Here is a 72,089-nt window from a genome sequence, read left to right on the forward strand (position 1 = left end):
TTTGCTCTTTCTTGTATGTGTTGGTAGTTTTTCTTATTGAGTTGTCATAGTGGCTTCTTAAGGAACAAGAGCTTTTGCTTTAGTTTGAACTGGCATACCCCTTCCCTAATCATTGAGTCTGCAAGTGTTCAATTCTGTTGTACTAGCTGGCCGAAATCATAATGTGCAGTCCACATGTTGTAAAATTTGAAAGGCTTGACAATTGGCCTCTGAGGTTCTAAAATGGATACAATGCAAGATGCATGATCTGAGAAAATCCCGGGAGGTCTGAACTCTGCCACACTGCTTCTGTCCTGTTCTAACCAGATCTTGTTCACCATTGCTCTATCTAATTTGCAAACCACTCGTCCATTTGTCCATGTAAACTGACAGCCGGTAGCATGTAGGTCCTCCATCCCAGCTCTAATCACAAAGTCTAGGAAATCCGCTGTGGCATATGATGTAACATCCATTCCTCCACATTTGTCCATAGGGGATAAGGGGGAATTAAAATCTCCCATGATGAGCCAAGGTAATTCCATAGATGTAGCAATTCGGTGTAGATCTTCCCACATGCTTCGGCGGCTAGTAACTGACAACTGTCCATATATAAAAGTCACTGTATAAAAGGTCCCTGCAACCTCGCATTGAATGAGGGTATGTATGTATTGATTTTTCCACTCCTTGACCTCTAGGGTAATGAATTATGAATCCCAAAAAAGAAGCATCCTACTCCGGTTGTTGATGCCTACTTGTTGCTCAGAGGACCATTGTTGGAATCCATGTTTCTTTAGGTGTTAGTGCCTTTGGTGAGTAAGCTTTGACTCCATGATACATAATGCACTCAACTTGTATTTCAGGAGGAGGCTCCTGACATCCTTCTGCTTGAGCCCTGTGTTCAGGCCTTTAACATTCCATGATCCAATCTTCATATAGGTTTAGGAGAGATGACCCTCCTAGCAGTGGTTTTGGGTTTGTTTCCTTGTTTCCTTCCTCCCTCGTACCTTTGGCCATACCCAAACTGAACCATTCTGTTATCTGATTCCTCCTTTTCTGATTGCAAGTCAGTCACCATATTTGGCTCCACCATTTGGCCTCCTGGATTTGGTCTTGTTATGGTTTTCTTGATACCACTAAGCTGCTATAAGGCCTACTATGTGATGCCTGGTTTCACAATGTGATGCCGACACTTTCTATTTTTCCCTTGTGGTAGACCTTGCTCTGATTCTTGCCGCCCCTTACTTCCTTGATGGCCCTGGTTTATGTCTTTACTGGTCCTTTGCTTTCTAATGTCTTCATGGTTTTTCTCCATTGCATATTGTGGCCTTCTGTCAATTTCCCGGAGTTCTTGTTCTCCTATGTCCATAATAGGTGAGAATGAGTTTTGTATCTATGGGCCTCCCATAACATGTAACTAACATCTCTATTGTAAGGAATTAGAGCACTAAACACGCTTATGCATAGCGAAAACCATCTAGTTCCTTCCAGGAGATCCATGCAAAGGGAAAGAAAAATATACTAAGTTTTTTCATAATATTATAAGAGGTCATACCTTTGGTGCGTGCACACGATCTCCCGACAGCTCGGATCACAACACGATCACAAGTTCGTGCCTCTACGGTATCCACATGAACAAGCGTTCGTTTCTCTCACAAACTCACAAAATGGAGATAGGTTGTGCTAGCAACCTAGAGAAAGGATTTCGGCCAAGAGAGGAGAAGAGCAAGGAGAATGAAGAACTAACTCAAAAAAATGAAGAGAAATTGCTTAAGTATTTTCATCCAATGAAAACACTTAATTAGCATTAATAGCCTTAATGAGCATTTACACTACATTAAGGACCACTCTTGAAACTCTTTATTTCAAATTTAATTTAAAAAATTGATTGAAATGAATCATTGAATTTCGAAATTCAATAAATCTCTCCATTAATCCTCACTTGAGTTGAACTCAAGTCTCCTCACTTGAGTCTAACTCAAGTCTAATTCACTGGAGTCTAACTCAAGTCTAATTCAATCGAGTCTTATTCAATTAATCTCATGCAATTTCAAATTCAATGAATCACATTTCATTAATTTGAATTGATTCCTTGAGTCTAGTTTGAATTTGACTTAATCCAATAATTAGATCCAATTGAGTCTAACTCAATAAGTCCAATTCGGATAAGACTTAATCCAATGATTCATCATATGAACCCATCTCCATATCTACTTGTTCTTTGTGTGTGACCCAATAGGTTCTCGTAACGTTGGCAATGTACCCAAATCAATATTAAGATACATAAGTAATGAGTGACATCTAGCAAGGTATCATTGCTACCCAAGTGACGAGAAAGTCGAGATCCAACCTAACCTATCAGTGGCTATTATCTTGTATGACTTTGTCTCTCTATCCTTGATATCTAGATTGATTAATGAGGCATAGACCGTATCATCCTCTTATCAACCTTTGTGTTTCTTGATCTCTAAGTAGACACACTCAATCAAATAAACTCAATATCTCATATTGACTCATTTGCGCATGACCATACTTTTTTGTGTCCTACTAATCAAGGGGCTCACAGATATCGCTTCCATCATATAAAAGGGATAGATCTCATCTACATCACTCACATCTCTCCGCATAATTCATTGCATACCCAGTGATTGACTTTATTGTCCATCTTGTCACAGGTGACGTTTGTTGATACCAAAGTACATAACTCCTTATGTAGGGAACCGTAGCGACTTCAGGTCTAAGGACTATTCATATCAATAGTCACATGAGAATGTTTATGACAATCATATAATGATCCATAAAACATTCTTATGATGGGTCATTCAATATATATTCTCTAATATATCACTCAATTTATGTATGGCATGTGCTAGTTTGAAGATGTGGGTGGTATGCAATTTGGCAGATATCAGTCTGTTAGGGGAGGTTGCATCCATTTTTTTGATGAGATATCAGTCTGTTAGGGGAGGTTGCATCCATTTTTTTGATGATGTTCAATATTTCGATGGTCTGTGTTGGTGATATGTCGAAGCTTGGTGGAGTTTTGGTATGGTCTCCTTTGGAGCTTATGACTGAGACTGAAAAGAATGGTGTAGTATGGTGTCTTCTCAGATTGCAGGATTTGAGTTTCACAAAGCTGGAGTGTTTGGGGTTTCAAGGCTGCATTTATGCTTGGCTCATATGTGCTGAATTTTTCTATGTATATGGCTCGAGGACAACAGATGGATTTTTCGTCCTGACGTTGGATTCTTGATCCTGTTGGTGCTTTGCAGATTCTTGAAAACGATGAATGAGTTCAAGTCCGCTGAGCTCTGGAGAAGGTAGAACAGTGCTGATCTTTGAGTGTGATGCTTTTAAGTGTGGAACGGTGTGAACAAATGTGGCGCTTGGTATTTTCAGGCTTTCAGAATTTGAAGTAAATATTTCAGTTTTTGCTTTTAGTTTTTTTAGATAAAAATGTGGATATGTTATAGATGCTACAATTTATATGGAGAGTGACTTTTGGTTCATGTGTGCAGACTTTAACTTGTATATGCGTGACAGAGGTTGTAATGTTTATAGAGTTGATTTGCATTAATTTAGAGCTAATGGCAAAATAGTTAGAGTCCTTGTAATAAGACTGCAGTAGAAGGTTTGGCCCCCATTCTAGTATAACTTTTTCTTTTGTCAATTAATGGCATGTTTTCTTAAAAAAAAGTTTCTAGAAAGTTATACGGCCATGTTGTACATAGTGGCATGGCCGTGTCCCAAAATCCAAAGAATGGCATGGTCGTGTTGTGCCCAATGGTACGGTTATGCCCCCAATTCCAGCGAAATACACGAGCGTGCCGTGCCTAGTAGGCACGGTTGTGTGGTGTAGCAGGCAAGGCCCGTGCCCTCCCCTATATAAGGCGATATTCTTCCCTTAGGTCACATCTTTGGTTTGGGGCTTTGCCCCCATTCCTTGGGGAAGGGTTCTCCCCCTTGGCAGAGCTCTAAAACTTCCATCTTTGTCGATCCGCATGATCAACCTACCTCTGAAGCAAGGAAGCATTCCAAAAACACTGATAATCTCCTCGATAAGGAATACATTTCTATCTCATATTTTGAATGTAAGAATACTTTATTTTGTGCTTTTGGTTTGTAAATCATTCGCAATGGAGTAGACCTCATATTCTTAGGGTGTTGGGAGTAATTTTTAATGTGATTGTTGATGTGAACACTATGTATTTGGTAATTTTCTATCTCATGACGTGTGTGTGCGTGGTTCATGTTTGATTAAATGCTTTGTGTGAGCTTTGATTATGAATATGTGTTGTTTGATTAAACTGTTGTATTTAATGATCGCCACGTAGAGAGAATATTTGAGATCTTATGACCAGGGAGCCCTTCGTGACAAAGGGTATCACTTTAACTAGACATCTTGAGCATTGTCTTGAAATGGAGACCAATTCTCTACAAGGGGATTGTCTAATTGCTTAACGAGTTTCTCTCTATCTAGTGTCAGGAAGTGATTTGTGTAATTTAGAGATGTATGACTAGGAAGCCCTCATGTGATAGCGGGTATCTCTTTAACCAGACTTTCTAAGTTATTTTCTCCACTTAATGACATTAGATACCCATGGGAGAAACACTCTGGTGCACCATCTCGAGAGGAACACATCGGTACATAGTTAGAATCCCTACTAGTTTATACACATAAAGGGTAGGATATAATCAATAAATAGTATATTAACTAGCATTGCAATGAAACCAAACTCCTATAATCATTCCCCTAATCACTCTCTCTCCCTCTTAACTCACTTGCTCTCTCTCAACTCTCTATCTTCCTTTCTCTCTCTTTCTCTCTCTCTCTCTCATTCTCACTTGCTCTCTTGTGCTCGTGACCTCAACCAACCTTTGAACGTCTAAATAATTTACTGTATGAAATCAACTAGTGCTTAATCAACAGTCCCGTGGATCAATATTTTTATTACTTGACCATAAATTGTGCACTTATGGTTTCATATCAAGTTGCCACTTTGTTTTGATACCCATTGGTGATGATTCATTGCTACACTCTCTATGATTTCTTCAGCTTCATTTAGTCCCTTGTTCATCAATTCTCCACCAGTTGCAAAATCTAAGGAGACTTTGGTTTGATAGTTGATTTCATTGTAGAAGGTGTAGATGACTAGACATATAGGGATTCACTATCATTCTTGTTGGTACAATTTCCATAGGTTAATGTTGACCAATTTGCTTAGCCTTGAGTTTAACTCAAGTTTGAGTCTTGATGTTTGAGTTTTGATGTTTGACAATATATGGAAATTACAAGTGCAATTGCCTGTTTAGAGAAATTGTTGGTGTAATTCCTCTCTGATCAAGGTTTGACTAGTTTAATGTGAAGAAGAGTCAAGTAAGTCAAGGTTGATCAGATACTTGACCAAGAAGTTCTAACTAGAGGTTAGACAAGAGCAAGACCAACGGGAAGGTTGGCAGAAGAAGAATATCCAAGTGAGTTAATGTTGACGTGACACTTGGTATGGAAAGTTCTGGTGAGTGAAGTCAGGTAGTTGAAAAATCCTAGTGAGTGAAGATAGGTGAAAAGCTCTAGTGAGTGAAGCTAGGCAAATGGAAAATCCTAGTGAGTGAAGCCAGGTGAAAAGCCCTAGTGAGTCCAGGAAGATGAAAATCCTAGTGAGTGAAGTTAGGTAATGAAAAGTCTTGGTGAGTAAAGCTAGGTAAAAATTCCTAGCAAGTGAAACTAGGCAGTGAGGAAGTTCTGGTGAGTAAAGTTAGGAAGTTAAAAATCTAGGTAGGTCAAAAGTTGACCGGACATCTAGTGATTGGAAGCCCAAGTGGGTTATGGATGACTGAAGATTTGGTATGAGGAGACAAGTCCAAGTGGGTCAAAGAATTGACCGGACACTTGACATGAGGAGAAAAGTCCAAGTGGATCAAAGGATTGATTAAAACACTAGGTGAAGAAGTCCTAACAGGACAAGGTTGATCAGATGTTAGGCAAGGGGGAGTCCCAATATGTCATGGTTGACCGGATGTTGGGTAAAGAAACCCTAGACTTAGGTTTGAAAGTTAGGGTTCGGTAATTGATTAGGCTAATCTATTACCATAGCTTAAGCGATTACTCTAATCACTTAAGCTCATTTTCGCAAGTGCACAGAGAGGTGCCTAATCGATCAAGCTAATCGATTAGGCACATCTTAAGTTATTAAGGCAACAACTTAAGAAGCCTTATATTTGAAATAGAAGTTATGATAAGTGATTAAAAGGAAAGCCTAATCGCTTACGACCTGTTCACATGCGAATAGAAAGCTTCCTAATCGATTAGGAAGGCTTAATCAATTAGAGTAATCGATTAAGCTTTAGAAAAATAACTTTTATGCAGGTTGCTGATGTGGTAGTTGATTAACGAGATTCTTAATCGATTAAGGCGCCTGAAGAGCCGAAGAAAAGGTGTTGGATGCTAGCACTATTTCAGACCTCTTCTCTCCCACTCTCTTCACCGAGCTCATAGATCATCACTGTCAGTTCTTGAATATTCTTGGAGACAAGTATTGCTGTACTTCCATGGTCAAGACGCATTTCCAAACAAGAAGAAGAAGCAAGCTAGGGTTTCATTTGTGTAAATCTTGTAAAATTCCTATTATACTAGCTTCTCTTTTATTCTTGTTGTCTTATGAGTTTGTACGAGGTTTCTCCTCCTCCAGAGTATTTCCAAGAAGGAGTGTTTTGATAGTGAATATGTGAGAGAGGGTCGGCTTCTTAGATTAGTCACCTCGCTTGAGGTGGATACCAAGTAAATCCTTGTGTTAGCATTGGTTAAGCTTAGGTTCGTGTATTCCGTTGTAAATCATCATCATCGAAGCAAAGCATTCACCCCCCATGCTCAAGTGTCCCAACAAGTATTATCAGAGTGAGACCACTCTTCACCGGACTCATCACTGGAAAGGGCTGTTGGTTGCTACTCGGAAAACCTAATGGTTCCATTGTACAAAATTTTATACAAAGGTCTGAACTTTTTTCCTAGCTACCATGTGTTCTTTTAAATTAAACTTGGATCGCTTGCGGAACTTAACACGTTTGATCCAAAGTTTAATTTATTTGTTCTTTTAAGTTTAGACTTGGATCTCCTGCGAAACTTAACACTTTCGATCCAAATCACCTAGGTTATTAATTCTATTAAATATTAATTTCCAAAATTGGCTTCCAGTACTGACGTGGCGAGGCACATGACCTTCTTGGATATGGGAGCAACCACCACCGACTAGACAAAGCCTTTTAAGGAAAACTAATATTTAATTTCCTTAAATAACTTTAGGTCAACCGAAGAGAACAATCAAATCACAAGGAAAAGAAAAACAAAGAACACAATATCGAAAACTAATTCTAAATACTAGAATCGCATGCCTCTTGTATTTGGTATTTTTACAAAGAAATAAAACTAGTTTGATGCGGAAAATAATTACTAGTTATACCTTTCTTTGTAGACTTTAACGACCTCTTGATCATCTATCGTATTCCTCTTCTAACTTCGGACGTTGTGTGGGCAACGATCTTCCGAGATGAGAACCACCAAGCACCTTCTTCTTCCTTACAAGTTTCGGCCATCAAAACTTCTCTTAGGATGAAGAGGTTCGGCCACCACCACCATGCTCCAAGGGATGCTAGAAACAAATTTAAGCTTTCTTTTTCTCCTTCTTCTTCTTCTCCAAACTTGATCCGGCCACCATATGAATCTCCACAAGAAGGATGAGGTTCGGCCATCAAAGAGAAGAGAGGAGGAGAGGATGACCGGCCACACCAAGGAAGAAAAAGAGGGAGAAAATAGAATAGAGTTATATCCCATAAAGCCTTCTCTACCCCCTCTTTTATAATCCTTGGTCTTGGCAAATAAGGAAAATTTAATAAAAACTTCCTTAATTCTTTTTCCATTGAAAAGGAAAATTTATTTAATTAAAAAATAATTTTTCTTTTCAATTTACAATGGCAGGCCACACCATAAAATCTCCAAGCAAATAAAATTTTAAACACAAATTAAAACTTCCTTATTTGCTTCCGGAAATTTATAAAAAATTTCTCCAATAATTTTTCCCTTCATGATTGGTTAATAAAAAGGAAATTTTATAAATTAAAATCTTTCTTTTAACATGTGGATAAAAAGAAAGTTATCTCTAAAAATTAAAATCTCTTTTAATCTACAAATAAGGAAATATATCAAATCTTTTCTTAATCTTTTGTAGAAACTAATAAAAGAGAATTTTTAATTTTTAAACTTTCTTTTAAATAATAAATATGATTAAAAGGAAAGTTTTTTACCAAAATCAAAATCAACCTTTTAATCTACAAAGAAGGAAAGAGATTTAACTCTTCTCTTAATCTTTTGTAGAATCTTATAAAAGTAAAGATTTAAATTTTTAAACTCTCTTTTAAATCATGTTATCCACATAAGAAAAATTTTTAAAATTAAAATTACTTTTTATTTTAATAGGGTCGGCCACCTAAGCTTCAGTTCAAGCTAGGGCCGACCACATGAATTCACCCATGAACCAAACCATGGCCAGCCCTAGCTTGGTCTCCAAGCTAGCTTGGCCGGCCCCTATAGGATGGGTAAGAAGGTGGGTATGTGGTGGGTATAAATCTCTATATACAAGAGGCTACGATAGGGACCGAGAGGAGGAATTGGTTTTGGTCTCCCGATGAAATTAAGCATCCCGTGTTCGCCCCGAACACACAACTTAACTTCATCAATAATAATCCATTCCACTAAAGAATTATTATTGAACTACCGCACCAATCCCAAATTACATTTTTGGGCTCCTTCTTATTATGAGTGTGTTAGTCTCCCTGTGTTTAAGATGTCGAATGTCCACTAATTAAGTGAGTTACTGACAACTCATTTAATTAATATCTTAGTCCAAGAGTGGTACCACTCAACCTCATCGTCATGTCGGACTATGTCCACCTGCAGGGTTTAACATGACAATCCTTTATGAGCTCCTCTTGGGGACATTCTCAACCTAGATTACTAGGACACAGTTTCCTTCTATAATCAACAACACACACTATAAGTGATATCATTTCCTAACTTATCGGGTTATTGATTCATCGAACTAAACCTCACCCATTGATAAATTAAAGAAATAAATATCAAATATATGTGCTTGTTATTATATTAGGATTAAGAGCACACACTTCCATAATAACTGAGGTCTTTGTTCCTTTATAAAGTCAGCATAAAAGAAACGACCTCAAATGGTCCTACTCAATACACTCTAAGTGTACTAGTGTAATTATATAGTTAAGATAAACTAATACCTAATTACACTACGACCTTCCAATGATTTATTCCTTTCCATCTTGGTCGTGAGCTACTGTTTATAATTTATAAGGTATTGATAATATGATCTTCTGTGTGTGACACCACACACCATGTTATCTACAATATAAATTAATTGAACAACTACATTTATCATAAATGTAGACATTTAACCAATGTGATTCTTATTTCTAGATAAATGTTTATACCAAAAGCTAGACTTTTAGTATACATTCTAACAATCTCCCACTTATACTAAAAGACTAAGCTGCCATAACTGCTACCATACATCTGATTCCCAACCCTTCAACATGCCCATCAAAAGCTCTTGCCTTAAGGACCTTAGTGAAAGAATCTATAGGCCATCACCTGATGCAATCTAGGCGGCAACAACTTCTCCTCGTTTATACGATTTCTCGTATTGGGTGGTACTTGCACTCTATTGTGTTTACTTGCCTTATAGACTTATGGTTTCTTTGATTTTGCTACTGCACCAATATCATTACAATAAATTGCAATAATCTTTGGACAAACCAGGAATCATATCTAAGTCTATCTTGAGGTTATTGAGTCATTCAGCTTTTATGGCTACCTCAGAGGCTTGCCATATACTAAACCTTTATGGTAGAGTCCAAAAAAACACCTATGCTTATCACTCTTCCATAGTTATGACTTTACCTCCTAAAGTAAACACAAAACCCCGAGGTTGACTTACTATTGTCCCTTTTCGATTGGATGTTAAAATCTATGCAATCCACAGGGAACAAATTATCTGCCTTATAAGCTAGCATATAATCTCTAGTGCCTCTAAGGTACTTCAATATATGCTTTACCGCAGATCAATGTCCTTGTCCAGAGTTGCTTTGTTATCTACTAACTATGCCCACGGCAAAATAGATATCCAGTCTCGTACATAGCATTGCATACATTAGGCTTCCCATAGCCGAAGCATAAGGAACTGCCTTTATGTCCTTTATCTCCTTTGATGTCTACGGAGACATTTCTTTAGATAAAGTTACTCCATGCTAAAAAGGTAAGAAACCTTTCTTGGAGTTTTGCATGCTTAAAACGAGCAAGGATTTTTTTTCGATATATGAAGCTTGGGATAATTAAAATATTCTTTTCTTGCAATCCCTTATTACTTTGATCCCAAGAATATATTCATTCTCCCAAGTCCTTCATATCGAATTGTTTGGACAACCATACCCTTACTTCTGACAACATTTTGATATTGTTTCCAACTACCAAAAATGTTATCTATGTATAATACAAGAAATATCACCACGTTTCCATCACACCTTTTGTATACACAAGACTTATCCGGTTACTAAATAAATCCATAGGTCTGGATTCCTTTGATAAACCGGATGTTCCAAGACCTTGAAGCTTTGCCTCAGTCCATAGACTGATTGAGCTTGCACACAAAATGCTCTTTGCCCTTTGCAATGAACCCTTCTGGTTGCTTTGTATGGATGCTTTTTTCAAGACTTCCATTAAGGAATGATGTCTTGACATCCACTTGCTAAATAGATAAAAGAATCCGGATAGACTTAAGCATGACTACCAGTGAAAAAGTTTCCTTTTTCATCAAGCCTTGTTTTGAAAGTTTCCACCTTCCTGTCTATCCATCTTTTCCTATTGTAGACATATTTTCATCCAATGGCTTTTACACCATCTGGTGGTTCTACAAGCTTCCAAATTTGATTAAAATAAATATATTCTAATTCTGTATTCATTGCTTTTTGCCAAGATGCTGCATCTTTATTTTGGAGTGTTTCATCATATTTCCGGGATCAGACTCATGTTCATTTGGGATCAAGTCCAAAAACTCTCCCAAAACATGAATCCTTTTGGTTGTTTGACAACCCTCCCACTACGATGATGTACTGTCTATAATTGTGTATCAATTGTGATACGTGTTGCAGTTTCTTGTGATATTTCATCTTGTACAATTGGTACAAGATTAGACATGTCCATTATAATTTCTTTAAGAACAAATTTACTTATGGGCTTGTGATTCATTAAATAGTTCTCTTCTAAAAATCAGTCATTGATGCTAACAATGACCTTTTGATTTTTAAGACTATAATCCTACTTTCATTTCTCTAGGATAACCCACAAACAAGTGAATTCCTATCCAACTTATCATTGTCTCTCTTCAGCATATGTGCTAGACTACCCGAATCCGAATATGCTTCAAAATAGGCTTACGCCTATTCAGCAATTCTATATGAGTAGAGAGTTATGACTTTGGAAGGTACTATGTTCACTTTCTTTTTCAGAGTATATCCTTAAAACGAACTTGGTAATTGTCTGAATAACTCATCATCAATCTAATTATTTCCATAAGAGTCATATACCTTCTTTCTACTACACCATTCTGTTGGGGTGTACCAGGTGCAGTTAGTTGGGAGTGAATCCCTACTTTTGATAAGTAACTCCTAAATTTTCCCAAGAGGTACTTGCCACTATGATCTTACTATAGTGACTTGATACTTTTACTTTAACATTTCTCCGCATCAGCCTTGTACTCTTTGAACTAATCAAAGTACTTAGTCTTGCAGCACATTAAGTAAATGTATTTGTATCTTGAATAGTTGTCTATAAAATAGATGAAATATTCGATACTACCTCTTGTCTGGATAGTCATAGGATCACACAAATCAGAATGAAACAATTCCAACATATCTTTGGCTCCATACCCCTTAGACTTAAAAGCTTCTTGGTTATTTTTCCTTCCAAGTAAGATTCGCAGGTTGGAAAGATTTCCACTACTAATGAACCCAAAGTTCATTAGCTACCAATGAATCCTACTACAAGTTAATATAACCTAGCCTTAAATGCTAAAGATATAATTGGTTCATTTCCGAAGGTTGCTTTCTCTTAAAGTTAGAAGATGTGTTACTAATTTCTATTTGTTGCATCGTGAGAGTTATTGGATTATAAATTGTCAACCAACATACCAGAATAGATAACTTCCCTATTTTTCTTGATAACAACTTTGTTATCAAAATAGACACAATATCTATTCTATAATAGTTTAGAAACTGAAATCAGGTTCTTTCTAAACTTAGTATGTAAAAGCAATTTCTAATAATCCATATTTTATTCCTATTAGAGAATAAACCTCTCCCACTGCAACAGCTGCTACTTTTGCAGTAGTGCCCATGTGGACGGTGTTTTTATTTTAGTTGTCGGGTTTCCTGGAACCCTGCAATGAATTGCAGACATGATTAATGGCATCTGTATCTACACTCCAGGTTCTGGTAGATAACACCACTAAACATGTTTCAACTAATGAATTAAATACACCTATATTGTTCTTTAGTTCTAAAAAGATAGACTACCTTAATGTCCAAGTCCTATTTCCAATCATTACAATTGGGACTACTAAGTCTTTTCTATAGTATAACAACTAGGGGATTGACAAACATTTTAAATCCTAAGATTCACAAAAATATTTGGTCAAGATCAATTCTTTTAAAATCCCTATGAATTTTGTATGCCACGATAGTGTGGACGTATACAAAATCAAAAAAAAAAAAAGATTTTATCCATTAATTTTATTATCTCGTCAACTTTACTTTATGACGAATAAAATTAATAGTTGATCTATCTTTGATCAAATATTTGGTCAAAACTTTTTGAATTTAGAATAACATTGATTCCTCAAACAATATTATTTAAATTCACCAACACCTCAAACACCGTGAATTTTGCATGCCACGATTGTGTGGACGTATACAAAATTTAAACATTTGTAAGAGGAGGGTTTTACCCATTAATTATCTTGTCAATAAATCTTTATGACAAAATAAAATTACCTCAAACACCGTGAATTTTGTATGCCACGATAGTGTGGACGTATACAAAATCAAACATTTGTAAGAGGGGTTTTAATTTTATTATCTTGTCAACCTATTTATTTGACAAATTAATAGTTGGTTTTCTTTGGTCACACAAATAATAGCAGTGACTCCGATGGGGAGGATACTATTAGACGTGCCTAAGTGTATACCATTACTTGGCACTAAGTCCATTAATAAGATTGTGCCCCTTCCGATGGGGAAGATCACACGCTCTTAATTAACTTCCTATAGTCATCCAAAATGGAAGTTTAAGCTAGTGATCCGCAAACAAGCTCATCCGATATGGAGGAAGGCACTCAGAGCCAACGCGCAAGCTTGTTGCATCACTTATAAACCAGTAATGGAGACCGTGGAATTTATTTAAAAATAAATCCCTCTCCCACTTAGTTATTTAAAGTGAGGAATTTTGACTATGCTAGCCTACTTAGCATGCATACTAACAAGCACACACAACACAGCATAAAAAGCAATAAATAGAAAAACTAATTTTCAACTATTATGGCTTTTATCTATTGCTGTCCTCCGTGTGTTGCCAACCCTAGCTGCTGCCATCTTTGGCCACCACCACTGGGTCTAGTTGTCGCATCCATCTTGCTCCTTGTTCCGCTGCACCTTTGATCCTCAAAAGGTTCCACGCCTTGCATGATTCGATCCGTGACATAAATAGAATTTTACATTTTTTTGATCCTATATTACTCGAAGGAATGCACATGTAAACTAGATCGAACATAAAATAAAATTTACATCCATCGATCCTATATTCCATAAAAAGAATGTACATGTAACTAGATCAAAAAATAAAATTCTAATAAAACTAAATACAGCTCCTGCTGTATTTTATAATACAATCATGCACATACAACAAAATGCCCTAGACATGTCCAAGGGTTCAATCACACACATAATAACTATAAGCCATAATAGTTGGATCCTGCATACACAAAGTTAGCACATCCTACTATTATCCTGCCTAAATTATGTATGACATGTGCATAATTAAACTAATACCAAATACACAGAGGCAAAACCCTAGCTCTGATACCAATTATTGGTTGCTACTCGAAAAACCTAATGGTTCCACTGTACAAAATTTTGTACAAAGGTCTGAACCTTTTTCCTAGCTACCATGTGTTCTTTTAAATTAAACTTGGATCGCCTGCGGAACTTAACACGTTTGATCCAAAGTTTAATTTATTTGTTTTTTTTAGGTTTAGACTTGGATCTCCTGCGGAACTTAACACTTTCGATCCAAATCACCTAGGTTATTAATTCTATTAAATATTAATTTCCAAAATTGGCTTCCAGTAATGACGTGGCGAGGCACATGGCCTTCTTGGATATGGGAGCAACCACCACCGACTAGACAAAGCCTTTTAAGGAAAACTAATATTTAATTTCCTTAAATAACTTTAGGTCAACCGAAGAGAACAATCAAATCACAAGGAAAAGAAAAACAAAGAACACAATATCGAAAGCTAATTCTAAATACTAGAATCACATGCCTCTTGTATTTGGTATTTTTACAAAGAAATAAAACTAGTATGATGCGAAAAATAATTACTAGTTATACCTTTCTTTGTAGACTTTAACGACCTCTTGATCTTCTATCGTATTCCTCTTCTAACCTCGGACGTTGTGTGGGCAACGATCTTCCGAGATGAGAACCACCAAGCACCTTCTTCTTCCTTACAAGTTTCGGCCATCAAAACTTCTCTTAGGATGAAGAGGTTCGGCCACCACCACCATGCTCCAAGGGATGCTAGAAACAAATTTAAGCTTTCTTTTTCTCCTTCATCTTCTTCTTCTCCAGACTTGATCCGGCCACCATATGAATCTCCACAAGAAGGATGAGGTTCGGCCATCAAAGAGAAGAGAGGAGGAGAGGATGGCCGGCCACACCAAGGAAGAAAAAGAGGGAGAAAATAGAATAGAGTTATATCCCATGAAGCCTTCTCTACCCCCTCTTTTATAATCCTTGGTCTTGGCAAATAAGGAAAATTTAATAAAAACATCCTTAATTCTTTTGCCATTGAAAAGGAAAATTTATTTAATTAAAAAACAAATTTTCTTTTCAATTTACAATGGCCGGCCACACCACAAAATCTCCAAGCAAATAAAATTTTAAACACAAATTAAAACTTCCTTATTTGCTTCTGGAAATTTATAAAAAATTTCTCCAATAATTTTACCCTTCATGATTGGTTAATAAAAAGGAAATTTTATAAATTAAAATCTTTCTTTTAACATGTGGATAAAAAGAAAGTTATCTCTAAAAATTAAAATCTCTTTTAATCTACAAATAAGGAAAGATATCAAATCTTTTCTTAATCTTTTGTAGAAACTAATAAAAGAAAATTTTTAGTTTTTAAACTTTCTTTTAAATAATAAACATGATTAAAAGGAAAGTTTTTACGAAAATCAAAATCAACCTTTTAATCTACAAATAAGGAAAGAGATTTAGCTCTTCTCTTAATCTTTTGTAGAATCTTATAAAAGGAAAGATTTAAATTTTTAAACTCTCTTTTAAATCATGTTATCCACATAAGAAAAATTTTTAAAATTAAAATTCCTTTTTATTTTAATAGGGCCGACCACCTAAGCTTGAGTTCAAGCTAGGGTCGGCCACATGAATTCACCCATGAACCAAACCATGGCCGGCCCTAGCTTGGTCTCCAAGCTTACTTGGTCGACTCCTATAGGATGGGTAAGAAGGTGGGTATGTGGTGGGTATAAATCTATATACAAGAGGCTACGATAGGGACCGAGAGGAGGAATTGGTTTTGGTCCCCCGATGAAATTAAGCATCCCGTGTTCGCCCCGAACACACAACTTAACTTCATCAATAATAATTCATTCCACTAAAGAATTATTATTGAACTACCGCACCAATCTCAAATTATATTTTTGGGCTCCTTCTTATTATGAGTGTGTTAGTCTCCCTGTGTTTAAGATGTCGAATGTCCACTAATTAAGTGAGTTACTGACAACTCATTTAATTAATATCTTTGTCCAAGAGTAGTACCACTCAACCTCATCGTCATGTCGGACTATGTCCACCTGCAGGGTTTAACATGACAATCCTTTATGAGCTCCTCTTGGGGACATTCTCAACCTAGATTACTAGGACACAGTTTCCTTCTATAATTAACAACACACACTATAAGTGATATCATTTCCCAACTTATCGGACTTAATGATGCATCGAACTAAATCTCACCCATTGATAAATTAAAGAAATAAATATCAAATATATGTGCTTGTTATTATATTAGGATTAAGAGCACACACTGTAACGACCCGCCTTCTACTAACTAAGCTGTAAGGCCGATCGTCACATTATGCTGTGCTAACTATTCCCTGACCATCATTAAATCTAGATGCGGAAGTTGTACTAATTAAAACTTTGCTAATCTATTATCATTTCTTCATTCTATATGTGCTAAGGGATGCAATCTAAACTATTCATAACATGTTTTACATTCCCCCCCATGGTCAAGGAACTGGACTGAGGATTTCTGGTTATTATCAGGCGTCCCATTCGATTCATTGATTGATTGGAATGGTCGGATCGATCTAGTGATTGATCCAGCATGCTACTGTATGCGGAACTTGGGTTGGATCGATCCAGTGATCGATCCAGCACGCTACTGTGCTCGGGGCGATATTCTGGATCGATCGGCTGATCGATCCAGACTGACCAATCGATCTAGTGATCGATCCCAGAGCCTTTTGTTCGCGATGAAACTAGGCTGGATCGATCGGATGATCAATCCAGACGCAGTCTGTTCACGGAACAAGCTTCCAATCGATCCATTGATCGATTGAGGGCCCCCAATCGATCCACCGATCGATTGGTGTTTCTAATTTTGCAGCTACGCTCTGATTTCAGCACTTGTTCGTGCCGAAATTGCTTATATCACTTCTAACTAAATGCAAAACATTCTAACATCACACCAATAGTGTTCTAAGCATAATAAGGTGCATGATTAACTAATTCATAGTAATTAACATACTAAGGTGCAACTAATAAAAGGCTAAAAGGTTTTAGTGCTTAAAATAAGCTTGCAGAAATTCCCTAAGATCTTTATTCCAAGTTCCGTCCACACACATCTTCATCGCATTGCCCTCCAGCCTCCGCTAGTCCATCTTTCCTTTACCTTTATCTGCAGTATAAGGAAAAAGTATCTGTAAGCTTGAGAGCTTAGTAAGAAACCATCTACTTCACTAAAACATGCATACGGTGCAATTATGATTTGAAAACATGCTATTTGAAGTACATACTGAATATGCTAAGCATGGCATGACATACTAAACATAGAATTTAGAAGCTGATCATGGCAATAAGAGCTAATCATAAACTATCACATTGTAGCAATAGGAGAACTAAACTGATACTAAAACTGAGTTAAGCTAATACTGATATAATGCTAAAGTTGTACTGAACTCACATAACTATTTCGTGGGGTTCGAAAACTATATTCATAATTAGATTAAAATAATAATCAAACTGTTGTTTGGGTTCGGCAACTGTACTTACTATGCGCATCCCTAACTAGACCCGGGTTTGTAAGTCCCGAATCTAGTAGGGTTACTAGATTATCTGAATCTAGGGACGACTATGGGAGCCCAACCCAATGGATATCTAATCCAGTACATTGCCATTGCCAAAAGTAAAATACTGAACATAGCTAATATTTCTTGTCTTGCTTTTACTAGGTTATCTAAACCTAGAACTAGGTTGTCTGAACCTAGAGGCGACTGTGGGAGCCCACCCATTGGACATCTAGTCCTGTAAAAGCTGAAGCAAGACTAAATAGGCTGTGTAAATGCTTCTAGTGCATTCATCCAAGCTAATAAAATGCCTAATTGCATTCGACTGTGCTAAACATTCTATCGAGCACTCGGTGTACGCTAGTGCACACCCTATGTGCCAAAATTTGCATACGACTAAACTAATGCATAAAAATCACTCGAATAGCTACTTATACTGCAGGTGAGGGGTTTCTTACCTCTTGTGCTAATTTTTCTTACAAATCTAGTCGCTAGTTTTCCAGTGGAGACGATCTTCTCGACGATCCTCTCGCGTCTACGTGTTCTTCTCGTGGAGGGGAACGTCCTCGTGTCGGAGTCGTCGCCAGAAGGTGTCCTTGAAGCTCTAGGAGAGGAACCCTCGGTTGCTCTTGTGGTTGGCGCCGAGAGAAGGAGAAAAGGGAGGGGTGGCGTCGGTGAGGGTTTGAGGAGAAGAAATCCCGATCAAAAATAAACCCCCACTTAATAATTCCCTATTTATATTAAGTGGTAATTTCGGCCCAACTTGAATATAAATTTAATTGTTTCCCTTTCCTTTCAGCACGGCCCTGCTGGGTTCACTTGGTTTACTAAAGCTATCTATAAGTCATAGGGTTCGCTAGGACTCGGGTTCGATTCCCACATAGGCTATTTTCGTTTTCTATTTATTTTTGCTACTTCCGCTACTCTAAAAATATTGTAAAAATATCCTAAAATTCTAGAAAAATACTAGGATATTTCTAATAATTATTTTTGAGAATTTTCGGGTGTTATAATCCCCCATACCTTATAAAAAGTTCATCCTCGAACTTAGAATAACTCTGGGTACTTCTGTCTTATACTGGCTTCTGTCTCCCAAGTTGCCTCTTCTGCTGTGTGACTGTGCCAAATAACTTTGACTAATGGTACTTCCTTGTTCCGCAATTTCTTAACTGCTCGGTCTATTATCTGAATAGGCCGACTATCGTAACTGAGGTCTTCGCGGATTTGTAACGACTGGGGCTCAATCACCTGGTTGGCATCTGGGATATGCTTCTTCAGCATAGAAACATGAAATACATTGTGGACAGCTGACATTTCCTGGGGTAGCTCTAGCTCATATGCTACCTTGCCCACTCTTCTGCTGATAAGGTATGGTCCCACATATCTGGGACTTAGTTTGCCCTTCTTCCTGAAACGCATTACTCCCTTCATGGGAGCCACTCTAAGGAACACTGTATCCCCAACTGAAAACTCTAAAGGTCTGCGCCGTGTATCAGCATAGCTTTTCTGGCGGCTCTGCTATATAGCTGCTGTGGTATCTGCCACTAGATCTGTCTGAAGTTCTAGTTCTTTCTGCTCACCACTCTCATACCAGCAGATTGGAGATCTACACCTCCGCCCATAGAGAGCCTCGTAAGGTGCCATACCGAAAGTGGCCTGATAGCTATTGTTGTATGCAAACTCTGCTAGACTCAGATATTTGCACCAACTTCCCTTGAAGTCTAGGGCACATGCTCGAAGCATATCTTCGAGTACCTGATTTACTCGCTCCGTCTGTCCATCTGTCTGAGGATGGAAGGCTGTCCTGAACTTTAACTTCGTGCCCAACGCCGACTATACACACTCCCAGAAGTGTGATGTGAATCTGCTATCTCTGTCTGATATAATGGTTCGTGAGACTCCATGCAATCTGACTACCTCCTTGAGATACAGCTGAGCTAGCTGTTCCATGGAGTGGGATATCCTGATAGCTAAGAAGTGGGCTGATTTAGTCAATCTGTCGACTATTACCCAGATGGTATCAAAACCATTCATGGTTCTGTGTAATCCCACTATGAAATCCATAGAAATGTCCTCCCACTTCCATTCTGGAATCTGAATAGGCTGCAAAACTCCTCCTGGTCTCTGATGTTCTGCTTTAACCCTTTGACAGGTTAGGCAGGTGCTGACATATCGAGCGATGTCTCTCTTCATCCCAGGCCACCAAAAACATTTCTTCAAGTCCTGGTGCGTTTTGGTGGAGCCAGGATGCATCGCATAGGGAGTCTTATGAGCCTCATCTAAAATATTTCTTCGTAGTTCCTCCTGATCTGGAACACATAATCTGTCACCAAAGTATAATACCCTGCTATCTGATATTCTGAACTCTCCACCTTCTGATTCTGCTATCCCTTGCTTGATTTTCTGAATTTCAGGATCCTGTTCCTGAGCTGTCTGAATGTCACCAAGCAAGGTAGATTCTAATGTCATAGTAGAGAGCTGTCCAACTATGAGTTCGAGACCGAAATCTGTGATCTCTTTCTATAGGGGCGGTGACATGGCTGCTAAAGATAATAGGGTAGCACTGGACTTTCTGCTAAGTGCGTCTGCTACCCTATTGGCTTTCCCTGGGTGGTAGAGGATGTCTATATCATAGTCTTTGACCAGCTCTAGCCACCTGCGCTGTCGTATATTCAGATCCTTCTGAGTGAAGAAGTACTTCAGACTCTGATGATCTGTATACACTCTGCACTGAGCTCCATACAAGTAATGTCTCCAAATTTTGAGGGCGAACACGACTGCTGCAAGCTCAAGGTCATGAGTAGGATAGTTCTTCTCATAATCCTTGAGTTGTCTGGAGGCGTAGCCGATTACCTTGCCATCTTGCATCAGCACTGCTCCTAGTCCCAACTTAGAGGCATCACTATATATATCAAAGCTGTCTGTATTTTCAGGTAGAGTCAGAATAGGTGCACTGGTCAATCTTCTTTTTAGCTCACTAAAGCTATTCTCACAGTCCTCTGTCCACTGAAATTTTCTGTTCTTCCTGGTGAGAGCTATCAGTGGGGAGGCTATCCTGGAGAAGTCCTCTACGAATTTTCTATAATAGCCTGCTAATCCCAGAAAGCTTCTGATCTCACTAGCGTTCTGTTGGGTTCTTCGGGCCGCGAAAACCGCTTTTTCACGTCGCGGAAACCCCGAGTAACCCAAAGCCGTAGATCCGTGCAAAGATTCGTAAACAAAAACTTTTTTGAAAAACCTTTTCTTGTACGAGTTTGTAAAACTTTAGATCTACACTAAAGTTAAGATTATACCTTTGATGCGCGCCCCACGCGAGTCCCGCTCGTCCAAATGATGCCGGATCTCAAGACCGTCAAGTGTCGGTCCTCTAGAAGTATCCACACGGACACACTAGATGGAGGTGACCAAAAACCAAGGTGTGCTAGCACCTATGTGGTTCGGCCAAGGGAGGAGGAGAGGGAGAAGAGAGAGCTCTAGAGGAAGAAGATGACTTAATCACACTTGAATGAAAAATGAATATTTTTCATTCCCCACTAGAGTGGCCGGCCACATCTTGGAGGTGTAACTCCCCACATTAATTCCAATTAATATGGAGACCATTAAGAGTTGTAACCCCCATGAGGTGGCACTCTAGGATGATGTGGATCAATACTATTGGTCCACATCTTGCCACCTCACTCAATGACATGGCAACAAGTGTAACCTCCTCATTTAATGTGGGCCGGCCATATTAAATGCTATGGAGGCTTGTAACCTCCATGAGGTGGCACATATTGATGATGTGGAGCAATCCTATTGGTCCACATCTTGCCAACTTACTAGTGATGTGGCAAAAAGTCAAGTCAAACATGACTTTTTCTCTTCCTCTCAAATCAAGTCAAACTTGATCAAATCTTCTCATGGTTGATCTAATCCAACCATATAATTCAAGCAAACTTAATATAATGAATCTAATTCATTAAATTAAGTTGATTTAATGAGTCATAATCTAAATTAGACTCATTAAATACATGAATCAACTTGAGTCCAACTCAATTAGCCCAATTTGGATTACTCTTAATCTAATATGATTCATCAAATGAATCTAATCCTCTTGGTTCATCATATGAACCAAATCTCCATCTAATTGTCCTTAGTGTGTGACCCTACAGGTTCTTATAACGTTGGCAATGCCCTAAACCCATTTAGGAGCATAAGTAATGAGCGGTATCTATCAACACATCATTACTACCCAAGTTATAAGAATGTCGAGATCCGACATCACCTTGTGACTACCAATTGTGACTACTCACAAAATAATGACAAATGTCCTTCTATCCTAGACATCTAGATTGATCAATGTGAGGCATAGACCGTGTCATCCTCTAATCAATCTAAATCTTGAACTCCAAGTAGACTCACTCGATCAAATGAGCTCAACATCTAATGTTGACTAATTTGGGCATGGCCATGCACTTAGTGGTCTCACTCTATCAAGAATACCGATGTCGCTCCCGTCATATGGGAGGGATAGATCCCATCTACATCACTCACATCCCTCTACATAATTCATTATATACCCAGTAATCGCCTTTATAGTCCACCCAGTGACGTTTGACGAAACCAAAGTACATAACTCCTTATGTAGGGATCCATGGTGACTTCAGGTCTAAGGACTAATAGTCATACTAATAGCCACATGAGAAAGTATATGACACTCATATAACGATCCATGATACTTTCTCATGGCGGGTCATTCAGTATACATTCTCTAATGCATATCCATGTGTCAGCTTGATATCTCTATATCCATGACTTGTGAGATCAAGTCATCGAGCTGACCTACATGCTAGTCTTATTGTATTAACATTGTCCCTGAATGCTAATACTCGACTAGGAATGATTTAGAGTAGTGTTCCCTATATCATCTCACTATCGATTCAACTAATCGATTGATATAGGTATGAACCTTCTACTCAAGGACGCTATTATACGTAGTCTATTTGGCACTAATATAAATAAGTATAATAACCAAACAAATGCCTTTATTAATATAAAAGAATATGATATACATGAGTCCATACAATCATCAAATGATTGGCTCTATGGCTCTAACTAACAATCTCCCACTAGCACTAGTGCCAATCAGTATAGGCTCTAAGGCCTAAAGACCTAGTGTGACCATCATGCTTCCTCTGTGCCAAAGCCTTGGTCAAGGGATCTGCGATGTTAGCCTCTGTAGGTACTCTGCAAATCTTCACATCTCCTCTATCGATAATCTCTCGAATGAGATGGAAGCGCCGTAGTATATGCTTGGTCCGCTGGTGTGAGCGAGGTTCCTTGTGCTATAGCTCCATTGTTGTCACAATAGAGCTCAACTGGTCAGCGATGCTAGGAACCACCCCAAGTTCAATAATGAACTTGCGGATCCAAATTGCCTCCTTTGCTCGATGCAGAATATACTCGGCTCGTTGTAGAATCGCCATCGTATCCCGAACTCTTCCACCGACACCACCATTAATGCAAAATACGAACCCTGACTGCGATCGGTAATCATCTTGATCGGTCTGAAAGCTAGCATCACTGTAACCCTTTACAGTTAGCTCATCATTGCCTCCATATATCAAGAAATATTCTTTAGTCCTTCGTAAGTACTTAAGAATATTCTTGACCGCTATCCAGTGACTTTCACCTGGATCTGACTAGTATCTGCTCGTCATGCTCAACGCATATGAGACATCAGGTCGAGTACACAGCATGGCGTACATGATCGATCCTATGGCTGAGGCATAAGGGATCTGATCCATGCGGTCTCTCTCCTCTCTAGAAGAGGGACCTTGAGTCTTCGAAAGACTCACGCCATGTGACATCGGCAGAAATCCCTTCTTGGAGTTCTGCATGGCAAACCGAAGGAGTACCTTGTCAATATATGTACTCTGACTTAGGCCAAGCAATCTCTTAGATCTATCTCTATAGATCTGTATCCCAAGAATGTGGGATGCCTCACCTAAGTCCTTCATTGAGAAGCAACTCCCTAGCCATGTCTTGACAGACTGAAGCATAGGGATGTCCTTCCCAATGAGTAGTATGTCATCCACATACAATATGAGGAAGACAACTATGTCCCCTACAACCTTCTTGTAGACACAAGGCTCATCTTCGTTCTTGATGAAACCAAACTGTTTGATCACATCATCGAATCGAAGATTCCAGCTCCGAGAAGCTTGCTTTAGTCCATAAATCGACCTATGCAGCTTGCATACTCTACTAGTATGCTGTGGATCTACAAAACCCTCAGGTTGTGTCATGTACACATCCTCGAGTAGGTTTCCATTCAGAAACTCGGTTTTGACATCCATCTGCCATATCTCATAGTCATGGTAGGCTGCAATAGCAAGCATGATCCGAATGGACTTAAACATCGCTACTGGAGAAAAGATTTCATCATAGTCAATACCATGAATCTGCTTGAAACCTTTAGCTACCAAGCGACCCTTATAGATAGGTCCATCCATGTCAGTCTTTCTCTTAAAGACCCACTTGCACCCAATGGGTTTTACCCCTTCAGGTGGATCAACCAAAGTCCATACTTGGTTGGTGTACATGGATTCCATCTCGGATCTCATGGCTTCTAGCCATTTCTCGGAATCTGGTCTCACAGCTTCGTGATAGGTGGTAGGCTCATCCTCTATGAGCACAATGTCATCATGGTCAGACAAGAGAAATGAGTATCTCTCAGGCTGACGACGTACCCTATCAGACCTGCGAAGAGGTATGTCTACTTGAACTGGTTGTTGTTCCTCAACTCCTTGTGGAACAACATCATCCACAACACTTTGTGGTTCCAGTTCAATTTCCATCGAGGCATCAGTGCTATTGTTCGCATCTTGAACTTCTTCAAGATCGAACGTGCTCCCACTAGTCTTTCTAGAAACAAAATCCCTTTCTAGAAAGACCCCAGTCTTTGCCACAACTACCTTGTGCTGACTGGGAATGTAGAAGTAATATCCCTTAGTTTCCTTGGGATATCCAATGAAAAAGCACTTGTCAGATTTGGGCCCTAATTTTTCTGAGACTTGACGTCTAACGTAAGCCTCACAACCCCAAATCCTCATGAAAGACACCTGGGCATCTCTCCCAGTCCATATCCTATATGGTGTCTTTATCACGACCTTTGATGGAACTCGGTTGAGTATGAAAGCTGCCGTGTCTAGAGCATATCCCCATAGATATGTCGGAAGATCTGTGTGACTCATCATAGATCGTACCATATCTAATAAGGTACGATTCCTCCTTTCGGATACACCATTCCACTGTGGTGTTCCAGGAGGAGTGAGTTGAGATAAAATCTCACACTCAGCTAAGTAGTCACAAAACTCATGGCTTAATTATTCACCACCTCGATCTGATCGAAGTACCTTAATACTCTTGACAAGCTGGTTCTGTACTTCATTCTTGAATTCTTTGAACTTTTCAAAGGATTCAGACTTATGTGTCATCAAGTACACATAACCGTATCTACTGAAATCATCAGTAAATGTGATGAAGTACCTATAACCGCCTCTAGCAGCAACATTGAAAGGGCCACATACATCACTATGTATGAGTCCTAACAAATCAGTCGCTCTCTCGCTGTGCCCACTAAAGGGAGTCTTGGTCATCTTGCCTCGTAGGCATGACTCGCATATCTCATATGATTCAAAATCAAATGAGTCCAGCAAACCATCCTTATGGAGCTGGGATAAGTCATTTATATGACCTAAGCGACAGTGCCAGAGATAAGTTTGGTTCATGTCATTTGACTTGAACCTCTTGGTACTAATGTTATAGATAGGGCTCTCAAGGTCTAGAATATAGAGTCCGTTTATTAGTGGTGCACTACAATAGAACATATCTTTTAAATAAACAGAACAACATTTGTCTTTTATTATAAAAGAGTATCCTTTCTTGTCTAAACAAGAAACTGAAACTATGTTCTTAGTAAGAGCAGACACATAACAACAATCATCTAAATTTAGTACAAGCCCAGAGGGCAGAGATAGCTGATAAGTTCCTACAGCAACAGCAGCAACCCGTGCTCCATTGCCTACTCGTAGGTCCACCTCGCCCTTTGCCAATGCTCTGCTATTTCTCAGCGCCTGCACATCAGTACAAATGTGAGAAGCACATCCAGTATCTAATACCCATGATGTAGAAATAGATAGATTGACTTCTATAACATATATACCTGAAGTGGAAGTCTCACTTCGCTTCTTCTTAAGATCCTCCAAGTATACCTTGCAGTTCCTCTTCCAGTGTCCAGTCTGATCGCAGTGGAAGCAGGTAGCATTCTTGGCGACCCCTACTTTAGGCTTCAGTGCCTTGCCTTTGCCCTTGGCTTGGGACTTTCCCTTGCCTTTGGGCTTGCCTTTGCCCTTATGCTTCTGGACCATCAGAATGGGCTTAACCTTCTTAAGGTTAATCTCAGCAGTTCGTAACATACTAAGGAGCTCGGGCAGTGGCTTGTCAATCTCGTTCATGTTATAGTTCAGAACGAATTGACTATAGCTATCCAGCAAGGATTGCAAGATTAAGTCAGTGGCCAGCTCTTGGCCAAGTGGGAATCCCAGTCTTTGTAGGTTCTCTATGTACCCAATCATCTTGAGTACATAAGGACCTACGGGAGCCCCGTCTGACATCTTGCACTGAAACAGTGCCTTAGAGATCTCAAATCTCTCATGCCTCGCTTGTCCCTGATATAGTTGGCGAAGATGCTCAACCATATCGTAAGCGCCCATCAACTCGTGTTGCTTCTGAAGCTCAGAGTTCATGGTCGCGAGCATTAGACAGGACACATCTAATGCGTCGTCTTGATGCTTCTTGTAAGCATCTTTGTCTGCTCGCGGGGCATTGGCAGGAGGAGCCTCCGGAATGGGCTGCTCCAGAACGTACAGTTTACGTTCTTGGGTGAGAACTATTCTCAAGTTCCTGTACCAGTCCAGGAAATTCGCTCCGTTGAGCTTGTCCTTCTCAAGGACAGATCGCAGGGAGAAGGAATTCGTGTTCGACGTCATGGTTATCTACAACAGAAAATTTGCAGAAATAAATATAATATTCTTTTAAAATCATTTAATTAGACCTTTAACTAAATGATGCTCCCACTGAATACTATAATTCTTGTGGGACAAGATTCACATCATACTAACCCTTGAGTTAGCTTTAGCTAATACGCCCAAGGCTTAGTATAATCGGTAGGTAACGATTACCAATTACATCTCTATGCAACTCTTGTTTATAGAATAAAATCCGCATTTATATTAAAACTCGAGTTAGCTTTGGCTAATACGCCCGAGAATTAATATAAACGTGATTTTGTCCTACCTTTCCAACCATTGGAAGAATGCCTATAGTTGACTCGATCCAACCGAGTAACTAGGAATACTCAATCTAATTGAGTTTGTATTCACCCATGCGTTGATAGGCGGAACCAAGATTGTCCCTCCGTACCCTACCAAGATAATATGTATTGCTCTGCTTTGGCAGATTCAACAATACATGTGATCGATGTAGTGATAGGTATCACGGCACGGTTAGGCATTTTAGAGTTGGTTCGATCTAGATCTAATCTAATCGAGAAGGATGCATCTTGTGCACGACTTAGATCTAATCTAATCGCAAGGGTGCATCATGTGCACGACTTAGATCTAATCTAATCGTTAAGGCACTAATTAATTAATTAATTATTAAACATGCATCAAATACATAACAATTAATTAATTAATCTATTTGTGATTTAGTCATGGCCCTACTACGATCTTCTCAAGCCAATGAGAAGATCGATTGGTCAACCTAGGGTCAACAGCTTCTCCAAGCTCCTCCCTTTGCCCACCTTGTGTTGCTCGTGCCCGCCTCGGAACTCCGTCTCGTGTGGACCCTCCACCGCTCCAATTTGTACATTACAATTTGAAACTCGAGTTACATTCGAGTCTAAATCTAATTTACAACAAGAATATATGAGAAGGCACGACGCGCAGGTCGCGAATAAATAAAAACATACAACACGCGCAAACACATAACGACACGCAGGCCGTATTATGAATTACAACACAACCAATCATATTGGGTTTTTGGGCCATGACTATCACAAAATTTATATATAATTCAAAATTATATATTTTCATAATTTTATATAATTTTAAAATTAATTTTTAAAATTTTTACGAGTAAAATTTCCCGGCGGTCCCGTTTAGCTGTTTCGGGCGCAATCGCGGAACGGATCCCCTTGCGGGGCCCAGGGGCAGTGCCCCTACCCGTGATCTAATCATCGCGAGGGTTCCTTTGCGATCCAACAGCGCCTAAACCCGCTGTACCAAAATGATTTGGGTCGAGACATTGCCGTTTCGGAAAAATCTTCCCGGCGGATTCGTTTTTAGCGATTTCGGGTGCAATCGCGGAGCAAATCCCCTTGCGGGGTTAGGGGCAGTACCCCGACCCACGATCTAACCATCGTGAGTAGCTCCTTTGCGATCTAATGGCACCCGACCCCGCTGTCCCAAACGAATTTGGGCCAAAACGAAGCCGTTTAAAAGAAAACTTTCCGGTAGCCGAAGCCTACAAGTGCCGAGACACTTATGCTTCGCTTCTACGGAAAAATTACTCATAAAAACTCTAAAAACTCAATTTTTACAGAAAATCACAGAAGGTATATTTTTCATAAAAATACAAACGAACTCGTACAAGTCTTTGCACGTGGCTCTGATACCACTGTTGGGTTCTTCGGGCCGCGAAAACCGCATTTTCGCGTCGCGGAAACCCCGAGTAACCCAAAGCCGTAGATCCGTGCAAAGATTCGTAAACAAAAACTTTTTCGGAAAAACCTTTTCTTGTACGAGTTTGTAAAACTTTAGATCTACACTAAAGTTAAGATTATACCTTTGATGCACGCCCCACGCGAGTCCCGCTCGTCCAAATGATGCCGGATCTCAAGACCATCAAGTGTCGGTTCTCTAGAAGTATCCACACGGACACACTAGATGGAGGTGACCAAAAACCAAGGTGTGCTACACCTATGTGGTTCGGCCAAGGGAGGAGGAGAGGGAGAAGAGAGAGCTCTAGAGGAAGAAGATGACTTAATCACACTTGAATGAAAAATGAATATTTTTCATTCCCCACTAGAGTGGCCGGCCCCATCTTGGAGGTGTAACTCCCCACATTAATTCCAATTAATGTGGAGACCATTAAGAGTTGTAACCCCCATGAGGTGGCACTCTAGGATGATGTGGATCAACACTATTGGTCCACATCTTGCCACCTCACTCAATGACATGACAACAAGTGTAACCTCCTCATTTAATGTGGGTCGGCCACATTCAATGCTATGGAGGCTTGTAACCTCCATGAGGTGGCACACATTGATGATGTGGAGCAATCCTATTGGTCCACATCTTGCCAACTCACTAGTGATGTGGCAAAAAGTCAAGTCAAACATGACTTTTTCTCTTCCTCTCAAATCAAGTCAAACTTGATCAAATCTTCTCATGGTTGATCTAATCCAACCATATAATTCAAGCCAACTTAATATAATGAATCTAATTCATTAAATTAAGTTGATTTAATGAGTCATAATCTAAATTAGACTCATTAAATACATGAATCAACTTGAGTCCAACTCAATTAGCCCAATTTGGATTACTCTTAATCCAATATGATTCATCAAATGAATCTAATCCTCTTGGTTCATCATATGAACCAAATCTCCATCTAATTGTCCTTAGTGTGTGACCCTATAGGTTCTTGTAACATTGGCAATTCCCTAAACCTATTTAGGAGCATAAGTAATGAGCGGTATCTAGCAACACATCATTACTACCCAAGTTACAAGAATGTCGAGATCCGACATCACCTTGTGACTACCAATTGTGACTACTCACAAAATAATGACAAATGTCCTTCTATCCTAGACATCTAGATTGATCAATGTGAGGCATAGAACGTGTCATCCTCTAATCAATCTAAATCTTGAACTCCAAGTAGACTCACTCGATCAAATGAGCTCAACATCTAATGTTGACTCATTTGGGCTTGGCCATGCACTTAGTGGTCTCACTCTATCAAGAATACCTATGTCGCTCCCGTCATATGGGAGGGATAGATCTCATCTACATCACTCACATCCCTCTACATAATTCGTTATATACCCAGTAATCGCCTTTATAGTCCACCCAGTTACGGGTGACGTTTGACGAAACCAAAGTACACAACTCCTTATGTAGGGATCCATGGTGACTTCAGGTCTAAGGACTAATAGTCATACTAATAGCCACATGAGAAAGTATATGACACTCATATAACGATCCATGATACTTTCTCATGGCAGGTCATTCAGTATACATTCTCTAATGCATACCCATGTGTCAGCTTGATATCTTTATATCCATGACTTGAGAGATCAAGTCATCGAGCTGACCTACATGCTTGTCTTATTGTATTAACATTGTCCCTGAATGCTAATACTCGACTAGGAATGATTTAGAGTAGTGTTCCCTATATCATCTCACTATCGATTCAACTAATCGATTGATATAGGTATGAACCTTCTACTCAAGTACGCTATTATACTTAGTCTATTTGGCACTAATATAAATAAGTATAATAACCAAATAAATGTCTTTATTAATATAAAAGAATATGATATACATGAGTCCATACAATCATCAAATGATTGGCTTTAGGGCTCTAACTAACACGTTCTTGGGTCTTTTCCAGTTACTCACAGCTTCTATTTTACTGGGGCCTACCATAATACCATCCTTTGAGATGATGTGACCCAGGAAGGACACCTTATCTAACCAAAATTCACATTTTGTGAACTTGGCGTACAACTGGTTCTGCTGAAGGGTCTGCAGTACTATTTTCAGGTGCTCTGCGTGTTCTTCCTGAGTTCCTGAATAGATAAGAATGTCATCGATGAATACGATAACAAACTTATCTAAGTATTCTCTGAATACCCTGTTCATGAGGTCCATAAAAGTAGCTGGAGCATTTGTTATGCCGAAGGGCATGACTACGAACTCGTAATGTCCGTATCTCGTCCTGAATGTTGTCTTGGGTATATCCCCTTCTTTAACCTTCACCTGATGATAACCTGATCTGAGGTCTATCTTAGAGAACACTGCTGCTCCCTTTAGCTGATCGAACAGGTCATCTATTCTGGGGAGGGGATACCTGTTCTTGATAGTTACTTGGTTCAGCGCTCGGTAGTCTATACACAAGCGCATGCTCCCGTCCTTCTTCTTCACGAACAATACAGGCGCTCCCCATGGTGAGTGACTAGGGCGTATGAAGCCCTTGTCAAGCAGCTCCTGTAATTGCTCATGAAGTTCTTTCAGTTCTGCTGGGGCCATGCGATAAGGCGCTTTGGAAATAGGATTTGTACCGGGAATGAGCTCTATTTCAAATTCTATCTCCCTGTCTGGTGCTAAGCCTGGTAACTCTTCAGGGAAGACTGCTGGGTAGTCACATACGACTCGGACCTCCGCTAGCTGTTGGTCCTTGTCCTGACTGGTATTGACCACATGTGTTAAAAATCCCGTACATCCTGAATCCATTAATCTCTGTGCTTTCATAGTTGAGAGAAACTTCTTGGCCTTTCTCTTGGGTTCTCCGATGAACTCGAACTGTGCTTCTACTTTAGGTTGGAATACGACTTTCTACTTACGGCACTCGATGGAGGCACCGTATCTGATCAAGAAGTCCATTCCGAAGATGACATCGTAGTCCGTCATATTTAGCACTATTAGATCACAAAAGAGTTCTCTGTCTACTATAATGACTGGCACTGCTCTGAGCCAGTGCGTGGATGCCATAATTTCTCCTGAAGGTAGCGTTGTCAGAAACTGACTACTGAGTACCTCTGGAGGTATTGCTAACTTCTCAGCAAATGCCCTGGATATATATGAATGGGTTGCCCCAGTATCGAATAAGACAGTTGTATTTTGCTGTAAAATACTAATCTGACCTGAAACAACTGTCGAGGCATTTGCTACGTCCTCCCTGGTGAGTGAGTAGATCCGTGCATTTGTCGTAGCTGGAGGGGCTTCTAGTCTGCCCTGGCTGATGTGGGGACCATCTAAAACGGCCTGCATCTGATGCAACTGTGCTGGCTTGGCTTAATACTGGATCGGCTGTGGTGGAGGAAAGCTGGCCTTGTTCGGACACTGCTTGGCCATGTGCCCTTCTTGTCCGCATTCAAAGCATCCTCGTGTGCCCTTACGACAAACTCCAGGGTGAAATTTCCCACAAGTAGCACACTTTGGATAACTGGGTTGTTTACTAGCGGGTCCTCCTTTTGGGTAACTCCCTGGTTTGCGCTTATTTCTGGAGTTCACTTTCCAGTTAGAGCCATGGGAGTTGTGGCCCTGTTGTTTCTGAGTGTCTGAGCCTCCTTGACCTTTAGACTTTGAGAGGACTTGCCTCTGTTGCTTTATACTGTTCTGGTAGTGCTCGGTGGTCAGGGCGCTGCTGACTAGTTCTTCGGTGGTTTTCGGCCTGTGAACGCCGCCAGCCACGTTCATTGCTATCTCCGGCCTCAGCATCTTGAGCATCAACCGAACTCTTTCTTTTTCTGTGCTGACTAGTTCGGGGCATAGACGAGCCAATCTATTGAATTTCTTCATGGCTTCCTCAATTGATAGGTTGCCCTGGTGAAACTCAGTGAACTCGTCGTAGTGGCGGTTTGTGACCCGCGTGTGAAAGAACTCCTCGAAGAATTCTTTCTCGAAGTCAGCCCATGTCATCTGGTTCACTGGGCGCTTCACTCTAATTCTCTCCCACCACATACGTGCATCTCCTGTCAAGCAGAAAGAGGCGCACTTCACCTTTTCGTACTCTGGCCAGTCCAGAAGCTCCATCGTACTTTCCAGTGTTTTGAACCAGGCTTGAGCATCCCATGGTTCGCTGGTGCCTGAGAAATTCTCAGGCTTGACTCTTTGCCACTGGATCAGATAGGCTTCTCTCCTTGCCTCTGTTGCTGGAGCTACTGGTGCTGTAGGCTGGACTGGTGGAACCTCTAAGACTACTGGTGTCGCTAAGTTTGGTTCCGGGGTGACTATGGGAGTATTCTGCTGATTAGCCTTTAAGGTGGCTATCTCCTGTTGCTGTTCAGCTAGCTGCTGCTGTAACTGATCCACTAATGTTGTAAGGTCAGGGGGAGGCACTGAACTGCCTGCCTCATGCTGGGGCTCAGTAGCTGGTGCCCTTCTAGCTGGGCGTCCTCGTACCATTTTCTAAAGACACAAAGGACATACATAACTAACAGAATCATATTGCATAACTATTGTTATCATGTTAGGTACTATCATACATATATAAGCATGCTTTAGTTATCTAGGAACACGAAAACAAACAAAACATAAATGAAGTGAGAGATGTTCTCACTTGGAAGATGCAGGTTCAATGCTGATGTGTGTGTGAGGAAGTATGAAACTTGGCTCTGATACCACTCTGTAACGACCCGCCTTCTACTAACTAAGCTGTAAGGCCGATCGTCACATTATGCTGTGCTAACTATTCCCTGACCATCACTAAATCTAGATGCGAAAGGTGTACTAATTAAAACTTTGCTAATCTATTATCATTTCTTCATTCTATATGTGCTAAGGGATGTAATCTAAACTATTCATAACATGTTTTACATTCCCCCCCATGGTCAAGGAACTGGGCTGAGGATTTCTGGTTATTATCAGGCCTCCCAATCGATCCATTGATCGATTGGAATGGTCGGATCGATCCAGTGATCGATCCAGCATGCTACTGTATGCGGAACTTGGGTTGGATCGATCCAGTGATTTATCCAGCACGCTACTGTGCTCGGGACGATATTCTGGATCGATCGGCTGATCGATCCAGACTGACCAATCGATCCAGTGATCGATCCCAGAGCCTTCTGTTAGCGATGAAACTAGGCTGGATCGATCGGATGATCGATCCAGACGCAGTCTGTTCGTGGAACAAGCTGCCAATCGATCCATTGATCGATTGAGGGCCCCCAATCAATCCACCGATCGATTGGGGTTTCTAATTTTGCAGCTACGCTCTGATTTCAGCACTTGTTCGTGCCAAAATTGCTTATATTACTTCTAACTAAATGCAAAACATTCTAACATCACACCAATAGTGTTCTAAGCATAATAAGGTGCATGATTAACTAATTCATAGCAATAACATACTAAGGTGCAACTAATAAAAGGCTAAAAGGTTTTAGTGCTTAAAACAAGCTTGCTGAAATTCCCTAAGATCTTTATTCCAAGTTCCATCCACACACATCTTCATCGCATTGCCCTTCAGCCTCCGCTAGTCCATCTTTCCTTTACCTTTATCTGCAGTATAAGGAAAAAGTATCTGTAAGCTTGAGAGCTTAGTAAGAAACCATCTACCTCACTAAAATATGCATACGGTGCAATTATGATTTGAAAACATGCTATTTGAAGTACATACTGAATATGCTAAGCATGGCATGACATACTAAACATAGAATTTAGAAGCTGATCATGGCAATAAGAGCTAATCATAAACTATCACATTGTAGCAATAGGAGAACTAAACTGATACTAAAATTGAGTTAAGCTAATACTGATCTAATGCTAAAGCTGTACTGAACTCACATAACTATTTCATAGGGTTCGAAAACTATATTCATAATTAGATTAAAATAATAATCAAACTGTTGTTTGGGCCCGACAACTGTACTTACTATGCGCGCATCCCTAACTAGACCCGGGTTTCCAAGTCCCGAATCTAGTAGGGTTACTAGGTTATCTGAACCTATGGACGACTATGGGAGCCCAACCTAATGGATATCTAATCCAGTACATTGTCATTGCTAAAAGTAAAATACTGAACATAGCTAATATTTCTTGTCTTGCTTTTACTAGGTTATCTAAACCTAGAACTAGGTTGTCTGAACCTAGAGGCGACTGTGGGAGCCCACCCATTGGACATCTAGTCCTGTAAAAGCTGAAGCAAGACTAAATAGGCTGTGTAAATGCTTATAGTGCATTTATCCAAGCTAATAAAATGCCTAATTGCATTCGACTGTGCTAAACATTCTATCGAGCACTCGGTGTACGCTAGTGCACACCCTATGTGCCAAAATTTGCATACGACTAAACTAATGCATAAAAATCACTCAAATAGCTACTTATACTGCAGGTGAGGGGTTTCTTACCTCTTGTGCTAATTTTTCTTACGAATCTAGTCGCTAGTTTTCCGGTGGAGACGATCTTCTCGACGATCCTCTCACCTCTACGTGTTCTTCTCGCGGAGGGGAACGTCCTCGTGTCGGAGTCGTCGCCAGAAGGTGTCCTTGAAGCCCTAGGAGAGGAACCCTCGGTTGCTCTTGTGGTTGGCGCCGAGAGAAGGAGAAAAGGGAGGGGTGACGTCGGTGAGGGTTTGAGGAGAAGAAATCCCGATAAAAAATAAACCCCCACTTAATAATTCCCTATTTATATTAAGTGGTAATTTCAGCCCAACTTGAATATAAATTTAATTGTTTCCCTTTCCTTTCAGCACGGCCCTGTTGGTTCACTTGGTTTACTAAAGCTATCTATAAGTCATAGGGTTCGCTAGGTCTCGGGTTCGATTCCCACGTAGGCTATTTTCGTTTTCTATTTATTTTTGCTACTTCCGCTACTCTAAAAATATTGTAAAAATATCCTAAAATTCTAGAAAAATACTAGGATATTTCTAATAATTATTTTTGAGAATTTTCGGGCGTTACACACACTTCCATAATAACTGAGGTCTTTGTTCCTTTATAAAGTCAGTATAAAAGAAACGACCTCAAATGGTCCTACTCAATACACTCTAAGTGTACTAGTGTAATTATATAGTTAAGATAAACTAATACCTAATTACACTACGACCTTCCAATGATTTATTCCTTTCCATCTTGGTCGTGAGCTACTGTTTATAATTTTTAAGGTATTGATAATATGATCTTCTGTGTGTGACACCACACACCATGTTATCTACAATATAAATTAATTGAACAACTACATTTATCATAAATGTAGACATTTAACCAATGTGATTCTTATTTCTAGATAAATGTTTATACCAAAAGCTAGACTTTTAGTATACATTCTAACAAGGGCAACGAGCTAGAGGAAGAATAAGAAGTTGAAGCGCTAGAGTCAACAAAGTCAAAGACTTCATTAAAAGGAGCTCAACTTCAAGATGGATTTCCGAGATAGACTTGGATTTGACACACGGAAACCTCCACCATTTATACGTCAATCTTTGATTCTTGGAAAATAAGGATAAAAAACTTTTTCATGATGGAGATAGAGCAATGGTTTTTTCTAATGGAGGGATTTGAGGCTCTAAGGGATAGCAAAGGCAAAATCATCAAGAGAAGTCATTGGAGCAAGGAGCAAATCCAAAGATCCGAGGCAAATGATAAAATAACCAAAATTTTATTTAATTTATTGCCAAGCATAATTATATACAAGATTGGAGATTATAAAGATACTAAGGAGCTTTGGAGCAAGTTGACAAGAATCTACGAAGAACCCTCCTCTACTCTAAATCAAGAAGAATTCAAAGAGGGCAACTCATTGGATCAAGAGGAAGAGGAAGAGGAAGAGGATTTGGAGGTTGTGAGGTGCTCAACATCCACAGAGAAAATTAAAGAAGGTCCATCCTCAAAAGAACACAAGGACAAAGGCAAAGGGGCATACTCTTTGTTTCACTCAAAAGAGGAGGATGAAGATGAAGAGGCCTACACCTCTAGGATTGAAGGGGAGCATCATTCATTGACACCAGAGCAAGAAGAGGCTTCTACTTTCGGGTCAAATGGAGAGGAATATGGTGCTACCTCCAAAAGTCAAGAAAAATCAAATGGAGGATCATGTGCCACCCCTACAAGCAACAAAGGTATAAGTATTTCAATTTGTAAAAAATAAAGATCATATAATTTATTTTGAGTGTAGGAAGAGTAGGCACTACAAGAGCAAGTGCCCTAATTTGACCAAGAGGAAAGGTAAAGTAGCACACCAGGGCAAAGAGAAACCCTAGGAGGTCGGTCCCGGACTAGGCAAAGGCTGTTGGTTGTACTCGGAATACCGTCCTAGTTCCCCTGTACAAAAATTTGTACAAGCATAGAACTATCCTAGCTACCCATGTTTTCTACTAACGTTAAATTTGGATTGTAAACGATGCTTAACATTATTAATACAAATTTTCCCTTTAGAAGTTAAACTTGAATTGGGAACGAAACTTAACATTCTTACTTCAAGTTCAACTGATGTGATCTTCCTAAGTTAAACCATATTACAGAAGTTGATCAAATATCTATTTCAAGGATCGACTTCCAGGTCAAACGTGGCGAGACACTAGACCTTCTTGGGTATGGGATCATCTACCACTGCCTAGACAAAGCCTTTCTAAGAAATTGGATATTTAAACTTCTCACAGTAAACTAGGTTTAACTACAGAGACTTCAATAGAAACATATTATCAAAACATGAAATCAAAACAAAAATCGATAACAAAAATGATAACTAAAATTGATAACCTCTTGTGTTTGGTTTTTCAAGATCTATACAAAAGATGAACTAGTTATGATGCAGAAACTAATAACTAGTAATACCTTATGTAGCTTATAGACCTCTTAATCTTCTATTGTATTCTTCTCCTTCTCTTGAATGACGTGTGGGCAACAATCTTCCAAGAGGTAATCCACCCAAGCTTCTTCCAAAGCTTCCAAGATCCAGCCACCAAATAACCTCCAAGGGATGCTAGACAAGAGAGCTTCCTTTTCTTCTTCTTCTCCTTCAATCAACCGACCACCAAGAGGTTGGAACAATTGATGTCGTCGGCCACCAAGGAAGAAAACAAAAGGAGAGAAGAGAAAGAGCATGGGCCGGCCACCAAGGAAGAATAGAGAGGAATAGAAGATGTGTTGTAAGGTGAGGCACCTCTACCCTCTCTTTTATATTCCTTGGTCTTGGCAAATAAGGAAAGTTTTAAACATAATTAAAACTTATATTCCTTACCAATGACTAAAAAGGAAAGTTTTAAAACAAAAAAAAAATTAAAACTTCCTTTTCTTCTTGTCATGGCTAGCCATAAGCTTGTGTTCCAAGCAAGGAAATATTTTAAACAAAATTAAAATCTCTCTTTCAAAATCCCTTTTGTGGATAGTTATAAAAGGAATATTATATAAATTAAAATCTCCCTCTTTTAAATCCTTTTATGGATATCTATAAAAGATAAGATATAAAATAAAACATGATTTCAAGAAAGGAAAGTTTTATCAAAAAATTTAAATCTTTCTTTCACATTATAGATAACTATAAATAAGGAAAGATTTCAAATCTCTCTTTTATTCCTTTGTAGAAAGCTATAAAAGGAAAGATCTTAAAATTTAAAACTCTCTTTTAAAACCAACATAAAAGGAAAGTTTTTAACAAAATAAAAACTCCTTTTTATTTCCTTTTATGACGGATCTAAAGAAGGAAAGTTTTATATTAAAATCATCATTTTAAATCCATTTTATGGATCTCTGTAAAACGAAAGATTTTACATAATAAAACTTCCTTCTCTTCATGGTGTGGTCGGCCCCTTGCTTGGGCACCAAGCAAGGCTTGGCCGGCCCTAGCTTGGGCTCCAAGCTTAGCTTGGCTGACCCCTAGCTTGGTCTCTAAGCCAGGCTTGGCCGACCCTAACTTGGGTCTGTTGGTTAGTTCTAGGAAGATCATACCGGTTCCACTGTACAAAAATTTTGTACAAGTATCAAACCTTTCCTAAATAACCTATTGTGTTCTTTAGAAGTTAAATTAGGAATCACAAACGGAACTTAACATTATTGATTCCAAATTTAACTTATCTGTTCTTAATGGTTTAGACTTAGATCGCAAGCGAAACTTAACACTATTGATCCAAGTCCAACCTATGTTACAAAGTTAATTAAATATTTATTTCTAAAATCGGCTCCCAGGTCAAACATAGCGAGGCACTAGGCCTTCTTGGGTATGGGATCATCCACCACTGCCTCGACAAAGCCTTTAATAGAAATTCAATATTTAATTTTCTAAAATAACATTAGGTTTAACAAAAAAAAACAATCGAATCATAAATTCGAAAAATAAAACAAAAACACAAATTCAAAACTCTAGAATCATATGCCTCTTGTGTTTGGTATTTCTAAAAATAACTATATAAAGAAATCTAATATGATGCGGAAAACAATTACTAGTTATACCTTTCTTTGTAAGCAAAAATAACCTCTTGATCTTCTACCGTATTTTTCTTCTAATCTCGGACGTTGTGTGGGCAACAATCTTTTGAGATGAGAATCCATCTAAGCCACCTTCTTCTCCAAGCAAGATTCGGCCACCACAATTCTCCAAGAGAAGTAGAGGTCTGACCACCACCACCAAGCTCCAAGGAATGCTAGAAACAAAGCCTCCTTTCTCTCATTCTTCTCCTAGCTACAACTGGCCATCAACAAGAGCTCCAAGAGAAGATGAAACCAGCCACTAAAGAAGGAGAGAAGAGGAGAGGGAGAACCTCTAGGGCTGGCCACACCAAGGAAGAAAAGAGAGGAAGAAAAAGAATAGAGTTCACTAGCCATGAAGGCACCTCTACCCCCTCTTTTATAATCCTTGGTCTTGAGAAATAAGGAAATTTAAATAAAAACTTCCTTAATTATTTTTCCATAAAAAGAAAAATTAATAAATTTAAAAATCAATTTTTTCCTCTTAAACATCATGGCCGACCACTTTTATCTCCATAACAAGGAGAGTTTTAATTAACACAAAAATTAAAACTTCCTAATTTGTTTCCAGAAATTTATAAAAAATTACTCCAATAATTTTTCCCTTCATGGTGGTTTATAAAAAGGAAATTTTATAAATTAAAATCTTTCTTTTAAAGATGTGAATGATTTTCAAAAAGGAAAGTTATCTCTAAAAATTAAAATCTCCTTTCAATCTAAAATAAGGAAAGATATCAAATCTTTTCTTAATCTCTTATAAAAGGGAATATTTATTTTTTTTAAACTCTCTTTTAAATCATGAACATGGTTAAAAAAGGAAAGTTTTCTTAAAATTAAAATCCACCTTTCAATCTACAAATAAGGAAAGATTTCAAATCTTTTCTTAATCTTTTGTAGAAAGCTATAAAAGGAAAGATTTAAATTTTAAACTCTTTCTTAAAACCATGATATCCACATAAGAAATAATTTTAATAAAAATCCCTTTTTATTTTCTATGTGGCCGGCCACACCTAGCTTGGACTCCAAGCTAGGGCCGACCACTAATCTTTGCTCCATCCTTGGGTCTTGGCCGGCCCTAGCTTGGGTTCCAAGCTAGCTTAGCCGACCCCCTTGAGTTGGGTAAGAAGTGGGTATGTGGTGGGTATAAATCTATATATACAAGAGGCAATGATAGGGACCGAGAGGAGGAATTGGTTTTGGTCTCCCGATGAAATTAAGCTTCCCGTGTTCGCCCCGAACACACAACTTAACTTCATCAATAATAATTCATACCACTAAAGAATTATTATTGAACTACCGCACTAATTCCAAATTACATTTTGAGCTCCTTCTTATTATGAGTGTGTTAGTCTTCCTGTGTTTAAGATGTTGAATGTCCACTAATTAAATGAGTTACTGACAACTCACTTAATTAATATCTTAGTCCAAGAGTAGTACCACTCAACCTCATCGTCATGTCGGAGTAAGTCCACCTGCAGGGTTTAATATGACAATCCTTATGAGCTTCTCTTGAGGACATTATCAACCTAGATTACTAAGACAGTTTCCTTCTATAAACAACAACACACACTATAAGTAATATCATTTCCCAACTTATCGGGCTTATTGATTTATCGAGCTAAATCTCACCCATTGATAAGTCAAAGAAATAAATACTAAATATATGTGTTTGTTATTATATTAGGATTAAGAGCACACACTTCCATAATAACTAACGTCTAGTTCTTTTATCAAGTCAGTATAAAAAGAACTTACCTAAAATGGTCCTTCTCAATACGCTTAGAGTGAACTAGTGTAATTTATTAGTCAAGATAAACTAATACTTAATTACACTACGACTATTCCAATAGTTTGTTCCTTTTCATCTTAGTCGTGAGCAACTATTTATAATTTATAAAGAACTGATAACATAATCTTCTGTGTGTGACACCACACACCATGTTATCTACAATATAAATTAATTGAACAACTACACTTAACAAATAAATGTAGATATTTGACTATTGTGATTCTTTATTTCTAAATAAATGTTTATACAAAAGCTAGGCTTTTAGTATACACTCTAACAATCTCCCACTTATACTAAAAGACTATGCTGCCATAAATGCTGCCATACATCTGATTCCCAACCCTTCAACATGCTCATCAAAAGCTCTTGCCTTAAGGACCTTAGTGAAAGGATCTACAGGTCATCACCTGATGCAATCTAGGCGGCAACAACTTCTCCTCGTTTATATGATGTCTCATATTGGGTGGCACTTACGCTCTATTGTGTTTACTTATCTTATGGACTTATATTTTCTTCAAGTTTGCTACTGCACCACTATTATTACAATAAATTTTAATAATTTTTGGACAAACCAGAAATTATAGCTAAGTCCATCATGAAGTTTCTGAACCATACAGCTTCTATGGTTGCCTTAGAGGCTGCCATATACTCAACTTTTATGGAGTCTGAAAAATATCTATGCTTAACACTCCTCCATTGTTATGGCTTTACCTCCTAAAGTAAACACAAAACTCCGAGGTTGACTTACTACTGTCCCTATCTTATTAGAAGTCAAAATCCTTGTAACCCACAGGGATCAAATTATCTGCCTTGTAAACTAGCATTATTCTCTAGTATATGCTTTATAGCAGTCTAGTGTCCTAGTCCTGGGTTACTTCGATATCTGCTAACTATGCCCTGGGCAAAACAGATATCCAGTCTCATACATATATTAGGCTTCCGATAGCCGAAGCATAAGGAACTGCCTTCATTTCCTTTATCTCCTTTGATGTCTTTGGAGACATTTCTTTAGATAAAGCCACTCCATGCCTAAAAGGTAGAAAACCTTTCTTGGAGTCTTGCATGCTAAGACGAGCAAGGATTGTTTTGATATATGAAGCTTGGAATAAGCACAATATTCTTTTCTTGCGATCCCTTATTACTTTGATCTTAAGAATATATGCATTCTCCCAAGTCCTTTATATTGAATTTGTTTAGACAACCATACCCTTACTTCCGACAACATTTTGATATTGTTTCCAACTACCAAAAATGTCATCTACGTATAGTACAAGAAATATCATCACGTTTCCATCACACTTCTTGTATACACAAGACTTATTTGGTCACTGAATAAATCCATAGGTCTGGATTACTTCATTAGACTAGATGTCCAAGACCTTGAAGCTTTGCTTCAGTCCATAGACTGATTGAGCTTACATACTAGATGCTCCTTGCCCTTTTCAATGAACTCTTCTGGTTTTTTTATATGGATATTTTCTTCAAGACTTTCATTAAGGAAAGCTGTCTTGACATCCACTTACCAAATCTCATAGTCCATAAAAGAATCCAGATAGACTTAAGCACGGCTACTGACTTAAAAGTTTCCTTTTCAACAAGCCTTACTTTAAAAATTTCCACCTTCCTGTCTACCCCTCTTTTCCTATTATAGACCTATTTACACCCAATGACTTTTACACCATTTGGTGGTTATATAAGCTCCCAGACTTTATTAGAATACATATATTCTAATTCTATATTCATTGCTCTTTCTAAAGATGTTGCATCTTTATCTTGGAGCGCTTCGTCATATGTCCGGGAATTAGGTTCATGTTCACCAGGGATCAAGTTCAAAGACTCTCCCAAAACATGAATATTTTAGGTTGCCTAACAACCCTCCCACTACGATGAGGCACTTTCTGCAATTGTGTATCATCTGTGATACGCGTTGCAGTTTCTTGTGATATTTCATCTTGTACAGTTGGTACTAGATTAGACGTGTCTTTTATTATTTCCTTAAGAACAAATTTACTTATGGGCTTATGGTTTATTACATAGTCCTCTTCTAAAAATCGTGCATTGGTGCTAACAATGACCTTCTGATTTTTAGGACTATAAACCTCCTTTCGTTTCTCTAGGATAACCAACAAACAAATGAACTCCTGTCCAACTTATTAGTATCTCTCATGTGCTAGACCACCCAAATATGAATATGCTTTAGACTAGGCTTACGCCCATCCTGCAATTCTATGGGAGTAGAGAGTTCTGACTTAGAAGGTACCATGTTCACTTCCGTTTCCAGTGTATATCCTCAAAACAAATTTTGGTAATTCTGAATAACTCATCATTGATCTAACTATTTCCATAAGAGTCCTATTCCTTCATTCTACTACACCATTCTGTTGGGGTGTACCAGGTGCAGTCAGTTGGGATTGAATCCCTTCTTCTGATAAGCGACTCCTAAACTCTCCTAAGAGGTGCTCGTCACTACGATCTAACCGTAGTGTCTTGATACTATTACTTTGACGTTTCTCCACATCAGCCTCGTACTCTTTGAACTAATCAAAGCACTTAAACTTGGGATGCATCAAGTAAATGTATCTGTATCTCGAATAATTGTCTATAAAATAGATGAAATATTTGAAACTACCTCTTGTTTGGATAGTCATAGGATCACACAAATCAGAATGAACCAATGTCAACATATCTTTGGCTCCATACCCCTTATACTTAAAAGCTTCTTGGTTATTTTTCCTTCCAAGTAAGACTCGTAGGTTGGAAAGATTTCCACTACCAATGAACCCAAGAGTTCATTGGTTATTATCCTTTGAAGCCTTCTCAAGTTAATATAACCTAGCCTTATATGCCAAAAATATGATTGGTTCATTTTCGAAGGTTGCTTTCTCTTATTAAAGTTGGAAGATGTGTCATTAATTTCCATTTATTGCATCGTAAGAGTTATTGGATTATAAATTGTCAACCAACATACCAGAACAAATAACTTCCCTATTTTTCTTGATAACAAGTTCGTTATCAAAATAGACAGAATATCTATTCTTTGATAGTTTAGAAACTGAAATCAAGTTCTTTCTAAACTTGGTATGTAAAGACAATTTTCTCAAAATTCACTTTTTATTCCTATCAGAGGATAAACATCTCCCATTGCAACAACTGCTATTTTTGCAGTAGTGCCCATATAAATGGTGATTTCCCCTTCATATAGTTGTCGGGTTTCCTGGAACCCCTGCAATGAATTGTAGACATGATCAGTGGCTCTCGTCTCTACACACCAGGTATCGGTAGATAATACCACTAATCATGTATCAACTAATGAATAAAATACACCTATATTGTTCTTAGTTCTAAGAGGACAGTCTACCTTAATGTCCAAGTCTTATTTCCAATCATTATAATTGGGACTACTAAGTCTTTTTGAATAGTATAACAACTAGGGGATTGACAAACATTTTAAATCCTAAGAATCACAAAAATATTTGGTCAAGACCAACTCCTAAAAAAAAACCCCGTGAATTTTGTATGCCACGATAGTGTGGACGTATACAAAATCAAAGAGGAGATTTTATCCATTAATTTTATTATCTCGTCAACCTTACTTTATGACAAATAAAATTAATAGTTGGTCTGTCTTTGATCAAATATTTGGTCAAAACTTTGAATTTAAAATAATATTGATTCCTCAAAACAATATCATTTAAATTCACCAACAACTCAAACACTGTGAATTTTACATGCCACGATAGTGTGGACATATATAAAATTGAACATCTGTAAGAGGAGGGTTATACCTATTAATAACCTCGTCAACCTGTGAATTTTGCATGCCACGATATTGTATGTCACGATAGTGTAGACGTATACAAATTCAAATATTTGTAAGAGGGGGTTTACCCATTAATTTTATTATCTTGTCAACCTGACAAATAAAATTTCCTCAAAGACCGTGAATTTTGTATGCCACGATAGTGTGGACGTATACAAATTCAAACATTTGTAAGAGGAGGGTTATAATTTTATTATCTTGACAGCCTATCTTTATGACAAATTAATAGTTGGTTTTCCTTCGGTCACACAAATAATAGCAGTGTCTCCGATGGGGAGGATACTATTAAATGAGCCTAAGTATATACCATTACTTGATACTTAGTCCATTAAATAATATTATACCCCTTCTGATGGGGAAGATCACACGCTCTTAATTAATTTCCTATAACCATCCAAAATTGAAGTTTGATCTAGTGATCCGCAAATAAACTCATCCGATATGGAGGAAGGCACTCAGAGCTAACGCGCAAGCTTGTTGCATCACTTACTAACCAGTAATGGAGACCATGAGATTTATATACTAATCCCTCTCCCACTTAGTTATTTATGGTGAGGAATTTTAACCTATGCTAGCATACATCACATGCACACACACATCACAGTAAATAAAAGTAATAAATGTGGAAATTAATTTTTCAACTATTATGGCTTCTTCCATCACTGTCCATCGTGTCCTGCCAGCCCTCAAGTTCATGCCGTTGGGTCCATCGAGCTTCCTTTTTCCGCTGCGCCTCTGGTCCTCCAATAGCACCACGCCTTCCAAGGATACGATCCACGACAAAAATAGAATTTTACATATATCGATCCTATATTCCATAAAGGAATGTACATGTATTCTAGATCGAACAAAAAAGTAAAATTCTAAAACTAATACGGCTCCTACTATATTTAATACATACAATCATGCACACACAAAATAATGCCCTTGACATATCCAAGGGTCCAATCACACACAATATCTATATGCCATAATAGTTGGAGCCTGCAATGACAAAGTTAGCACATCCTACTATTATCCTACCTAAATTATGTATTTCATGTGCATAATCTATTTGAAAACCAAACACACAGAGGCAAACCCTAGCTCTGATATCAATTGTTGGTTAGTTCTAGGTACCGGTTCCACTGTACAAAAATTTTATACAAGTGTCAAACCTTTCCTAAATAACCTATTGTGTTCTTTAGAAGTTAAATTAGGAATCACAAACGGAACTTAACATTATTGATTCCAAATTTAACTTATCTGTTCTTAATGGTTTAGACTTAGATCGCAAGCGGAACTTAACACTATTGATCCAAGTCCAACCTATGTTACAAAGTTAATTAAATATTTATTTCTAAAATCGGCTCCTAGGTTAAATATAGCGAGGCACTAGGCCTTCTTGGGTATGGGATCATCCACCACTGCCTCGACAAAGCCTTTAATAGAAATTCAATATTTAATTTCCTAAAATAACATTAGGTTTAACAAAAAAAAACAATCGAATCACAAATTTGAAAAATAAAACAAAAACATAAATTCGAAACAAATTTGAAACTCTAGAATCGTATGCTCTTGTGTTTGGTATTTCCAAAAATAACTATACAAAGAAAACTAATATGATGCGGAAAACAAGTACTAGTTATACCTTTCTTTGTAAGCAAAAATAACCTCTTGATCTTCTACCGTATTCCTCTTCTAATCTCGGACATTGTGTGGGCAACGATCTTCCGAGATGAGAATCCACCTAAGCCACCTTCTTCTCCAAGCAAGATTCAGCCACCACAATTCTCCAAGAGAAGTAGAGGTCCGACCACCACCACCAAGCTCCAAGGAATGCTAGAAACAAAGCCTCCTTTCTCTCATTCTTCTCCTAGCTAGAATCGACCATCAACAAGAGCTCCAAGAGAAGATGAAACCGGCCAGTAAATTAAAGAAGAAGAGAAGAGGAGAGGGAGAACCTCTAGGGCCGGCCACACCAAGGAAGAAAAGAGAGGAAGAAAAAGAATAGAGTTCACTAGCCATGAAGACACCTCTACCCCCTCTTTTATAATCGTTGGCCTTGGCAAATAAGAAAATTTAAATAGAAACTTCCTTAATTATTTTTCCATGAAAAGAAAAATTAATTAATTTAAAAATCAATTTTTTCCTCTTAAACATCATGGTCGACCACTTTTTTCTTTATAACAAGGAGAGTTTTAATTAACAAAAAAAATTAAAACTTCCTAATTTGTTTCCGGAAATTTATAAAATATTGCACCAATAATTTTTCCCTTCATGGCGGTTTATAAAAAGGAAATTTTGTAAATTAAAATCTTTCTTTTAAACATGTGGATGATTTACAAAAAGGAAAGTTATCTCTAAAAATTAAAATCTCCTTTCAATCTACAAATAAGGAAAGATATCAAATCTTTTCTTAATCTCTTATAAAAGGGAATATTTAATTTTTTTAAAATCTCTTTTAAATCATGAACATGGTTAAAAAAGGAAAGTTTTCTTAAAATTAAAATCCACCTTTCAATCTACAAATAAGGAAAGATTTTAAATCTTTTTTTAATCTTTCATAGAAAGCTATAAAAGGAAAGATTTAAATTTTAAACTCTTTCTTAAAACCATGATATCCACATAAGAAATAATTTTAATAAAAATCCCTTTTTATTTTCTATGTGGCCGGCCACACCTAGCTTGGACTCCAAGCTAGGGCCGACCACTAATCTTTGCTCCATCCTTGGGTCTTGGCCGGCCCTAGCTTGGGTTCCAAGCAAGCTTAGCCGACCCCCTTGAGTTGGGTTAGAAGTGGGTATGTGGTGGGTATAAATCTATATATACAAGAGGCAACGATAGGGACCGAGAGGAGGAATTGGTTTTGGTCTCCCGATGAAATTAAGCTTCCCGTGTTCGCCCCGAACACACAACTTAACTTCATCAATAATAATTCATACCACTAAAGAATTATTATTGAACTACCGCACTAATTCCAAATTACATTTTGAGCTCCTTCTTATTATGAGTGTGTTAGTCTCCCTGTGTTTAAGATGTCGAATGTCCACTAATTAAATGAGTTACTGACAACTCACTTAATTAATATCTTAGTCCAAGAGTAGTACCACTCAACCTCATCGTCATGTCGGAGTAAGTCCACCTGCAGGGTTTAACATGACAATCCTTATGAGCTTCTCTTGAGGACATTATCAACCTAGATTACTAAGACACAGTTTCCTTCTATAATCAACAACACACACTATAAGTAATATCATTTCCCAACTTATCGGGCTTATTGATTTATCGAGCTAAATCTCACCCATTGATAAGTCAAAGAAATAAATACTAAATATATGTGTTTGTTATTATATTAGGATTAAGAGCACACACTTCCATAATAACTAACGTCTAGTTCTTTTATCAAGTCAGTATAAAAAGAACTTACCTAAAATGGTCCTACTCAATACGCTTAGAGTGTATTAGTGTAATTTATTAGTCAAGATAAACTAATACTTAATTACACTACGACTATTCCAATGGTTTGTTCCTTTCCATCTTAGTCGTGAGCTACTGTTTATAATTTATAAAAACTGATAACATAATCTTCTGTGTGTGACACCACACACCATGTTATCTACAATATAAATTAATTGAACAACTACACTTAACAAATAAATGTAGGTATTTGACCATTGTGATTCTTTATTTCTAAATAAATGTTTATATAAAAGCTAAGCTTTTAGTATACACTCTAACAGGGCCTTAAGAAGCTAGGCTTTGGGTGGATATAAGGCTTTATATAAGAGGCTACAATGGGGACCGAGAGGAGGAATTAGTTTTGGTCTCCCGATGAGCTTGAGCTTCCCGTATTCGCCCCGAACACCCAACTCAAGTTCATCAATAATAACTCATACCACTAAAGAGTTATTATTGCACTACCGCACCAATCCTATATTACTATATGGGCTCCTTCTTATCATGAGTGTGTTAGTCTCCCTGTGTTTAAGATATTGAATGCCCATTAATTAAATGATTTATTGACAACTCACTTAATTAATATCTAGCTCCAAGAGTAGTACCACTCAACCTTATTATCATGTCAGACTAAGTCCACTTACAGAGTTTACATGACAATCCTTATGAGCTCCTCAAGGGGACATCATCAACCTAGATTACTAGGGCATAGTTTCATTCTATAATCAACAACAAACCATATAAATAATACTATTTCCCAACTTATCTAGACTATTGATTTAACGAGCTAAATCGCACCCTTTGATAAATTAAAGAAATAAATATTAAGTATATGTGCTTGTTATTATATCATGATTAAGAGTACACACTTTCATAATAACATGTAACGACCCAAATTTTCAAAATTAGAGTCCTAAAAGTAATTTAAAAATATTTAAAAATTGCTATAGAAATATTCTAGGGATTTTTAGAAATTTTTAGAGTATTTTTATGTAATTTTTGGAGGTCGTTTGGTATTTTTACTAAACGAAGGACGTTTCGACAAAAAAATGTCCAAGCCGAGAATTGAACCCACGATCTTTGACTCAGTCAAAACCCAACTGACCAGGTGGGCAAACGGATTTTTCTGTTTAAAAAAGGCAGCGAATTTATTTAAGATAGTTAACAGAATATTGGATTATAAAAGGGATTAGTTGATCTTGGATTTGTCTATTTAGAAAAAGTAGCGAATTTATTTAAGATAGTTAATAGAATATTATAAAAGGGATAAGTTGATGTTGGATTTGTCTATTTAGAAAAGGTAGTGAATTTATTTAAGATAATTAACAGAATATTGGATTATAAAAGGGATAAGTTGATGTTCGATTTGTCTGTTTAGAAAAGATAGCGAATTTATTTAAGAAGTTAACAAAAATATTAAGTTATAAAAAGGGATAAGTTGATGCTCTATTTTCTCGTGACTTAAATCATTCTCTCCTTCTCTTCTGCGTACGATGGCGGAGCCCGTGCAGAAAACGAAAGGGAGTTAGGGCATCATCTCCGGCGGCCGGCCAAGGTCCTAGAAGCCCTTTTTTGTTCGGTTGTGAGTCCAAGAATCAAGGTAAGTGCTTCTCACCTGCAGTAGGAGTAGTTTCAGACCTTTGTTCTTCTTGAATTCGAAGCATAAGAAGCGCTTATAGTGCAGATTTTTAATTTAGCCTATAGTGCAGATTTTAATTAAGCTTATAATGTAGATTTTTATGTAGAGCTTATATTGCAGATTTTAATTAAGCGTTTATAGTGCAGATTTTTAATTTAGCCTATAGTGCAGATTTTACTTAAGATTATAATGCAAATTTTTATGTAGAGCTTATATTGCAGATTTTAATTAAGCGCTTATAGTGCAGATTTTTAATTAAGCCTATAGTGCAGATTTTAATTAAGCTTATAATGCAGATTTTTATGTAGAGCTTATATTGCAGATTTTAATTAAGCGCTTATAGTGCAGATTTTTAATTAAGCCTATAGTATAGATTTTAATTAAGCTTATAGTGCAGATTTTTTTTGTAGAGCTTATATTATAGATTTTAATTAAGCGCTTATAGTGCAGATTTTTAATTAAGCCTATAGTACAGATTTTAATTAAGCTTATAGTGCAGATTTTTATGTATGCTTATAGTGCAGATTTTAATTAAGCTTATAGTGCAGATTTTATGTTTGCATAGTATGCAGAAATAGTGTAGCATAGAATGCAGAATCTTGATTAGAATAGTATACAGAATTTTGATTAGCATAGTATGTAGATTTTTGTTTATGCATTTCAAAGTTAGAATTTGTTTAAACATTTCAGTTTTTAAAGAAGTATTCTTTTATTAGAGGTATTAACAAGTATAAGAAAGATAAAGAAAAGAAAGAAAAAGGCCAAGGCCTTAAGTAGATCCCAAAGTCAAGACTTTAGGGATTTTGGCACACAAGGTGCTCGTTAAAATGCCGAGCATTATATATTAGAAGTATTAAAAGATAACTAGTATTTTACTTTTATCAATGGCACTGTACTGGACTCTCAGTTGTCCTTGGGTTGGGATCCATAGTCGTCTTTAGGTTTAGATAACCTAGTATGCAGGACTCTCAGTTGCCCTTGGGCTGGGCTCGCATAGTCGTCCCTAAGTTTAGATAACCTAGTAAACCCTACTAGATTCGGGACGAGCTATCTCAGGTCTAGTTAGGGATGCACGTATAGCAAGTATAGTTGTCGGGCCCAAGAAGAAAGTTGATTATTATTTTGAAGTATTAAAGTATAAGTTTTCAAACAAAAGAAATAAGCTTCACATAAGTTTAAAATTCAGCAAGTTTAGCTTTCTTATATACTGACATGTTGTTTAGATTTGCTTACATGTTTAGTATTTCAGTATGCTATGTTTCGTTTGCTATTAGATGAGCATTTAGTTTCTAGATTTCTTTCAGCTTACATGCATACTCAAGTTTTGTGAGTTAGATAGCGCTTACTAAGCACTTTTGCTTATAGATGCATTTCCTCTTACTGCAGATAAAGGAAAGGAAAAGCTATAGTAAAGGAAGGCGACAAGGAGGTGCGGATGGATGTGTGATGCCTGGACTATAGAAGCCTTGGGATTTAGCATAAGAATTTATTAACAAAGAGTTGAGTAGAATGTATTAGATGAGTAATTTAGTCTTCCGTTGCTAGTTAATTGTATGTTTTGAGTTCTCCGAGAGTTTTAGGAATTACTATCAACATGTGTGCAATGTTAGTTAAGTAAAGTTAGTAGTCCAGTAGCGCTCCGCCCTCACAGTCCAGTAGTGAGGAGGGTGGGGTGTTACAAGTTGGTATCAGAGCAGTTCCTATTCTCCAGCATCACACATCAGCACCATCCTTGCCGTCTTAAAGTAAGAAAGTATTTAATTTATTTTTTTTGTATGCTTTCTTTATTCTTTACAGTAAAGAGAAATCCTTATAAGTATTAGATTATATGTACAGAATAGGGAGATGTTTAGAAGTGCTTATAAACTGGGGACCTAAGCCCGGTGAGCGCGCCACAATCAAACAAGCTATATTCTGGGATGGTGGTATGATCTGGGGACCTAAGCCCAGTGAGCGCGCCAGAATCAAACAAGATATGTTCTAGGATGGTGGTATGATCTGGGGACCTAAGCCTAGTGAGCGCGCCAGAATCAAACAAGATATGTTCTGGGATGGTGATATGATTTGGGGACCTAAGCCCAGTGAGCGTGCCAGAATCAAACAAGATATGTTATGGGATGGTGATATAATCCGGGGACCTAAGCCCGGTGAGCGCGCCAGAATAAAGGGGAACTCCGGTCCTAAGTTCGGACCCCTACCAACCTAGCGCTAGAGTAGTTGTCTGATCAACAACTTATGTTATGGTACTACTAAGTGCAACTAGGCCACCACAATAGTATGTTTATGAGTATGCATGCAAGTATGTTCAAGTCATGTTATGTTTATATTTTCGTTTATGTTTAGGTCTACGTTATGTTCATGTTATGTTTTTGCCTATGCATATGGGCATGCTTGTGATTTAGTCTATCATTATGTTTAGTTCATCTACCATGCTTACATTTATGCTGTCATGCTTATGTCACTGCTTATGCTTATGTTCATTGTATGTAGGTTAGGAGGTCCTAAGATACCTTTGATGTGGTTTTTCTTAGTACATTAGATTATGAACGCTAACTAATGCATGTACAAGGTAGAGAACATGCTATAGAATTATTCTATGTTCGAGGACGAACTTTTTATATGATATGGGGAATTGTAACGACCCAAATTTCCTCAATTAGAGTCCTAAAAGTAATTTAGAAATATTTAAAAATTGCTATAGAAATATTCTAGGGATTTTTAGAAATTTTTATAGTTATTTTTATGTAATTTTTGAAGGTCGTTTGATATTTTTACTCAACGAAGGAAGTTTCGACAAAAAAATATCCAAGCGGAGAATTGAACCCACGACCTTTGACTCGGTCAAAACCCAGCTGACCAGGTGGGCAAACGGATTTTTCTGTTTAGAAAAGGCAGCGAATTTATTTAAGATAGTTAACAGAATATTGGATTATAAAAGGGATAAGTTGATCTTGGATTTGTCTATTTAGAAAAAGTAGCGAATTTAATTAAGATAGTTAACAGAATATTATAAAAGGGATAAGTTGATGTTGGATTAGTCTGTTTAGAAAAGTTAGCGAATTTATTTAAGATAATTAACAGAATATTGGATTATAAAAGGGATAAGTTGATGTTTGATTTGTCTGTTTAGAAAAGATAGCGAATTTATTTAAGGAGTTAACAGAAATATTAAGTTATAAAAAGGGATAAGTTGATGCTCTATTTTCCCGTGACTTAAACCATTCTCTCCTTCTCTTCTGCGTACGATGGCGAAGGGCGGCCGGCCAAGGTCCTAGAAGCCCTTTTTTGTTCGGTTGTGAGTCCAAGAATCAAGGTAAGTGCTTCTCACTTGCAGTAGGAGTAGTTTTGGACCTTTGTTCTTCTTGAATTCGAAGCATAAGAAGCGCTTATAGTATAGATTTTTAATTTAGCTTATTGTGCAGATTTTAATTAAGCTTATAATGTAGATTTTTATGTAGAGCTTATATTGTAGATTTTAATTAAGCGCTTATAGTGCAGATTTTTAATTTAGCCTATAGTGCAGATTTTAATTAAGCTTATAATGCAGATTTTTATGTAGAGCTTATATTGCAGATTTTAATTAAGCGCTTATAGTGCAGATTTTTAATTAAGCCTATAGTGCAGATTTTAATAAAGCTTATAATGTAGATTTTTATGTAGAGCTTATATTGCAGATTTTAATTAAGCGCTTATAGTGCAGATTTTTAATTAAGCCTATAGTACATATTTTAATTAAGCTTATAGTGCAGGTTTTTTTTGTAGAGCTTATATTGTAGATTTTAATTAAGCGCTTATAGTGCAGATTTTTAATTAAGCCTGTAGTACAGATTTTAATTAAGCTTATAGTGAAGATTTTTATTTAGGCTTATAGTGCAGATTTTAATTAAGTTTATAGTGCAGATTTTATGTTTGCGTGTTGGGTTCTTCGGGCCGCGAAAACCGCTTTTTCGCGTCGCGGAAACCCCGAGTAACCCAAAGCCGTTGATCCGTGCAATGATTCGTAAAAAAAAACTTTTTCGAAAAACCTTTTCTTGTACGAGTTTGTAAAACTTTAGATCTTCGCTAAAGTTAAGATTATACCTTTGATGCGCGCCCCACGCGAGTCCCGCTCGTCCAAATGATGCCGGATCTCAAGACCGTCAAGTGTCGGTCCTCAAGAAGTATCCACACGGACACACTAGATGGAGGTGACCAAAAACCAAGGTGTGCTAGCACCTATGTGGTTCGGCCAAGGGAGGAGGAGAGGGAGAGGGAGAGCTTGAGAGGAAGAACACAAGGAAGAAGAAGGAGTTACACCACTTGAATGGGAAAATGAATTCACACACCCACACAAAGTGGCCGGCCACTCTCAAAAAAACACCCAAACTAATTAAATTAATTGCAATTAATATGAAACCATTAAAGAGAATGGCTTTGTAACTTCCATGAGGTGGCACCCATGATGATGTGGAACATCATTATTGGTCCACCTAATGCCAACTCACCAATGAGGTGGCAAAAGGTCAAGTCAAAATTGACCTTTGGTCTTCCTTCTCAAGTCAAGTCAAACTTGACTCAATCTCTACCATGGTGGATCTAATCCAACCATTTGATTCGAGTCAACTTAAATTAATGAATCTAATTCATTAAATTAAATTGATCCAATGAGTCAAAATCAAAATTAGACTCATTGAACACATGAATCAACTTGAGTCGAACTCAAGTTAGCCCAATTAGGATTACTCTTAATCCAATTTGATTCATCAAATGAATCTAATCCTCTTGGTTCATCATATGAACCTAATCTCCATCTAATTGCCCTAAGTGTGTGACCCTATAGGTTCTTGTAATGTTGGCAATGCCCTAAACCCATTTAGGAGCATAAGTAATGAGCGGTATCTAGCAACACATCATTACTACCCAAGTTACAAGAATGTCGAGATCCGACATCACCTTGTGACTACTAATTGTGACTCCTCACAATATATGTGACATTGTCCTTCTATCCTAGACATCTAGATTGATCAATATGAGGCATAGACCGTGTCATCCTCTAATCAATCTAAATCTTGAACTCCAAGTAGACTCACTCGATCAAATGAGCTCAACATCTAATGTTGACTCATTTGGGCATGGCCATGCACTTAGTGGTCTCACTCTATTAAGAATACCGATGTCGCTCCCGTCATATGGGAGGGATAGATCCCATCTACATCACTCACATCCCTCTACATAATTCGTTATATACCCAGTAATCGCGTTTATAGTCCACCCAGTTACGGGTGGCGTTTGACGAAACCAAAGTACATAACTCCTTATGTAGGGATCCATGGTGACTTCAGGTCTAAGGACTAATAGTCATACTAATAGCCACATGAGAAAGTATATGACACTCATATAACGATCCATGATACTTTCTCATGGCGGGTCATTCAGTATACATTCTCTAATGCATACCCATATGTCAGCTTGATATCTCTATATCCATGACTTGTGAGATCAAGTCATCGAGCTGACCTACATGCTAGTCTTATTGTATTAACATTTTCCCTGAATGCTAATACTCGACTAGGAATGATTTAGAGTAGTGTTCCCTATATCATCTCACTATCGATTCAATTAATCGATTGATATAGGTATGAACCTTCTACTCAAGGACGCTATTATACTTAGTCTATTTGGAACTAATATAAATAAGTATAATAACCAAACAAATGCCTTTATTAATATAAAAGTATATGATATACATGAGTCTATACAATCATCAAATGATTGGCTCTAGGGCTCTAACTAACAATCTCCCACTAGCACTAGTGCCAATCAGTATAGGCTCTAAGGCCTAAAGACCTAGTGTGACCATCATGCTTCCTCTGTGCCAAAGCCTTGGTCAAGGGATCTGCGATGTTAGTCTCTGTAGGTACTCTGCAAATCTTCACATCTCCTCTATCGATAATCTCTCGAATGAGATGGAAGCGCCGTAGTATATGCTTGGTCCGTTGGTGTGAGCGAGGTTCCTTCATATAGCTCCATTGTTGTCACAATAGAGCTCAACTGGGTCAGCGATGCTAGGACCAAAGTTCAATAGAACTTGCAAATCTTCACCTCTCCTCTATCGATATATCTCTCGAATAGATGAAACGTTGTAGAACTGCTTGAACTCTTCCAGCTCACAGCACCACCATTAATGCAAAATACGAACCTAACTGCGATCGGTAATCATCCCGATCGGTCTGGAAGCTGGCATCACCGTAACCCTTTACAGTTAGCTCATCATTGCCTCCATATATCAAGAAATATTCTTTAGTCCTTCGTAAGTACTTAAGAATATTCTTGACCGCTATCCAGTGACTTTCTGACTGGTATCTGCTCGTCATGCTCAAAGCATACGAGACATCAGGTCGAGTACATAGCATGGCGTACATGATCGATCCTATGGCTGAGGCATAAGGGATCTGATCCATGCGGTCTCTCTCCTCTCTAGAAGAGGGACCTTGAGTCTTCGAAAGACTCACGCCATGTGACATCGGCAAAAATCCCTTCTTGGAGTTCTGCATGGCAAACCGAAGGAGTACCTTGTCAATATATGTACTCTGACTTAGGCCAAGCAATCTCTTAGATCTATCTCTATAGATCTGTATCCCTAGAATGCGGGATGCCTCACCTAAGTCCTTCATTGAGAAGCAACTCCCTAGCCAGGTCTTGACAGACTGAAGCATAGGGATGTCCTTCCCAATGAGTAGTATGTCATCCACATACAATATGAGGAAGACAACTATATCCCCTACAACCTTCTTGTAGACACAAGGTTCATCTTCATTCTTGATGAAACCAAACTGTTTGATTGCATCATCAAATCGAAGATTCCAGCTCCGAGAAGCTTGCTTTAGTCCATAAATGGACCTATGCAGCTTGCATACTCTACTAGTATACTGTGGATCTACAAAACCCTCAGGTTGTGTCATGTACACATCCTCGAGTAGGTTTCCATTCAGAAACGCGGTTTTGACATCCATCTGCCATATCTCATAGTCATGGTAGGCTGCAATAGCAAGCATGATCCGAATGGACTTAAACATCGCTACTGGAGAAAAGGTTTCATCATAGTCAATACCATGAATCTTTTTGAAACCTTTAGCTACCAAGAGACCCTTATAGATAAGTTCATTCATGTCAGTCTTTCTCTTAAAGACCCACTTACACCCAATGGGTTTTACCCCTTCAGGTGGATCAACCAAAGTCCATACTTGGTTGGTGTACAAGGATTCCATCTCGGATCTCATGGCTTCTAGCCATTTCTCGAAATCTGGTCTCATCACAGCTTCCTGATAGGTGGTAGGCTCATCTTCTATGAGCACAATGTCATCATGGTCAGACAAGAGAAATGAGTATCTCTCAGGCTGACGACGTACCCTATCAGACCTGCGAAGAGGTATGTCTACTTGAACCGGTTGTTGTTCCTCAACTCCTTGTGGAACAACATCATCCACAACACTTTATGGTTCCAGTTCAATTTCCATCGAGGCATTAGTGCTATTGTTCGCATCTTGAACTTCTTCAAGATCGAACGCGCTCCCACTAGTCTTTCTAGAAACAAAGTCCCTTTCTAGAAAGTCCCCAGTCTTTGCCACAACTATCTTGTGCTGACTGGGAATGTAGAAGTAATATCCCTTAGTTTCGTTGGGATATCTAAAAAAGTAGCACTTGTCGGATTTGGGTCCTAATTTGTCTGAGACTTGACGTCGTACGTAAGCCTCACAACCCCAAATCCTCATGAAAGACACCTGGGCATCTCTCCCAGTCCATATCCTATATGGTGTCTTTATCACGACCTTTGATGGAACTCGGTTGAGTATGAAAGCTATCGTGTCTAGAGCATATCCCCATAGATATGTCGGAAGATCTGTGTGACTCATCATAGATCGTACCATATCTAATAAGGTATGATTCCTCCTTTCGGATACACCATTCCACTGTGGTGTTCCAGGAGGAGTGAGTTGAGATAAAATCCCACACTCAGCTAAGTAGTCACGAAACTCATGGCTTAAGTATTCACCACCTCGATCTGATCGAAGTACCTTAATACTCTTGCCAAGCTGGTTCTGTACTTCATTCTTGAATTCTTTGAACTTTTCAAAGGATTCAGACTTATGTGTCATCAAGTACACATAACCATATCTACTGAAATCATCAGTAAATGTGATGAAGTACCTATAACCACCTCTAGCAGCAACATTGAAAGGGTCACATACATCACTATGTATGAGTCCTAACAAATCAGTTGCTCTCTCGCTATGCCCCCTAAAGGGCGTCTTGGTCATCTTGCCTCGTAGGCATGACTCGCATATCTCATATGATTCTAAATCAAATGAGTCCAGAAAACCATCCTTATGGAGCGCTTGTCATTTATATGACCTAGCGACAGTGCAGAGGTAGGTTTGGTTCATGTCATTTGACTTGAACCTCTTGGTACTAATGTTATAGATAGGGCTCTCAAGGTCTAGAATATAGAGTCCGTTTATTAGTGGTGCACTACAATAGAACATATCTTTTAAATAAACAGAACAACATTTGTCTTTTATTATAAAAGAGTATCCTTTCTTGTCTAAACAAGAAACTGAAATTATGTTCTTAGTAAGAGCAGGCACATAACAACAATCATCTAAATTTAGTACAAGCCCAGAGGGCAGAGATAGCTGATAAGTTCCTACAGCAACAATTGCAACCCGTGCTCCATTGCCTACTCGTAGGTCCACCTCGCCCTTTGCCAATGCTCTGCTATTTCTCAGCGCCTGCACATCAGTACAAATGTGAGAAGCACATCCAGTATCTAATACCCATGATGTAGAAATAGATAGATTGACTTCTATAACATATATACCTGAAGTGGAAGTCTCACTTCGCTTCTTCTTAAGATCTTCCAAGTATACCTTGCAGTTCCTCTTCCAGTGCCCTGTCTGACCGCAGTGGAAACAGGTAGCATCCTTGGCAACCCCTCCTTTAGGCTTCAGTGCCTTGCCTTTGCCCTTGGCTTGGGACTTTCCTTTGCCTTTGGGCTTGCCTTTGCCCTTATGCTTCTGGACCATCAGAATGGGCTTAACCTTCTTAAGATTAATCTCAGCAGTTCGTAACATACTAAGGAGCTCGGGCAGTGGCTTGTCAATCTCGTTCATGTTATAGTTCAGAATGAATTGACTATAGCTATCCGGCAAGGATTGCAAGATTAAGTCAGTGACCAGCTCTTGGCCAAGTGGGAACCCCAGTCTTTGTAGGTTCTCTATGTACCCAATCATCTTGAGTACATAAGGACCTACAGGAGTCCCGTCTGACATCTTGTACTGAAACAGTGCCTTCGAGATCTCAAATCTCTCATGCCTCGCTTGTCCCTGATATAGTTGGCGAAGATGCTCAACCATATCAAAAGCGCCCATCAACTCATGTTGCTTCTGAAGCTCTGAGTTCATGGTCGCGAGCATTAGACAGAACACATCTAATGTGTCATCTTGATACTTCTTGTAAGCATCTTTGTCTGCTCGCGGGGCATTGGTAGGAGGAGCCTCCGGAATGGGCTGCTCCAGAACGTACAGTTTACGTTCCTGGGTGAGAACTATTCTCAGGTTCCTGTACCAGTCCAGGAAGTTTGCTCCGTTGAGCTTGTCCTTCTCAAGGACAGATCGCAGGGAGAAGGAATTCGTGTTTGACGTCATGGTTATCTACAACAGAAAATTTGCAGAAATAAATATCATATTCTTTAAAAATCATTTAATTAGGCCTTTAATTAAATGATCCTCCCACTGAATTCTATAATTCTTGTGGGACAAGATCCACATCATACTAACCCTTGAGTTAGCTTTGGCTAATACGCCCAAGGCTTAGTATGATCGGTAGGTAACGATTTCCAATTACATCTCTATGCAACTCTTGTTTATAGAATCAATATCCGCATTTATATTAAAACTCGAGTTAGCTTTGGCTAATACGCCCGATAGTTAATATAGATGTGATTTTGACCTATCTTTCCAACTATTGGAAGAATGCCTATAGTTGACTCGATCCAATCGAGTAACTATGAATACTCAATCTAATTGAGTTTGTATTCACCCATGCGTTGATAGACGGGACCAAGATTGTCCCTCCGTACCCTACCAAGATAATATGTATTGCTCTGCTTTGGCAGATTCAACAATACATGTGATCGAGGTAGTGATAGGTATCATGGCATGGTTAGACATTTAGAGTTGGTTCGATCTAGATCTAATCTAATCGAGAAGGATGCATCTTGTGCACGACTTAGATCTAATCTAATCGCAAGGGTGCATCATGTGCACGACTTAGATCTAATCTAATCGTTAAGGCACTAATTAATTAATTAATTATTAAACATGCATCAAATACATAACAATTAATTAATTAATCTATTTGTGATTTAGTCATGGCCCTACTACGATCTTCTCAAGCCAATGAGAAGATCGATTGGTCAACCTAGGGTCAACAGCTTCTCCAAGCTCCTCCCTTTGACCACCTTGTGTTGCTCGTGCCCGCCTCGGAACTCCGTCTCGTGTGGACCCTCCACCGCTCCAATTTGTACATTACAATTTGAAACTCGAGTTACATTCGAGTCTAAATCTAATTTACAACAAGAATATAAGAGAAGGCACGACGCGCAGGTCGCGAATAAATAAAACATACAACACGCGCAAACACATAACGGCACGGAGGCCGTATTATGAATTACAACACAACCAATCATATTGGGTTTTTGGGCCATGACTATCACAAAATTTATATATAATTCAAAATTATATATTTTCATAATTTTCTATAATTTTAAAATTAATTTTTAAAATTTTTACGAGTAAAATTTCCCGGCGGTCCCGTTTAGCGGTTTCGGGCGCAATCGCGGAACGGATCCCCTTGCGGGGCCCAGGGGCAGCGCCCCTACACGCGATCTAACCATCGCGAAGGTTCCTTTGCGATCCAACAGCACCTAAACCCACTGTCCCAAAACGATTTGGGCCGAGACATTGCCGTTTCGGAAAAATCTCCCGGCGGGTTCGTTTTTAGCGATTTCGGGTGCAACCGCGGAGCAAATCCCCTTGCGAGGTTAGGGGCAGTACCCCTACCCACGATCTAACCATCGTGAGTTGCTCCTTTGCGATCTAATGGCACCCAACCCCACTGTCCCAAACGGATTTGGGGCAAAACGAAGCCGTTTAAAAGAAAACTTTCCAGTAGCCGAAGCCTACAAGTGCCGAGACACTTGTGCTTCGCTTCTACGGAAAAATTACTCATAAAAACTCTAAAAACTCAATTTTTACAGAAAATAATAGAAGGTATATTTTTCATAAAAATACAAATGAACTCGTACAAGTCTTTGCACGTGGCTCTGATACCACTGTTGGGTTCTTCGGGCCGCGCGTCGCGGAAACCCCGAGTAACCCAAAGCCGTAGATCCGTGCAACGATTCGTAAACAAAAACTTTTTCGAAAAACCTTTTCTTGTACGAGTTTGTAAAACTTTAGATCTTCACTAAAGTTAAGATTATACCTTTGATGCGCGCCCCACGCGAGTCCCGCTCGTCCAAATGATGTCGGATCTCAAGACCGTCAAGTGTCGGTCCTCTAGAAGTATCCACACGGACACACTAGATGGAGGTGACCAAAAACCAAGGTGTGCTAGCACCTATGTGGTTCGGCCAAGGGAGGAGGGGAGGGAGAGGGAGAGCTTGAGTGGAAGAACACAAGGAAGAAGAAGGAGTTACACCACTTGAATGGGAAAATGAATTCACACACCCACACAAAGTGGCCGGCCACTCTCAAAAAAACACCCAAATTAATTGCATTAATTGCAATTAATATGAAACCATTAAAGAGAATGGCTTTGTAACTTTCATGAGGTGGCACCCATGATGATGTGGAACATCATTATTGGTCCACCTAATGCCAACTCACCAATGAGGTGGCAAAAGGTCAAGTCAAAATTGACCTTTGGTCTTCCTTCTCAAGTCAAGTACTTGACTCAATCTCTACCATGGTGGATCTAATCCAACCATTTGATTCGAGTCAAATTAAATTAATGAATCTAATTCATTAAATTAAATTGATCCAATGAGTCAAAATCAAAATTAGACTCATTGAACACATGAATCAACTTGAATCGAACTCAAGTTAGCCCAATTAGGATTACTCTTAATCCAATTTGATTCATCAAATGAATCTAATCCTCTTGGTTCATCATATGAACCTAATCTCCATCTAATTTCCCTAAGTGTGTGACCCTATAGGTTCTTGTAAAGTTGGCAATGCCCTAAACCCATTTAGGAGCATAAGTAATGAGCGGTATCTAGCAACACATCATTACTACCCAAGTTACAAGAATGTCGAGATCCGACATCACCTTGTGACTACTAATTGTGACTCCTCACAATATATGTGACATTGTCCTTCTATCCTAGACATATAGATTGATCAATGTGAGGCATAGACCGTGTCATCCTCTAATCAATTTAAATCTTGAACTCCAAGTAGACTCACTCGATCAAATGAGCTCAACATCTAATGTTGACTCATTTGGGCATGGCCATGCACTTAGTGGTCTCACTCTATCAAGAATACCGATGTCGCTCCCGTCATATGTGAGGGATAGATCCCATCTACATCACTCACATCCCTCTACATAATTCGTTATATACCCAGTAATCGCCTTTATAGTCCACCCAGTTACGGGTGACGTTTGACGAAACCAAAGTACATAACTCCTTATGTAGGGATCCATGGTGACTTCAGGTCTAAGGACTAATAGTCATACTAATAGCCACATGAGAAAGTATATGACACTCATATAACGATCCATGATACTTTCTCATGGCGGGTCATTCAGTATACATTCTCTAATGCATACCCATGTGTCAGCTTGATATCTCTATATCCATGACTTGTGAGATCAAGTCATCGAGCTGACCTACATGCTAGTCTTATTGTATTAACATTTTCCCTGAATGCTAATACTCGACTAGGAATGATTTAGAGTAGTGTTCCCTATATCATCTCACTATCGATTCAACTAATCGATTGATATAGGTATGAACCTTCTACTTAAGGACGCTATTATACTTAGTCTATTTGGCACTAATATAAATAAGTATAATAACCAAACAAATGCCTTTATTAATATAAAAGAATATGATATACATGAGTACATACAATCATCAAATGATTGGCTCTAGGGCTCTAACTAACATTGCGTAGTATGCATAAATAGTGTAGCATAGAATGCAGAATCTTGATTAGAATAGTATACAGAATTTTGATTAGCATAGTATGCAGATTTTTATTTATGCATTTCAAAGTTAGAATTTGTTTAAACATTTCAGTTTTTAAAGAAGTATTCTTTTATTAGAGGTATTAAAAAGTATAAGAAAGATAAAGAAAAGAAAGAAAAAGGCCAAGGCCTTAAGTAGATCCCAAAGTCAAGACTTTAGGGATTTTGGCACACAAAGTGCTCGTTAAAATGCCGAGGAATTATATATTAGAAGTATTAAAAGATAACAAGTATTTTACTTTTATCAATGGCACTGTACTGGACTCTTAGTTGTCCTTGGGTTGGGCTCCCATAGTCGTCCCTAGGTTTAGATAACCTAGTATGCAGGACTCTCAGTTGTCCTTGGCTTGGGCTCCCATAGTCGTCCCTAGGTTTAGATAACCTAGTAAACCCTACTAGATTCGGGACCAGCTATCTCGGGTCTAGTTAGGGATGCGCGCATAGCAAGTACAGTTACCGGGCCCAAGAAGAAAGTTGATTATTATTTTGAAGTATTAAAGTATAAATTTTCAAACAAAAGAAATAAGCTTCACATAAGTTAAAAATTCAGCAAGTTTAGCTTTCTTATATACTAACATGTTGTTTAGATTTGCTTACATGTTTAGTATTTCAGTATGCTATGTTTCGTTTGCTATTAGATGAGCATTTAGTTTCTAGATTTCTTTCAGCTTACATGCATACTCGTGTTTTGTGAGTTAGATAGCGCTTACTAAGCAATTTTGCTTATAGATGCATTTCCTCTTACTGCAGATAAAGGAAAGGAAAAGCTATAGTAAAGGAAGGCGACAAGGAGGTGAGGATGGATGTGTGATGCCTGGACTATAGAAGCCTTGGGATTTAGCATAAGAATTTATTAACAAAGAGTTGAGTAGAATGTATTAGATTTGTAATTTAGTCTTCCGCTGCTAGTTAATTGTATGTTTTGAGTTCTCCGAGAGTTTTAGGAATTACTATCAACATGTGTGCAATGTTAGTTAAGGTTAGTAGTCTAGTAGCACTCTGCCCTCACAGTCCAGTAGTGAGGAGGGTGGGGTGTTACATAACAGAAGTATTGTTCTTTTATATAGTCAATATAAAAAGTAACTACCTCAAATGGTCCTTCTCAATACACTCATAGTGTGCTAGTGTAATTTATTATTCAAGATAAACTAATACCTAATTACAGTACAACAACTCTAATGGTTTGTCCTATTCCATCTTGGTTGTGAGCAACTGTTTATAATTTATAAGGAACTGGTAACATGAACTTCTGTGTGTCTCCTTACACCATGTTATTTACAATATAAATTAAATGGATAACTACACTCAGCATAAATGTAGACATTTGACCAATGTTGTAACACCCACTAAGCTTTTAAGATAAAATAAGAGAATGATGAATTTGCCTTAGAAAAATATTAGTAGAATGTTGAACCAAAAAAAAATAAAAAGAAATAAAATAGGGAGTTGTCAAGGATTGAACCTTGAACCTCTCATGATGTAAATGATAGGATTAATGGGTAATAACCAGTTGGGATAGGAATAATATATTGATAGCAAAGGAGGGAAACTCATGATAAGGATGAGAGTAAAAGCTAGCCAAAAGAAAACAAGAAAAGAACAAGAGAAAGACAACTTGCCTTCCTTCTTTTCTCTCCCTCTTTCTCTTCTTTGCCGTGACTTAAAGAGGGGAATTAAGGGGATTCATTCCCCCTTGTTTCATCATGAATGATGAGAACAAATAAATAAATAAAATAAATATAAAATGGAAAAAAAGGGCTAAGGGAGAAGGAAAGCAAAAACCAATTTTGCTACCTCTTCCCCCTTAACATAAAAGGGAGCATGTGAAGAGAAGATTTGATTTTTCTCTCATTTCTCTCATTCTCCCCTCTACATCACCGAGAACCTCAGCTCCCTCTCCTCCATTTTCGGCCCCCAAAACAAAGTTCCTCCTAGGATACAAAGGAGGGCTACCAAGGGAAATCAAAGGAGGAGAACAAGAAGAAGAGACCCTTTCTTCCATCACCACACTTTAGAACCACAAGCAAAAAGGATGTAAGTATCCCCTCACCTGTGGTACAAGTAGTTTTGATGTGTTTTTGGATTTTATGAGGATTTTAAAACCTAGAACAAAGTTGTGAAAAATTCGGCCAAAGGAAGGACTTGTGATCCTAGGAATGTTTAAAATAAGCCTTGATTCATGATAATTTTTCTACGCTTTGTAAGAAGGTTTTCTCTCATATTTTTATATATATGTGATGTTGGATTAGAGATGTATCTAACCCTAGAGTTTCTTCCAAAAAGGTTTTTATAAGGGCTAGGGAATTTATTTGTTTACCTAACTTGCACAAAACCCTCTAAATAAATGGTTAAGGATCCATTATTGTTTTCATACTTGAAGGTTACTTGGAACCAAAAGTATCCCACTCACAAGTTTCAGCCAAGGAAGGGTTTAGGGTTAGGAATACTTTGAATATTAAACTCACCATGTTTATATGATAGAATATAGAGTTTCTTAAAGAAGTTGCATGCTTGTATGTTGATAGAAACTCATGAACACCACTATTAATGTTTCGGCCATGGTAAGGTGGGTGGCTTAGAATATCTTAAACAGATTTTTAACATGCTCAAAACCTCCATGAAAATAAGATATGAAAGTTGTTTAATGCTCCCATGCTTAATTAGAGTATAGGAAAATTGGTTGCATGATATATGATAATTATGACCACAAGGGTCCTAGCTTGTTGTGAACCAAATTTATATGTATAGTTCTTTGATATTTTTGCCATAAAACTTGTTTAGGTTTTCCATAATTTTGGCCACCTAAAACCTAGTTTAAAGACTTGGAAGGTTTCGGCCAAACATATGCTATGAGATAAAGAAAGGAAAAACCTAGGAAACCTAAGACACAATTTAAATGTATGCTTATAGTGCTTGACTTTTATACATGTTATGAAATGTGTTATGACTTTCTATGCTTTTATGCCATTTGAACAAATTCTATGCTTGATGAGGTTCGGCCATGTAGGGTTTAAAGACCTAGAAACCCTAAAATTTAGACCTCATGTGTTAAAGATGCTTCTTATGAAATTGAGATAACATGTTGATTGTGTTCACATGCTTATATATTTAACTATGATTCAAATGGACACCTTAAGGTCTCGGCCATGAAGGGATACATGCCCTAGAAACCCTAGAACTTACATTGAACATGCTCATGTCACTCTCCATGAAATATGAAATGTAGAAAGCTAAAAATTCACATGCTATATGTTGTTAGTGACCTAAATTGATGCTAAGGGAAGTTTCGGCCATGACCACTTGTATGATGCCATTTATGAATTTATACATGATGCTAGAGTAAGTTCACATGCTTGTATGCTTGCTTGAAAACCTAAATGAATACTTGTAAGTTTCGGCCAAGACATAAATTTAAGGGCTTAAAGAATTTAGGAACTAACTCAATGGTGCTTACCATATTTCTTGAAATGAATGCTATAAATATGGTTAAGGTTTCCATGCTTTATGTCCTTTAGAACCTTGTTTCACACTTGTTAAGATTCGGCCAAATGAGGTTTAAGGACTTGGAGAACTTAGAGTCCAAGTAAATCTCGGTTATGATACTTCCTATGAAAATGATATGTGAATGAATTAGGTTCTACATGCTTGGATGTGTTTAAAACCTAAATGGGCACCTAAGAGGGTTTCGGCCATGATAAGAACCCAAAGGATTAGGAAGCTTAGTACCCAAATTAATCATGTTACATTGTTCCTTATGATTGGATGAGCACATGATATACTTTTATGCTTAGACATGTATGCTTGTGAGGTATACCAGATGAGAATTTCTACGATATGTTATGAGTTCAAAATATGCATGTTTTATGTTATGATATGTGGGTAAATCTTACATGCTTTGGTGATATGATATGAGCTGAAAATATGCATGCTTATGTTATGATATGTGGTTAAAATATGCATGCTTTGATGCTATGTTTAGTGCTTAAAATATGCATGCTTTCATGATATGCTATGTGGTTAAATTATGCATGCTTTGATGCTATGTTTAGTGCTTAAAATATGCATGCTTTCATGATATGCTATGTGGTTAAATTATGCATGCTTGATGATATGCTTTATGCTTAAAATATGCATGTTTTTATGATCCATGCCTAAGTGATGCATATTGTTATGATATGATGTATGCCTAAGTGATAAAACATGATCCATGCCTAAGTGATGCATATTGTTATGATATGATGTATGCCTAAGCGATGCATACTTTTATGGTATGATGTATGCCTAAGTGATGCATACCTTTATGACATGATGTATGCCTAAGTGATGCATACCTTTATGATATGATGTATGCCTAAGTGATGCATACTTTTATGACATGATGTATGCCTAAGTGATACATACTTTTATGATATGATGTGTGCCTAAGTGATGCATGCTTTTATGATGTATGATATGTATAAGTATGACATGTACTTTACTTTATATGGCTTGTACCAAGGGTGGGCTCCATAAGCGCCCCGGGGTCGATGGAATAAGACTCGGGCCTCGTTATGGATGGACTCCTAAGTGCCCCTAGGTCGATGGAGTAAGACTCGGGCCTAGTATGTTTGCCTTGTAGGGTTCAAGACTTGCTACCTTGGACCTACATAGGTTGCGCGCAATATGTAAGTGGTACATAGCCGGGATCCCCTTTAAGTTGAGATTATGTTCAAGTATATATATATGTAAGAAGAAATGGTTTTAAAGATCACGAGACATACACATGTTTTTCGGATACATGTTTTTCAAAATCATATGCATATACCTTATGATGATTTATATGCCATGGTTAGATATGATTATGTTATGTTCCATGATATGTTCATGTGTATGATATGCCATGACTCCTTATGATGATATGTCATGATTAGATACGATTATGTTATGCTTCATGCTATGCTTTACGCTATGATATGCCATGACTAGTTATGATTTCTTCATGTTGCATGATATGCTTAAAAGAGTATGTTACATTATGTCATGACTAGTTGAAGTGATGCCATGTTGAGACATTCTTTGATTATACTATGATTTTCGGTTTTAGTGAGTAGGAAAGGAACTTACTGAGCCATGAGTGCTCACAGCTTACTGTCCTTGTACCACAGATAAAGGAAAAAGCTGGATGATCTAGAGGAGCAGCAGGAGAGGCAAGGAGATGTGTGTGGCGGTGGCTAGACAACCAAATAAGAACCTGCTTTAAAACTTTTAAAGAACTACGCTTTGGTATCATGAATTGTAATACCATATGTGTGACTTGATGTTATGTTTCTACTAAATTTGTTATCATGTTATTGAGGCACTGATAGTGTAGTTCGTATTTGATAAAAAGGAAAACAAAAGAAAAGTTTTTATTAAACTAAGAAAATTATTTTAAGTCTTCCGCTGTTATTTGTACCTAAAGTATCGTAGCCCCATCCCTTAGGGTTAGCAGGGAGGGCGGGTGTTACAAATGTGATTCTTATTTCTAAATAAATGTTTATACAAAAAGCTAGACTTTTAGTATACATTCGAACAAAGGCAAGGAACACATTGTGTATTTCTTGTGCAATAAAAATGATATTATCAGAGTCAATGTCCTAATGGGAAGAATTCGACCAAGAACAAAGGAGGAACCTCAACTCAATGGATAACTCTTAAGAGCAAACCCAAGGTATCATTTATTAATGCAATTCCTTTGAAAAATGATAAAAAGCATGCTAGTGAAAATTTTTATCACTTGAATGCTTTTTATCATGAAAATAGGAAGCATGATAGAGTTAAGGAAAAATATGTAGCGTATTATGCCAAAACTACCGTATCTAAGACTAGGAAGGTAGATAACAAATTAGGCTAGAATTATAAGAATTCTTGATATATGCCTAAAAATAAAATTTCTCAAGGAATTCTAGAAAAATCCTAAACTAAGGATTTAAGTATGGAAAAGCATGCCTTGAGGTCAAGGCTTGACAAATTGGAAAAGACCCTAAAAAGAATGAAAAATATCTTTAACGGGCAAAATGAGTATAATCAAGGTCACAATAGGTATAATTCATCCAATGGTTGAAGGGTTTGGGATACAAACATCAAGCCAAGAAGGATGTCCCTTCTTATCATAGAGTTTCATATAGTTATAGAACTAAACTAGGGGTCAAGCCAAGGTTTCTAGGGAAGTTATCCCTAGAAATAACTTTGAAAAGACCAATGTGACTAAGGCTTATAAGAGGTCTAAGAAAGTCACTAAGAAGGTCACAAAGGAAGTTATTCTTAAAGTTGACCTAGAGGAGTCTAGTATGACCAAGGCTTCTAAAAAGCCTAAAAATGTCATTAGAAAAGTAGCTAGGGAAGTTATCTCTAGTGAGTACCACACCCAAGGAGCACCAATAGATTTTGGGTTTCTAAGAGTATGTTCTTTATGTTGGGATCCTTCGTACAGAGGCTAGAGAGGGGGGGTGTGAATAGCCGACCCCAAATCGTCGTTTCTTTCTACAAAACGTGTTAGCGCAGCGGAAAATACAAAGAAACGAAAGAGAAGAAAACCAAACCTTAACACAAGGATGTAACGAGGTTCGGAGATTAGGGCTCCTACTCCTCGGCGTGTCCGTAAGGTGGACGAGTCCAGTCAATCCGTCGGTGGATGAGCCCCCGGAGAACCGGCTAATACAATATACTCCTTGTGGGTGGAGAAACCTCGCTACAAACGTTTGCAACAGCAAACAAAGAGTACAAGAACAGTAAGAAAAGCAATACAATATGAATACAATAGCACTCTACCAATTGCTTGCTTTCTTGTCGACTGGAGGTGAAGCAGCAACTTCACAACCCAAACGCAGCAGGTCCAGTCGGAAGCTCACGCGAAGCTTCGAGGCTAGCTCAATCAAAGCTCAGTTGAAGCAGTTTCAGCAGAAGAAGTTCTAGAAGAAAAGTAGAAGTTCGCGCAGCAGCCTCGACCCCTTTATACCGCGAAGAAGACAATGAAGAAACTAGTTGCTACGCAACGTTAGATGGGACCGATCAGCCGAAGCCGATCGGTGGGCTCCGACGGTCGTGGGGACCGATCAGCCTCGTGATCGGTCTCGCGATCACAGAGAGTTGCCCAGCTCTCTGTGTGGAATCTAATCGGTCCCCGGACCGATCCCACCTGTCCCTGATCGGTCCCGGGGACCGATCAGGCTCCATGCTGATCGGTTCCCAGACCGATCAGTAAGCCCACAGCCTTCTGTTTGTTATCTGATTGGTCACCAGACCGATCAGATACACAAACGTATCGCTGGATCGGTCTGCAGACCGATCCAGAGCTTGGTTTTTGCCCAAACCAAGTCCCAAGTCTCCCAAACCAACATCCGGTCAACCTTGACCTGTTGGTACATCATGCTTAGCATCCGGTCACTCCCTTGACCTGCTAAGACTCCTCACCAAGTGTCCGGTCAATCCCTTTGACCCACTTGGACTTTTCTCTTCGTGTCAAGTATCCGGTCACTCCCTTGACCTACTTGACCTTCTCAACACCAGATGTCCGATCATCCTTGATCAATCTGGATTTTCCCTTGCCTGGTTTCACTCACCAGGACTTTCACCTAGCTTCACTCACTAGGGTTTTCACACTGCCTAACATCCCAGTTAGGACTTTCTCACTGCCTGGCTTCACTCACCAGGACTTTCCAACTGCCTAACATCCCAGTTAGGACTTTCCCACTGCCTGGCTTCACTCACCAGGACTTTCCACACTGCCTAACATCCCAGTTAGGACTTTCCCTGTGTCAAGTCTCCATACTTGGACTTTCCGCGTGCTAAGCTACCTGCTTGGACTTTTCCCCGTGCCAAGTCTCCATACTTGGACTTTTCCAGTGCCAAGTCTCCATACTTGGACTTTTCGCGAATCGGGTCAACCAGGTCAACCTTGACCTAAGGTTGCACCTACAATCTCCCAAACACCTATTCTTGTCAAACATCAAGAATACAACTCTCTTCTCGTCAAACATCGACATGCAACTCAACTATGTCAACCTTGACCTAAGGTTACACCGACAATCTTCCCAAGTCAAATATCAAAATACAACTCGAGTCAAGTCACCTCGAGTCGGGTCAACCAGGTCAACCTTGACCTAAGGTTGCACCAACACTTTACACCGTAGATAGATTTAGAGAGTGTCAATTCTAATTGAAAGGGTAGTTAACCAAACCTTGAAGAAGTTGATACTTGAAGGGCATTTTCAAGGCAGTAGTACTCCTTGAAAATGAGAAGGTCTAATTGTTTACTCTTTGGAAGAGTAAAAATGTTCCAAAATCCGAGGAATTAGATTTAATTAAAATTGACACAAATAGGAATAGACAAAAGAAATGCCAAGATGGGATTTTGACATTTTCTTGGGTGATGAAGGTAATCTAGGATTAGTTTTAACTTAGCAAAAATAGATTAACAACAAACTTAGATGAAATCTAGGTATTTTCTTTATATACTAAATTGTCATGATTGTTTGCTCATCATAATTCATGACATCATTTTTTTATTAATATTTATTATGAAAAATAAAAAATACTATGTCATATCATACACACATCAGGATTTCTTTTTGAAAATACTCATTTTGATGTATGTCATATATCATCATGTATTGATTTAGTCTCTTGCAAAGTAAGAACAATGACATTAATCAACAAGTGGCATCCTAGGTAGATGATCAATTTTAAAATACTTAGATAGAAATGCATGATCTCTTAGTTTAGGGCGAAACTAAAATCTACATCTCACAAGAACTATAAGTTGGCTTGTATGTGTTTTAGTGCACATTAGATACAAGTAAGATATTAGGAGGATGCACATAACTCAATGTGTTGATTTAGTGCATCTTTTGAGTTTTGATTTCATCAAAATAGATAAATTATGTGTTATCCAATCGTTAGGGAAGCTAGTGTCAAGTCATGTACATTTAGCCCAATGAACATGGTTGGAAATTGATTTTGAAAAATATTTTAAAATACTTTTAGAAAACCTTGGTGAATGCTATCATTTGATAGGAATCACATTATATAGTTAAACACAAACTTAGAAGAAATAATAAAGTTTTTAAGAGTTTCCAACTTTGTGTTAATTTTAGAAAATGAGACGTATTTCTTAGAAAACTATTTTTCCCTGATAGATTATGCCTTATATAATATCTAC

Source organism: Zingiber officinale, chromosome 3A (assembly GCF_018446385.1).
Source record: "Zingiber officinale cultivar Zhangliang chromosome 3A, Zo_v1.1, whole genome shotgun sequence".
In the NCBI taxonomy this organism is placed as follows: Eukaryota; Viridiplantae; Streptophyta; class Magnoliopsida; order Zingiberales; family Zingiberaceae; genus Zingiber; species Zingiber officinale.